The 72,089-nt window shown below is 42.6% G+C and overlaps 1 protein-coding gene across 2 annotated transcripts; it reads right to left on the reverse strand.

Moving 5' to 3' along the window:
- Window positions 1-10,914: 10,914 nt before the first annotated feature.
- On the reverse strand, window positions 10,915-45,487 carry LOC147357039 (uncharacterized). Of its 2 annotated transcripts, XM_086345570.1 has the most exons (26): window positions 43,238-45,487; window positions 42,760-42,784; window positions 40,804-40,874; window positions 40,353-40,377; window positions 38,627-38,697; window positions 38,149-38,173; window positions 36,213-36,283; window positions 35,762-35,786; window positions 34,036-34,106; window positions 33,558-33,582; window positions 31,622-31,692; window positions 31,171-31,195; window positions 29,445-29,515; window positions 28,967-28,991; window positions 27,011-27,081; window positions 26,560-26,584; window positions 24,834-24,904; window positions 24,356-24,380; window positions 22,400-22,470; window positions 21,946-21,970; window positions 19,478-19,545; window positions 18,979-19,003; window positions 17,644-17,700; window positions 13,331-13,413; window positions 12,801-12,911; window positions 10,915-11,196 (listed from the first exon to the last, which is right to left on the reverse strand). In XM_086345570.1, exons 1-25 carry the CDS (start codon window positions 43,292-43,294, stop codon window positions 12,822-12,824), a joined length of 1,269 nt encoding a protein of 422 aa, XP_086201696.1. In that variant the 5' UTR covers window positions 43,295-45,487; the 3' UTR covers window positions 10,915-11,196; window positions 12,801-12,821. The 2 variants fall into 2 exon arrangements, with proteins under 2 accessions (XP_086201696.1, XP_086201697.1); XM_086345571.1 differs by lacking the exon at window positions 17,644-17,700.
- Window positions 45,488-72,089: the final 26,602 nt, after the last annotated feature.

Genomic DNA, 72,089 nt, shown 5'->3' on the forward strand with positions numbered 1-72,089 from the left:
TTTTACTCTGCTAGGCAGAACTACATGCATGAACATCAGGAAGAAGTTACAGAAGAAAGATACCTCTGTCCCAGTTCCCAAGAAGTCTCTCAGGGACAGTTGTTTGGGGAAGCTCACTGACTGAAATGACCTACCCTTCCCAGATACCACAGTAACCATTTGCATGAATTGTTTTATGACAGGAGGTCCTGGTAAGGAACATGAAACTAATAAATGACCACCAACTGGAAGAGTCGGGGAAGGTCAAAAGGAGACACCACATGTCTGACGACCTCCCTGAATCCTTCTCACTGGCAGCCATCTTGGCTGAGCAATGCATGCACAACAAGGAAGGACTCTGAGTCAGAATGATTGGTCAGTGACAACCCCGAAATTAATCCCATCACTGTAAATCTCAAGACTGGGAGCCACGTGGCAGAGCAGTTCTCCTGGGTTCCCTTACCCTACCTCTCTCCACCTGGGCACCCCTTCCCAATAAAATCTCTTGCTTTGTCAACACATGTATCTCCTCAGCCAGTTCATTTCTGAGTGTTAGCCAAGAGCCCCATTTGGGCCCTGGAAACAGAAGTCCTTCCTGCAACAGAAGGACTGATGCTGAAGCTGAAGCTCAATACTTTGGCCACCTGATGGAAAGAGCTGACTCATTAAAAATGACCCTTATGACGGGAAAGATTGAAGGCAGGAGAAGAGTACGACAAAGGACAAGATGGTTGGATAGAATCACTAACTCAATGGACATGAGCTTGAGCAAGCTCCAGGAGATGGTGAAGGACAGGAAAGACTGGCGTGCTGCAGTCTGCAGTCCATGGGGTTCCACAGAGTTAGACACAGCTGAGTGACTGTACAAAAACAACAAAACACACATAAGCAGAAACACACACACACACCTCTCATAAATATTACCAAATTTATTAGTTTCATTCTATTAGATATATTTTTACTGCAAAATGTATCTAAATGGCTTGTGTCATTGAATACGGTGTCATCGAATACAGTGTAGTGGTAGTTCCAAGAGGTTGTCCTTATACAAATGCAGTAAAAGTGAATGAAAGTGTCAAATTTAGTGTGTGTGTATTTAACTCTTAATTTAAAAAAAAAAGTCAAATGCTTAGTTTTGATGTTTAGTCATTAAGTCGTGTCTGACCCTTTTGCAGCCTCATGGACCATAGCCCACCAGGCTTCTCTGTCCATGGGATTTCCTGGGCAAGAATATGAAGTGGGTTGTCATTTCCTTCACCGAGGGATCTTCCCAACCCAGGGAGTCAAACCTGCCTCTCCTGTAATTGTAGGCAAATTCATTACCACTGAGCCACTAAAGGCTTATAGCAACCAAGTAAAAGCCTAATCAAGAAGGCAACTTAAAAATAGTTGAGGAGCTTTGAAGTGTTTTTACTTGCCTTTGTCCTACCTCTCTCCTGGCTCCAACATGGTCTTGAAATGACAACCAGTATTCCAATATGTCATTCTGGTCCCTGGCTCCAGAGGAAGCAAAGTCGAACTTATTCTCAAATAGGTATTTGTATTTGTTTTAGTCTAATGCCTACCTATAGGACTGACAAAAGCACTCGCCTCTGCTTCACCTGATCCAGAACTTCCTCAGGGCAGAAAAGTGGCTACACAGAGGGCATTTCTCAGAAAATGTGGAAGGCAAATGAAGAACCCACTGCTGCATAGAGCAAATGATTACAACTTGAGGAACAATAACAAACTGCTAGAAGCCTGAGAGGAAAATTTGTGAAGAAAGTGTCTTTGAAGAATTATGGCATTGAAAATCTCACATGAGTATTAGGGAATATAGAAATTTATGTGCATGCCCAGAGAAAAATTTTTGTTAAAAACAAACAAACCAAAGAACCTGAGACGACTCTAAACTGTTACCTCAGACTGATCTTTAGGCTCTGCACAAAGAGGAAGTAAAGACTGAGCAAGGTCGGTAACTGGCCAGCTAAGGATAAAGGAGTGTTGCAACAAAGAGCTGGTGTGCAAAGACTAAGAGAATTTTGGGTTCTGTTTTCATTGATAAGCATCCAAAGACATCATGCAACATCACCTAACCAAAAGAAGAAAGACTGCAGACCACACATATCAATGAATACATTCTTTACAAACATAGATTAGAAAACTCATTAAAAAACCAACCAAATAAAAGCAGAGAAAGCAACAACAAAAAATTTCAAGGTGGCAGAGGAATCTAATTTCCAGAATTAACAAGTCTAAAATTTTAAATGTTCAGGTTTCAACAAAAAATAATGAAACATGTAAAAAAAAAAAATGTATGCTCCACTCATAAGAAAATTAACCAAAATTGTCTCTGTGGAAGTATAGACATTGGACTTACTAGAAAAAGACTCTACTGTCTTATAGTCAAAGAGGTAAAGGAACTATGGACAAAACTAAAGGACATTATGCAAATAATGCCTCAGGAATGATAGATATCAATAAAGAGAAAAACTATAAAAAAGGAACCAAACAAGAATTCTGGAGTTGAAAAGTATAAAAGGTACAAAATGATTGTATCTCTCTCTCTACAAACACAGTAAAAGTAAACAAAAAAAAATCTGAATTGATTTTGCTTAACTCTTGAAAAAAGTCAAAGCTTATAGCAATCAATAAATAATAAATCAAGAAGGCAAGTTAAAAATAGTTGGAGAGCTTTGAACTACTTTTTATATTAAAAAAATCACTAGAGAATTTCAACAAGAGATTTAGGGAAAGCAAAAGTGTATATATATAAGAGAGATCAATTGCAGATATCCAGTCAGAGGAGCAGAAAGAAAAACTAATGGAGACAAAAAAAAAAAAAAAAAAACAGCATAAAAGGCTTGTAAGACATCATCAAACTTACTGATAATGCAGACTAGGAGTCCCAGTGGGAGAGGAACAAGTGACACAGTATGTGATGATACAATGGCTGAAAGCTTCCTAATTTGACGGAAGATACGATTTTACACAAATAGGATATTTAATGAACTCCAAGAAGAATGAATACAACAGTATCCACATTGAGACACATTATAATCAAACTGTCAAAAGACAAAGAGAGCACCCTGAAATCAAAAGGAGAGAGGGTACTTACCACAAACAAGTGGTTGACAACATTAAGTGTCAATTTCTTAGCAAAAATGATGGAGGCCAGAAAGTTGTGGGGTGGCATTCCTAAACTGCTAGATAATAGCAACAAAATAATCCACTGAATCCCATATCTGATTAGCAAAATTTCAAACTCAATAAGAAATTTAAGCAGTTTATAGCATATGGAACTATATTCAATATTTTCCAATAACCCACAATGAAAAACAATCTGAAAAAGAATATACATATATATAGACACATATATGTAAACACACAACTGAAGCACTTTGCTGTAAACCTGTTTCTAACACAGAACTGTAAGTCAACTAAACTTCAATTTAAAAAAAAATCAAGGTAAACAAAAGTTCAAGGAATTTGTTGTTTGTAGACCTGCCCTGCTGCTGCTGCTGCTGCTAAGTCGCTTCAGTCGTGTCTGACTCTGTGCGACCCCATGGACTGCGGCCTACCAGGCTTCTCCGTCCCTGGGATTCTCCAGGCAAGAACACTGGAGTGGGTTGCCATTTCCTTCTCCAAGACCTGCCCTAGAAGAATGCAAAAAAAGGAGTCTTCCTGATGTAAACACAAGGACACCAGACAGCAACTTGAAGCCATACATCAAAATAAAGAAGACTGGTGGAGATAACTACATAACCAAATGCAAACTCAATTATTATAACATTTCTTGTCTAAAATCTCTCTCCTTGTCCCTGTATGATTTAAAGGACCAAGGCATAACATAGATATAAATTTATGTTAATGCATATATAATATATAAATATGTAATTTATGATGACAACAAAACATCAAGCCCTGTCTCCCATCATGATTGTGTTTGGATATAAGGGCTTTGAAGAGAGTAATTAAAAGTGAAATGAGGTCAAAAGTGGGGCCCTAATCTAACAACATTGATGTCCTTGTAAGAAGCAGAATGGACACCAGGAGCACACACAGAGAAAAGGCCATGTGCCAATACAGTAAAAAGGGTCTGCAAGCCAAGGAGAGAGGTCATACCAGAAATCAACTTTGCCAGCACCTTGATCTTGGATTTCCAGCCCCCAGAATTATGAGAAAATACAGCTGTCTTGTGGCTCAGCTGGTAAAGAATCCGCCTGCAGTGTGTGAGACCTGGGTTGGAACTCTGGGTTGGGAAGATCCCCTGGAGAAGGGAAAGGCTACCCATTCCAGTATTCTGGCCTGAAGAATTCCATGGACTTATGTCTATGGGGTCACAAAGAGTCAGACACGACTGAGCAACTTTTAATTTCACTTTTCACAATTCTCTTGTGTCAGTCAGTCTGTGGTATTTGTTATAGAAGCCTTAGCAGATAAGCACATGCATTCTGTCCTTAGTCCTAGTACGGGTAATATGTTCTTTTCTTTTTTTTTTTTTTTTTTCATTTTTATTATTTTTTTTTGCCTTTTTTTATTAATATTTTTATTTTTAAACTTTACATAATTGTATTAGTTTTGCCAAATATCAAAATGAATCCACCACAGGTATGCATGTGTTCCCCACCCTGAACCCTCCTCCCTCCTCCCTCCCCATACCATCCCTCTGGGTCATCCCAGTGCACTAGCCCCAAGCATCCAGTATCGTGCATCGAACCTGGACTGGCATCTCGTTTCATACATGATATATTACATGTTTCAATGCCATTCTCCCAAATCTTCCCACCCTCTCCCTCTCCCATAGAGTCCATAAGACTGTTCTATACATCAGTGTCTCTTTTGCTGTCTCGAACACAGGGTTATTGTTACCATCTTTCTAAATTCCATATATATGCGTTAGTATACTGTATTGGTGTTTTTCCTTCTGGCTTACTTCACTCTGTATAATAGGCTCCAGTTTCATCCACCTCATTAGAACTGATTCAAATGTTTTCTTTTTACTGGCTGAGTAATACTCCATTGTGTATATGTACCATTGCTTTCTTATCCATTCATCTGCTGATGGACATCTAGGTTGCTTCCATGTCCTGGCTATTATAATCTCATATATAACTTCTTTATTAATATAATTAAGAATTATTAAGAGGTTGATTGCCTTATTTAATTAAATGAAATTTTGTATAAAATCTTTTTCATGAAATTTTCAATCTGAATATACAGCTTTAACTTACTGGAATCACATACAGTATTAAGATAAAATTTATTCCTTTCTAAAGAAACCATCAATGTAGATCATAATTCTCTTATGGCCATCTGAAACATGCTTACTAATATTTTGTAAGACAATATATATATATTCATTCATAAATACCACTTTAGTGCTCAGTCGCTTCAGTCATGTCTGACTCTTTGCGACCCTATAGGCTGTAGCCTGCAAGGCTCTTCTGTCCATGGGATTCTCCAGGCAAGAATGCTGGAGTGGATTGCCGTGCTGACTTCCAGCAGCTCTTCTGGACACAGGGATCAAACCTGTATCTCCAGCAATTATTTTGAAGTGATCCAGCTTAGAATCAAGATTGCTTAAACTTAGTGAAGACTGTATTTTTCCATGCTCAGTAGCTGTTTTATAAAATGAGAATTGTTATTTGTCATAGAAATAGGATATGCCTTACAAAATTAATTTGAACTTGACTAACTTTTAGAAGCCATTATTTGTTTTTTTTTAAATTTTTGATTTGATGACTATTTACTCTGAATACTGATTCATTAAGTTATTTGTGCTTCATTGGATTAATTTTATGAAATTCTGGCTCTGCTTGAGTATAATTTGTTTCAAGATTTTCAAATTCATTGAATTGCCACCACAATCTAGTCGTATATACACAAACGCATGCACACACACATGCACACATACATTTTAGCTATTCCATTTTAGTTACTATTTTTTTTTTACTCTTTTCATCTTTATTTAGATTTATCAGAAACCATTTCATCTTTTTTTAAAGCCATCAGTTCCTGAACTGTTTAATACATTTTACGGATTCAATTTGCTTTGTTTTTGGTGTATTAATTTCCATCTATAAATCAACTACATTTATTTTAATCATTTGAAGTAAATCATTAGTTAAATTTAAAAAATTATTCTGTTTAATGTTTAACAAACTTGGTCTCTTCATCTCTGAGCATAGTTTTAGGTTTCAATTTTGATTTATTATTCATTCTATATAGTATTATCTAGGTTTTTTTATTACCTTATTATTGTGGCTTATTTTTATACTTTTGTTATTAAATTGTTAGATTTTTAGTTATGTGCACATGTTTGTATATTTGATATGTATTAATGTAACTGAAAAATAATATTAATTGAACAATGTATTTTATCTATCTACTCGCTCAGTCATGTCTGACTCTTTGCGACCCCATGGCCTATACCCTACCAGGTTCCTCCATCCATGGGATTCTCCAGGCAAGAATACTGGAGTGGGTTGCCATTTGCTTCTCCAGGGGATCTTCCCGACCCAGGGATCAAACCCGGATCTCCCGCACTGCAGGCAGACACTTTACCCTCTGAGCCACCAGGGAAGCCCATGTATTTTATAGGAGCATTCAAGTTTTTTCACTAACCTAAAATATAAAATTACACAAACATATTCATAGATACTGACAACACCCACACATATTTTGTCTCTAATATTATTTGCTATTTTGGTAGCTAAATATTGCAAACAGTTGCCAGGGATCCATTTCTTTTCTGGAGACCATGTTTCAAGACATCACAGTAACAGAGGCTGAAGCAGTCTTAGGGTGGTTAGGGTATCTGGTAGCTAGAATTCTCAGCTTGTAGGCATTATTTCATGAAGTTAATGTGAGTTAAAGGAAAGACTCTTTTTCTACATTATTGCTATGTCTCTTGGCACCAACTATAGGCAAAAAATGTTAGATAGAATGCCTGTATTTTCTATATCCTGGATTTCTTTAAGTACATTTACACTTTCAAAAACTTCTAGAATACAATAAATATCAATGAAATATAACAAAATGTTTTTAAATGTGCCTTTAGACACAACCTAGTACACAAACAGGTATTCCTACCTTAATAGTCAACTCACCCCCAAATCAGCTCATAATTACATATGACAAGTTGCAAGAACTTAGTCTTTAGCAGCTAGTCACCAGTGAAGATCAAGAATACTGGAGTGGGTAGTTTCCCTTGTGGCTCAGATGGTAAAGATTCCACCAGCAATGCGGGAGACCTGGGTTTGATCCCTGGGTTGGGAAGATTCCCTGGACAAGGGAACAGCTACCCACTCCAGTATTCTGGCCTGGAGAATTCCATGGACAGAGGAGCCTGGCAGACTACAGTCCACGGGGCTGCTAAGAGTCAGACACAACTGAACAACTTTCCCATCACGTTGAGTCTAATATTCATTGATCAATCTGAACTATGCAAAATGAGTCATCTTGTCAAATCAGAAGAGTCCAGACTTGCAAGCTCAGTTTTGCATACAAGTGACCAAAGGAGAGACCATATAGTAACTCAGTACCATTTAAGATATTTACTACTGTGCCAAAGTTACATATTTTCATGTTATTTGAGATATTTATTACCATATCACAGTTATGTATTTTCATGTTAAAGAATGATAAGGGTCAAAGAAGTCCTAGGAATGCTCTATGCTGGGCGAAAGTGAAAGTGAAGTCGCTCAGTCATGTCTGACTCTTTGCGACCCCATGGACTGTAGCCTACCAGGCTCCTCAGTCCATGGGATTTTCCAGGCCAGAATGGGCCTGGAAAGTGGGTTGCCACTTCTATGCTGGGTAGTAAACTAAAATTAAGACCAACTTGGAAGGAGCCGAAGTCTTTAAACCACCACGTTTTTAAGGCTTATCAACACCAAGGGAAAGACCGGAGTGTGCCAATTTTATGCTCCACAAGTAGAAGACATTCCAATATGTCTCACAGCAAATTTTGAGAAGAGTTGCACAGAGCTCAAGTTGTAAAACAAAATCTGTCATTAGTGTCATTTAATAATCATGGATTTACTGCAATGAGGAATGATTGCCTATTTAAGCTGCTAGATAGGTTTTCTTACTCTTTGAATATTAATCAGAAAATTTCAACCTTTGCCCTTTCTATTACCTAAGCTACATCCAAGATAACATTAGCTAGTTTTTCTTTACTATGAGAGAGCATGTTATAATAAGTAATCAAGGAAAGCTTAAATGAATACTTGAAATTAGCATCATGCGTTAGAGAGGGGATAAGAATTCTTCCACAGTCTACCATGTATCATCTTACACAGTATCGATTGGTGAGGAAAATACATAAAAGCAAGATTTTCAATAGCGTTAATATAGAAAAGGGCTTCCCTTGTGGCTCAGCTGGTAAAGAATCTGCCTGTAAGGCGGGAGACCTGGGTTCCATTCCTGGGTTGGGACGATCTCTTGGAGAAGGGAAAGGTTACTTCCTCCAGTATTCTGGCCTGAAGAATTCCATGGAGTGCATAGTCCATGGGGATGCAAAGAGTTGGACACAACGGAGCAGCTTTCATTTCAAGGTTAAAGTGCTACACTCAATATGCCAAACAAATTTGGAAAATTCAGCTGTGGACACAGGACTGGAAAAGGTCAATTTTCATTCCAATCCCAAAGAAAGGAAATGCCAAAGAATGCTCAGACTACCACAAAATTGCACTCAGCTCACACACTAGTAAAGTAATGCTCAAAATTCTCCTAGCCAGGCTTCAACAGTACGTGAACTGTGAACTTCCAGATGTTCCAAGTGATTTAGAAAAGGCAGAGGAATCAGAGATCAAATTGCCAAAATCCGTTTAATCATTTAAAAACTAAGAGAGTTCCAGAAAAATATCTACTTCTGTTTTATTGACTATGTCAAAGCCTTTGATTCTGGTGGACCATAGCAAAGTCTGCAGAATTCTTAAGGAGATGGGAATACAACAACACCAGAACTGCCTCTTGAGAAATCTGTATGCAGGTCAGGAAGCAACAGTTAGAACTGGACAAGGAACAACAGACTGGTTCCAAATCAGGAAACGAGTACGTCAAAAGCTATATATTGTCACCCTGCTTATTTAACTTATATGCAAAGTACATTATGAGAAGCACTGGGCTGGCTGAAGCACAAGCTAGAATCAAGATTGCTGGGAGAAATATCAATAACCTCAGATATGCAGATGACACCACCCTTATGGCAGAAAGCAAAGAATAACTAAAGAGCCCCTTGATGAAAGTGAAAGAGGAGAGTGAAAAAAACGGTTTAAAGCTCAACATTCAGAAAACAAAGATCATGGCATCTGGTCCAATCACTTCATGCCAAACAGATGGGAAAACAATGGAAAGAGTGGCAGATTTTATTTTTGGGGGAGGCTCCAAAATCACCACAGATGGTGACTGTAGCCATGAATTTAAGACACTTACTCCTTGGAAGAAAAGTTATGACCAAACTAGACAGCATATTAAAAAGCAGAGACATGTCAAAGCTATGCTTTTTCCAGTAGTTATGAATGGATGCGAGATTTGGACCATAAAGAATGTTGAGCACCGAGGAGTGATGCTTTTGAACTGTGGTGTTGGAGAGGACTCTTGAGGGTCTCTTGGACTGAATGGAGATCGAACCAGTCCATCCTAAAGGAAATCAGCCCTGAATATTCATTGGAAGGACTGATGCTGAAGCTGAATCTCCAATACTTTGGCCACCTGATGGGAAGAACTGACTCACTGAAAAGACCCTGATGCTGGGCAAGACTGCAGGCAGGAGGACAAGGGGATGACAGAGAATGAGTTGGTTGGACGGCATCACCCACTCAATGGACATGAGTTTGAGTAAACTCCGGGAGTGGTGATGGACAGGGAGGCCTGGTGTGCTGCAGTCCATGGGGTCCCAAAGAACTGGACACGACTGAGTGACTGAACTGAAGTGAACTGAACTGAATTGTCAGTCTAAATAATTCAGTTATTTAGAAAATACCCACTTTAGACATTAGGGTGAATTGTTGGGTAATATCTTAGTTTATATCCTCTAAGTATGGAGTTTTCCCAAAAATTAAAAACAGAAATACCATATGATTGAGCAATTCCATTTATGGGTATTTTTTCAAAGTGTGTATCAAGAGATGAATGAATAAGCTGTGGTATGCATGGATTATTACTCAGCCAAAAAGAAGAATAAAATCTTGTCATTTGTGAGAACATGGATGGACCTAGAGGGTTTTATGCTAAGGAAAATAAGTCAGACAGAGTGACAAATACAGTATGATGTCACTTGAATGTGGAAACTGAAAATCAAAACCAGTGAACCAAAATAACTGAACAGTAATGTAGTCATTGAAACAGAGAACAAAGAAGTGATTTACAGGGAGGAGAGGGATGTGGTGATGAGAGAGCTGGGTGAGAGAGATTAAGACTTACAAACTTACCTTATAAAATAAATGAGTTTGGGAGACAAATGTACACCATGAGAATACAGTCAATGAGAATAGTCCTTTGGGCAGCTGGAATAAAAGAGCAGGAGAAATATAAGGGAATGACAACTAAAATTTAAAGAGCCTTTTTGGAGAGAAATCCTCTGTGTCAGAAGAAAAGAGAGAAACACGCTTAAGCTACAAATGGAGATCAATGATGGATCATGAACTTTTTACCCTGAAAGCAGACTGAGTTCTGAAAAATCCTGACATGCAAGTCTTGAAAGGGTAATATTGACCTCCTATGACTACTGGAATGAGCAGATATGAGAAAACAGAATTCTTAAAGACAATGACAGAAGGATAGATGTTAGAAATAAATTTGCAGTTTCTTAAACAACAAAGACTGAGTTGTGTGAAGGGGGAAATGATCCCAGTGGTAGACACTAAGGTGACTGGCTTAAGACAATTTCTTAAGTTCTACCTCTGTTGAGGGGGTTACTTTATACATATTTGTTTTTACAAAAAGTTATTTTGAAAGTAAATAGATAAAAACATTTAATGAAAAAACTTACTTATAAATATGGAACATATAGATATATACAGAACAAAAAGATAAAACTGTAGATAAAACTAATACTAAATCGACAGAGCAAAACAAATGAAGCTGTACTAAATGAGGACTCTCAGTAGAGAGGCAGTGAGGCCTCCCCTGATCTGGTCCAGATGAGGCTCCTGGTGCTGTGGGGGCTCCATCCCCTTTGGGGTCCAGGATGATGTCCAGGTCCAGGTCTTCAGGGATTCAGAGCAGAGCCTGCAACACCAACACAGGTGATGGAGTCCCTGGAAGATGCAGAGTCAGACAGAGGAGGGCTCCCTGGGGAGGGTGTGCAGGACCCAGAAGACTTCCCAGCATCTAGACTTGGCTTTGGAGCTCAGATCTGCAAGGCACTGGGTCTGTTTGCTGCTCTTTGCTGAGGGTGTTGTCTGTTAGTAAGGAGTGTCTAGAAATGTCCCCCAGGAGCAAGTACACCTGGGCATCTGGCTGGCAAACCTCAACTGATGGGTCCCCTGGATAGTGAGACTCAGGCAAAGGAACAGGGGACTTGGGATTCAGGATTGAAAGTTTGGGTCCCCCCTTCCCTCTAGGCCCTGGGAGGAGCAGGAGGTCAGATGACACAGAGGGTAGGAGAACCTGCCCACCCATCCTACACAGTACAACTGCTCCTGAGACCTGAGCATTGGAAATGGACAATCACCTGGAATCTCTGTTTTCCTGAATAATTATTTCTAAGCCCCAACCAAACTCTCCTGAGGTTTCTGCCTTTAAACTGTTTTTATATTATAAAAAGTACATTTTAACTGTTTAGCATATAGCAACATTGAAATTTGAGAGAAAACATTTCTTTTCAAACTATAATAAAACAAGATATGTTATTAATGACAGACTTGGGAACAAAATAAAAGGAACACGAGTAACTTGAATCCTGCCACTCATCCCAAGTGTGCGGCTCAGTCGCCTGAGTCATGTCTGAGTCTGCACAACCCTATGGATGATAGCTCACCAGGTTCCTCAGTCACTGGGATTCTTCACACAAGAACACTGGAGTGGGTTGCCATCTACTTCTCCAGTGGATCTTCCATACCCAGGGATCAAACCCTTTTCTTGTGTCTCCTGCATTGGCAGGAGGGTTCTTTACCACTAGCACCACCATCCCAAGTGCACAAAGGACTACATTGCTTTCTGATGTGTCTTCAGTTGGACACATACACAGAAAAATCTACAGAACCTCCAAATTCAGGTTGAGAGATGCTGCCCTGAGGTGACCTAGGACCCCAGGGTTCCAGATCCTGAGAAACCCCAGACTTGGGCACCCCCAGGCTGGCTGGGACCATCAGGACCAGGGAGCACCCACAGGGATGCAGAGCTGCCAGGTGATGCCCTGCCTGCATGACCTCTGGGCACCTGTGTCTCCTTCACTCTGTTCCCAGAGCCCAGGACTGGGGAGGGCAGGGCCGCCCCAACCTCTCTCTGCAGCTGGTAATGGACTAGGGATTCCCCCTGCTGCCTTTAGCAGGGTTGGGAGGGCAGAGCTGGATCCTGCAGAGGGAGATGAGGAAACCCCCACGGGGAGATCTTTAAAGAGAGCTCTCACAGTGCCCCCCAGCCTCCCTGCAAATGTAAGAGCTGCCAGAGAAGCCAGTCCTGCAACCTCGGGGGCATCTCTGGATGGGACCTGTGCCCTGGGGAGACATGCTCAGGGCATCCTCCACTCGTCTGCACAGAGTGTTACCACCCTCTTGTCTCTACGTTTGTGGTAACCCTCAGAAGCAGACCCCATGGTTTCTGCTGGTGATTCTGAAGCACCAACAAGCGAATGGGGTCATGACAGAGACACAGGCCCTCATCTGCCTCACCTTTCACCCCAGGTCCCACGTTCACTCTTGCTCTTCCAGGTCTTCCTCATCATCGCTGCTGACTTCTTCTGAAGCAGTCTTCAAAAAGATGACCAGAGATCTTTTTGGTATCTGGAAGGAAGAGATCAGTCAAGCAGGTCCAATCCCTCCCAGGGTAGGAAAGAAACCATATGGGGTAGCTCAGGGCAGTGCAGACTTCATGGGGGCCCTTCAGCTGTGTGGGTCCAGACCTGCTGACTCCACCCTCAACTCCTGCTCAGGCCACTCATGGTGACAAAGCCAGGTTCAAGGGTGCAGACATGAGGACAGGAGTAGGGAAATGCTCAGAAAATGGGGGAATAGGGCTTAAGTTAGATTCATAGATTTTATATAAGCTCCTAGGTCCCCAAGTGCCTATAAGACACCAGGTCCTGCAGAAGGCTAATCAGAAAAAGAGGGAAAGAGGAGAAAGGGAAGGGCTGCAAAGAAGAGTCTATTGATCAGGATAAGAGAGAACATTTTTAAAAGATACGAAAGAAGAAATAAATGACCTCTATAGTCTTGCTCTCCTCCAAATCCTCAATATGCACCATGCAGTTTCTTGGTGTCTGAGGGCAGCACTCATCTGGAGTGGCTGTGGGAAAGCAAAGGGGAGATTTAGAGTCAGGATGTGACCAGGGGACCCTGTGCTCCTCACAACCAGGCCTTGGGACCCCTGGTGCCCTTGTCTCCAGGGACCTCCCAGGGCCTCAGTGTTTCACTTCTGCAATGAAAAAGCGGGTCTTTGACATCCAACATCCTGTTGCCACCCTCAGCTTGTCTACGAGTGACGAGGAATGATGCCATTTCCACGTGTTCCTCCTCCAGGTGGTCACTGTCTCCATGCATCTCTGCCCATGACCTTGCTTGCCTCCTTCTCCCGCTGTTTCCCCTCTACTTCCTTCATCATTTCTCTCCTCTAGTCACTGTTCTTTTCCTTCCTCCTTGAGTCTCCACCAACCCTAGAGTTCTCCAACATGGAAACATTAGAAGAACGACCATGTGTGTATGGCCACAGTCTCTAATGAGTCCATTATTTAATTAAACAATCCATCACTCTCAGGAAGGGCCTGACATGGACATGAGAATCTTCTGAGTCCTAGGGCAGGGAAGGACAAAAAGTTCACATAACAGAGACTATCCTGTTGCCTGACGTGACCTCAGTGGCCTGGGAGATACTTAATGCTCTCAGCAACACCTTACGTTTCCCAGACCCTAAGAGAGGATAGAGGCAAACACTTTCAATTTCATTTAGCCAGAAATGGAAAAAAGAAATCCAAAAATATATATGGAACCCCTAAGGACTCCAAACAGACACAATAATCTGGAGAACTAATTTCAAATTTTCTCACCTCCTGATTTCAAAATACAGTACAAAGATATAGGGATCAAAGCTGTATGATAGTGACATAGGAACACATACATAGCCCTAAAGACCAGAACAAAGAGCCCCAAGTAAACTCATGGTTATAGGGTCAAATGAAATTCACCAAGTTTCTAAGACAAGAAAAGAGTGAAAGCATAGTCTCTTCAACAGTCAGTAGGATGAAAAGATAACCTACAGAAAAATTACAAACAATATATCAGAAAGGGAGATCATACTCAAAGTATATAAGAAAATACCACAACTCAAATGTAAAACAAGTAAAAAAATGAAAGGTAAATAAACGAGTTGAGGAGTGTGCAAAGATTGTGATCAAAACCACCGAGAGCTTCTCTCTGGAGGGAGTATTGGGTTCTAAGATGAGCAGTCACCCCGAGTCCTGCTGCTCTGAGTCTCTGACCTAGGTTTGGTCAGTCCCAGAAGACCAGGTCAGTAGGGCTCCTAGAACATGTGTAAAGAAAGCCAGCAGCCCCTTCACAGTCTCTAGAATCTGCAGCCATGCTGGTCTCTAGGAACACATGGGCTGCTCTCACGTGGAAGCACCTTCAGCACAGCATCCTTGGGGAGGTGTGGTTCTGAGAGGAACTCCAGCAGACTCAGCCCAGGCAGGGACTCAGTAGCACGTGTGTTCTGACTCATTCAACCCTGAGAGCACCCTTTACATGAGGAATAAACAATGAGGACAAACATAAGGGCAGGCCACACGTCCTGAAAATGCACAGGGAGAGAGTTCATGTCTCACCCACAACCTGACACTCACTGCCAGAACTTGGTCTCCAGTGTCAAGTGACTATGAGACTTTTGTGCCACTAGGATATGGCCATCATAGGAGAATTTAAACATGAAGCCAAAGTCCTTCGTGTATACTACAATGCAGGTAATAACCAGAAGCCAAGCTTTCATATTTGGCAGGTGAAAGGGCAAGGAACAAGGAGTCTTGTGAGAAAGGATATTTCTAAATGGAAAAGCAAGAAGAAATGACTATAAGCACAACAGAATAAACTACATGGACACATAGCTCTATTATATTGTTAAAATACGAAAAGAACAAACTACAACTCTAGACATATTTCCTTCTTCTTCCTCAGTTTATATTCATCTCTGAAGAAGCAGGTGTAACTCAAATGGTCCAGGAACCCTCTCCCTCTAAATCCCACCTGAGAGTTGTTCCCTACCTGCATTCTCTTCCACATCATTGCTGCTAACGTTTTCCACAAAACAGTCTATAGAAAGATAACCATGAGCAATAATACAGTTATTACACAAGTTGAGCTACCCATTTCTCCTCCTCCACTTGGCTCACACAGCATCTCCCTGGTCTTCCTTCCAGGCTTAGACCTTCCCTGTGCTTTGTGGAGTCAGAGCCCTTCAACAAGACGGTGATCACATTTGAACATATTCACATGAGAAAGAGGCTGAGAAAATTACCTTTTAACCTTCTACTTCTACAGGCCCAATAGAGCTCTTATATTGAAGCTTACGAAGCTGAAATGCCAATGCTTATGGACACTTTTGAAATATGGCTAGTGTGACCAAGCTATGTGTGCTTTCTGTGATTGTTTCAATATAATAAGTTAAGTATTGTTGAAATATGTTAATTATAGATAGGCAGCTCTAGCTAATGGCTACTACACTGGAAAGTTCAGCTCTAAGGGCTCCACAGACAAGGAAAAGGCAACTAATTGCCTGTTCTGTTTTTCATTTATTCCAGATGATATGATGGCCTGATAAGATCATTCATATGCAGGTAAATCTGGGGCTCTTGAACCCAGTCCAGGCACTGGGAGAGTGCTTGTGAACATCCCAATAGTGCTGGAGTGGGTAGCTGTTCCCATTTCCAGGGCATCTTCCCAGCGCAGGAATTGAACTTGGGTCTCCTACATTTCAGGCGGATTCTTTACCAGCTGAGCCACAAGTGAAGCTCGAGAATACTGGAGTGGGTAGACTATCCCTTCTCTAGCAGATAGCCCTGACTCAGGAATCGAAACAGGATCTCCTGCAGGCAGATTCTTCAACAACTGAGCTACCAGTGAAGCCCTAGTAAGGTGAACACTCAGATTCAAAGAAAATTCTCAGGAGGGAGCTCATTTGTGGGTAGAGGTAAAGGGCATGGCCCAGCATTCATGTACTACAAGTAACCAGAAAGTAGGTATGGAGGGAAGGGAGGAATATTCACTCTCTTCATGAGCCCATCTTTCCCATCCCTGATTCTAGAGGACCCAAGGAAGGCAGTGAAAAGGGTTTATTAGGACGTGAAAGTTTTGTGCACTGGAAACCATAGAACACTGTTAAAAGAAGAAGAGACAAGAAATCAGAATACCGTACCATATTCATAGACTGGAATATTTAGTGTTGTTGACCTTCCTATACTCCTAAAAGTGATTTACATATATATTGAAACCACTTACAAAATCCCATGTCATTTTAATAAAATGGAAAAAAAAAAAAATCTCCCAAACTACTGAACCCAGAAGAAACCCAAAGAACAAAAGCAGTCTTGAGAGCAAAGAACAACAATGGGGCCTTCAGGCTTCCTGAATTTAGAACAGGCAAGAATGCCACAGCAGTCAAAACTGTGTTCTACCTGCAGCTAAATAGGCAGAGAGACCAATGAATCGTAAGGAGGGAATCTTGAATATACTGACCCCTGTGGCCAAATGATATTTGCAAAGGTTCTAAAATTATCAAGTGAAGAAAGGATCGTCTCCTCAAAAATCAATAGACAGGCAACCTATAGAATCAAAGAAGTATCTGCAAACTTTGTATCTGAATAAAGGGCCAATATCCAGAATATAAAAGCAACTGCTAAAACACAACTTCACAATAATATCAGGCAAATAACTGACTTTAAAACATGTTCAAAAGCTTCCATAGACATTTCTTCATAGAAGACATAGAAATGACCAATATACATAGGAAATATGCTTAGCATCACTAAGTAGCAAGTGGGGTACTTAGTGGAAATGGAAACCAAGTCAAAAGGAGATATCACCTTTCAGGAGGTGTATTATATGAAGAAAATAATAGATGTTGGCAAATATGTAGAGAAGTGGAACTTCCATGCCTGTTGGTAGGAATGATAAATGGCATAGCCATTATAGAACAGTTTGGAAGTCCCTCAAAAAATTATTAAGATTATCATAAGATCCAGCAATCATTTATTTGAGTTTATATCCAAAGGAGATAAAACTAGAATGTTCCAGGAGATACCTATAATCTCATACCCATTGTTGCATCGTACACAACAATCAAGATAGAAAAACTGCTCAGTGTCCAAGGGCAGATAAATCAAGAAAGAAAATGTGGTGCATACATACACTGGAATGTGATTGAGTCTTTAAAAATGAAGGCAATCCTGTCATTTGAAGCAAAGTGGGAAGCTATTGGTAAGGGCGAAATAAGCTAGTCGCAGGAGGACAAATACTGAACAATTCCACTTACCTGCCATATCGAAAGGAAAGTTCAGGGAAGCAGCGAATAAAAGGGTGGATCCAAGACCTGGGAAGAGGTTGACACAGGGAGTGTCTATCAATGGTTACAGGATTTTAGTGGCAGGATGGAAAAGTTCTAGAGATGTGCTAACCAACATGGTTCATTGAGTTAACAGGACAGATTGGACACTTCAAAGGGTAAGAGGCAAAGCTGGAATGAACTTCCTCCATTTGTGCCTGGAGCCTCCTCCTTTCTCAGATTCCTCTGAAACTAGGTGTTGCTCTTGGGTACCAGGGGCTCCCTGCAGAAGGAAGGAGCCTCCCCATTACTTGGGGCCTTGGATGAAGTGGGTGATTCATTCTGAGGCTCCAACAGAAAGAGTTTGAATGAGGGAAGTGGCAGAGTGGTGAATCATGAACAATCAAAATCCTACAAGACCTACTAAGTGATGAGATTTACTATTAAATGAAGGTGTGGTTGACCCAGTAAAGGGGATTCTGAAACACAGTTTTGCTCATTAAGAATCTTATAGGACTTCTATGGTGGCTCAGTGGTTAAGAATCTACCTGACAATGCAGGAGACAGGAGTTCAACCCCTGGTCTGGAAAGATTCCACATGCTGTGGAGCAACTAAACCATGTACCACAACTACTGAGCCCACGTGCCAAACTATGGAAGCCCAAGAGCCCTGGAAGCCATGCTCTGCAACAAAGAAGCCACTAAAGTGAGAGGCCTACACACCACAACTAGAGAGTTGCCTTTGCTCTCCATAAGTAGAAAGAAGCCTGGGCAGCAAGGAAGGCCAAGAACAGCCAATAAAAATTTTAATAAAAATTAAAAAGTATCCTGTAAACATCTTCCTCGGCAGTGATGGGATTTGTCTTCCTGGGAAAAGGATGTTCACTTGGTATAAAATCAATGGATACAGTGAATGTATATACTTTGTTTTCTTTTTATACACATAAACATTCATGGTACATTGTGATGGAAAATATTTTGGGGCTGACACCACTAACAGTGACGTTTAGGGTGACAGATATTTTGGAAAACACAACCCAAAAATTCAAACACACAAAGAATCACACTATTCATTATACATAAAAACACACCCAGTCCCATGGACACAAACCTACACTATTAACCATAATACAGCTTCTTCCGGGAACTACAGTAATCATCCACATTGATCTCTTGTAAATTACTTTCTATCACCAGGGCCCCTATACTCATTCCCAGCAGGAATTTGCAATCAGTTTGGCCTCTACACTAAAACCAGCGAGAAAGCCCCAACTTTCTCATCTACAAAGTTTTTTCTCCCAAAGGGAATGATTCTAGAATACATACCACTTTCACATCCTGAAAGGGCCACCTGCAAGTACAGAAGAGAAGATGCTATGAGGGTAAGATCACATAGATGCACAGTCTTTGGTTCATTGGGTGACAGTAGAAAACCTGATGAGGAGCAGTGTGGAGTCCAGGGAACCCAGCAAGATCAGCACACACATACTCAGGATGAAAGGCACGACCTGTGCCTGGAGGATGGAACTCCAAGTCCATTTAGGCTGGAAATTGCACAATTCTTTTCCTAGAAGAAATGTTGCTGCAGGAGAGAGAAATCTGTACTCTACAGAGTGTAATGGATGCTAAAAATTTTAGTATCTTGTGGACTGAGGAATCATGAGTTGGTAATAAGACTCTCGTCTACATTATTCCAACAAAGGGAACTGTCTCTAAATGAAACAAAAACCATCAGAGTCACAACTTAATTCTACTGAAAGAGAAATGAAACAATATTTCTATCTCATACAAAAACAAACAAACAAACAAAAAAAAAACAGCTTGCCTTGGAGAAACACTGAGTCTCTTCTGTGTTGTCACATGGTAGGTTGACTGGCAGGTCCTCAGTGAAGTCTAGAGGGACACAGAGTAGCTGTTAGAACACTGGTGAAGCTGTTCAGGAATCATGCAGGGGGTTTTCTCTTTGTGTGGACACGGGGTGGTGTGTCCAGATGTGGGAGGTTATTAAGCATGAGGTGAACTTGTGTTCATCCATCCTCTTTGGAGGAGGAAGGAAAGTAAAGGAGAGGAAGAAGGAAATGAAAATAGTACTTTGGCTTTCTAACTAGAGGAACCTAATCAACATGAAATATTCAATCTAAAAAAAGGAAAGCTCTAAAATGTGTGTATTGTTCAATGAAAGAGACCCATGACTCCTCCTGCTTAATGTGAGGTCCTGCTAAATTACCACCGTCCCTTGATTTTTCCCAGATCACTCTTCTCCAGGATCTACAATTGCCGATATTCTAATCATCATGTTTTGTATGAGACTTTGTACTTGATTAAAAGTGATCTCTGTTAGGGAACTGAATTCAATATTGGGCAAAGTATGCTATTCTCTTAATTCACTAACCAATTTTCTTAAATGAAATCAAATATGCAGTATTTGGCAATACTGAGTTCCTACCATTTAATAAGAGCCACTATGAATGATATCATATTTTTCTATCAATATTTGTTTTCTATAGTGTGCATGTCCACTGAGTCAGTTCCTGTCCACATTCACAAGGGCAATATGTATAGTGGGAAAGTTGATTATAGAAAGCACAGTTTCTCCACCAGGTCTTCCTGGGGAGCTAGAGGGACACAGAGTTGCAGTCAGGACATGGGTGAGGATGCTTATCAATCTCTCAGTGTTTCTTTCTTCTTTTTTTTTTTTTTTCCTTTTATTTGAAGGGGACATAGGGTCGAGTGTATGCATGAGGGAGGATAGTAGCTATGGACCGAGCTGCTGTTGAATCATCCTTTTTGCTGGATGAAGGAGAGCAAAGGAGAGGAGAAGGAAAGAAATGAAACACAGTTTCTGCGTTTTGACTAGGGATAACCTGAATGATCGGGAAAAAAGTAACACTAAAATGCATGCCAGCTTTCAATGACAGAGACCCATGAACCTCCTGCTTATTTAGAGCATCTGTTAAATGGTCCCTGTCTTCTGGATTTTTTCTCAGGTCATCGCCTCCCCAGGATCCACATTTGTAGCTACTGAATTTAGAATGTTTTCTCTCAGATTTTGTTCTTGATTAAAAGCAAACTCTGTTAGAGGACTGAATTCAATCCTACCTTTCCAAATAGCTACTATTAACCATGTGATATTCTTTCCCAGTCTTCATTTTCCAAACAATGTTTGCATGTCCACTGAGTCAGTGGCTGTTCACTCACAGAAGTCATACATTTAGTGGGACAGTTCATTGTAGAGAGGAAACATAGGCTGAACGCTGACTTTGTCTAACCCAGGATTACAACAATGTTCAGGAGATTACAACAAAAGTAATGGTCATTAGACTAACTACCAAGTTCCACTGTGAGATCTATTTGACACCTTCCATTGACTGTGTGATACAGGGTCTAATCAATGTAAGGTTTATGGTTATGTCACCCAGTACAATGAAATGTTTCCCTGATAGGATCTGCTCTTGTTCTTGTTTAAGCAATCACACTAGCATCAACACATATGACCAACATTGTCTACACAGCCACACAACTCTCAAGATCTGAGAGCTGACCAGGAAGATGCGACCACATGGTGCCTTTTACCCTGATGACTGTGCCAAAGTTGGCTGTTAATCCACCTTTGGTTGCCCTGGGTTTCATGACAACTGAGCCCACCTTAAAATGAGTCTGGAACTCTGGAGCTGCTAGTACCTCCAAGCATGGACGTAGATTCAGGGACCCCTTTCTCCATGACTGAGGACCATGACTGAGCAATAAGTGCAGGTCAGGGGTCCAGAGCAGACACTGGGACCACCCATAGGTTCCCAGTTTGGCTTGTCCACTTAGGAGGTCAAGAGCTTGGGCTGTTTTTCTCAGCACCATCTCCATTTGAGGACAATGAATATTAACCAAACTTGAGGAATGGCTGAGTTGAGGGAAGAGTCAGATAATATATAGACAATGTCCAGTGGGGATGAGAAGTGTTGAGACAATTCACAGTTGACTTGTGTTGTGTAAGAGGGAAACATCGCCTGAGGAAACACACACACATAGAGCTTCAGAATGACAACATATGGGCCCACACATGGGCCCCAAATCTGATTCACAGAAACCCACAGTATCTAAATGATGTATCTGTTTCCAAGTACCATAGAACACAGACATCGTTCTTTTCTGGGAGATCAGTCTCTTCTCTGGACCCCCAGTCCTCACCCCCCATAGGAATCCAGCATCAGGGTGACTCTGCAAAGCTAGCTGGAAAGAGAGCCCCAAAATCATCAGCTAAATTGTTCCTCAGAAGAGGGACGGTCGCTCAGTATTTACCATGTTCATTGGCTGCTCCGGCTGCCTGTGATTAGAGAGAAGAGAACAGTGTGAGGGTTGCCAGCACCGTGTGTTCTCTGCAGTAATTTTTATGGTATCTGAGTTTTTGTTTTCCTCAGGTAACTAAACTCTTAAAAAAATCAATCGTTCCAAAAGAAAACAGAGAGGACCCTTGTTGAAAAGGCTGGGCTCTTTCACTTAAGATCTTTCAGTTTCCAGGAGGAAAAAATTCTACTGAGGAAAGTACCTACAGTAGTAATTGACGGTATTTTTTAGTGTCCTTTTGAATCAGGTCTCTGTTGGTAAGAGAATTAACGTCAATATTTCACCAGCAAGGAACTGCATACAGAAGTGCTAATAATATACATTGTCAGATTACTATAACTGTATTTCACTGAATGAAACATAAAGGAGTGAAGCAGCATCTATGTGAGACACAGAGAGTTGAGCTTACCTCCAGAGGTGGGAGAGCCGATTCCTCAGCCCCGGCCTGGGGCAGTTCCACCACGAGGTCCTCTTTGGGAACTAGAGGGAAACATATAGCCATCAGGACAGAGGAGAGGCTGCTTCCAAAGATCTCAGGTTTCTTGTTTGTTTGTTTGATGGGACATGGGGTGGAATGTGTACATGAGAGAGGTTAGTAACTGGGGACTGAGCTGCTCTTGAACCCTCCTCTTTGCTGGATGAAGTACAACAAAGGAGACAAGCAGGAAGGCAATGAAAGAGAGTGCCTGCACTTAACTGGTGATAACCAAAGTAATGGGAAAAGCAAAACATTACAATGCATGCCAGCTTTCAATGACAGAGACACATGGCCCTCCTGGCTGTTAGAGCTTCTGGGAAATCACACCTATCTTCTGGATTACTTCCTAGATCACTGCATCCTCAGAATCCACTGTTTCAGCTATTGTACTTACCAAGTCTGTGAGACTTTATTCTCGATTAAAAGTAAACTCTTGTTAGAGGACTAAAGTCAATACTACCTTTCCAAATAGCTTTTATTAATCATGCGATGTTATTTTCCAGGCTTGATTTTTCCAAACAATGTTTGCAAGTCCACTGAGTCAGTGGCGGTTCACACTCACAGAAGTCACACTTTTAGTGGGACAGTTCATTATGGAGAGGAAGCATGGGGTGAACCTGACTGTCTCTGACCCAGCTGTGTATGAGATTTACGACAAGAGTCATGGTCACTAGACTATCATCATGGTCACTAGACTATCATGTTCCACTGTGAGCTTTATTTGACAATTTGCCTTGAGTGTGTACTACAGGGTTTAATCAATGTGAGGTTATGCTAATTACCCGGTACAATGAAATACACCTCTGATGATAATATGCTTTTGTCCTTGTGTATACAAAGATAGGAACACCAACACATAGGACTTACACTCTACAAAAGGCCACCCAACGCTCAGAATCTGTGACTTTACCAAGAGGATGTGAGTCCCGAGATTCTTTTCCCAATAATGACTGTGCCAAAATTGGCGTTAATCCACCTATGTTTACCCTGGGTTCTTTGACCACTGTGCCCACCTTATAATTATAATGACGGGCAGGATCTGGACCCCTGGGCCTGCTAGTACCTCCAAGGATGGATATAGATGCCAGGACCCCCTTTCCACATGACTGAGGATCACGTGGCTGACTGGTAGGAGCAGCTTACTCATTCAGAAGAGCCAAATTTGGATCAACCCTAGGTACTCAGTTTGGCTTTTCCAATAGGAGGTTAAGACTTTGGGCCATTTGTCCAATTGCCATCTTCACCTGAGGAAAATTAATATTAAGCTATGTTGGGGAATGGATTCCCTGATAGCTCAGTTGTTAAAGAATCCGGCTGCAATGCTGGAGACCTGTGTTTGATCCCTCGGTTTGGAAGATTCCCTGGAGAAGGGAAAGACTACCCACTCCAGGATTCTGGCCTGGAGAATTCCATGGACACTAGTGCATGGGGATGCAAAGACTGGAATACACACTGAATGACTTTCACTTTCGCTTCTGAGGAAAGACTGAGTTGAGGAAAGAATCAGGTAATGTATGGCCAGTGTGCAGTGGTAGTGAGAAGTGTTTAGAAAGTTCACAGTTGACTAGTGCTGTGTAACAGGGATGCATCTCCAGAGGCAACGCACACAGACACAGAACTTCAGAATCACACCACTTGGGCTCACACATGGACCCCCAACCCTGATTCACCCAAACCCACAACATCTAAATGATGTAGTTGCTTCCAGGTACCCTAGAACAAAGGCATCGTTCTTTCCTGGGAGATCAGTCTCTTCTCTGCACCCACAGCCCACACCCTAAATAGGAATCTAGCATCAGGGCCACTCTCCAACCAGAGCCAGTCAGAGAACCCCACCTTTATCAGTTGGATTGTCCCTCAGCAGAATGATGATCCCTGAATATTTACCGTGTTCACAGGCGTCCCCGGATTCCTGTGATTGCAGAGAAGAAAACAGAGTGAGTGTCTCAGCTTCTTGAGTTTTCTGCACTAAGTCTTCTGTTACCTGTTTTTTTGTCCTCAGGTAACTAGCACTCTTCATTTCAGTGGCTCCAAAATAAAACAGACAATCTTCTGTTGGGAAGACTGGTCTGTTTCACATAAGATCTCTCAGTTTTAATTTGACCAACGTTTACAAATTTTTTTCAAGAAAGAACACTTTCTGTTGAGCAAAGTACCTACAGTAATAAATGATGCTGTCTTATTGAAATGTCCTTTTGAATCTGGACTGTGTTAATAATAGATTTATCCTCTCTACTTTCCCAGCCAAGTATTTGCATGCCTCAGTGGTAACGTAAATTGTCAGATTACTATACCTGTATTCAACTAAAAGGAAAATAAAGCAGTGAAGCCGCAGCCTTGCCCCGGTTAAGAAAGGTGCACTTACGTCCACAGTCTTCAGAGCCTTGTCTTCAGCCCAGTCCCGGGGCAGCTCCACCACCATGTCCTCTTGAGGAACTGGAGGGACACAGAACAGCACAGGGACACAGGTAAGGTGCTCACTAACCTCTCAGGAGCCTTGTTCATTGGAGGGGCATGGGGTGGAGTGTGTGCATAAGGCATTAGTAACTATGCACTGAGTTGCTGTTGAGTCCTCCTCTTTGTTGTATAAATAAGAGCAAATCAGAGGAGCTGGAAATAACGAAACAAAACTTCTGTATTTTAACTAGTGATAACCTAACAGTTCGGGAAAAAAGAACCACTGAAATGCATGCCACCTTTCACTGACAGAGACTCATGAAACTCCTGCCTGTTTATATCTTCTGCAAAACCACCCCTATCCAGAAGGATTTCTTCCTAGATCACTGCCTCCCCAGGATTCAGTTTCAGCTGATGCACTTATTAAGTTTTCTGTGAGATTTTGTTCTTGATTAAAAGCAATCTCTGTTAGAGGACTGAATTCAACCCTACCTTGCCAAATAGCTATAATCTATCATGTGATGTTTCTTCCTAGTCTTCACTGTCCAAACAATATTTGCACGTCCACTGAGTCAGTGTTTGTTCACACTCATTGAAGTCATACATTTAGTGGGACAGTTCATCATGGAGAGAAAGCATGGGGTAAACGTTGACCTTCTTGGACCCTGGTGTGCAGGAGGTTCACAACAAGAGTCAAGGTCACCAAGCAGAGTGTCAAGTTCCACTGTGAGATCTATATGACACCTTCCCTTGAAAGTGTGCTCCAGGGTTTAACCAATGTAAGGCTTATGGAAATGTCACCCAGTACAAAGAAATATCTCCCTGATGACAATCTTCTTTTGTTCTTGGTTAAGCAGTGACACTAGCACCAACAGATATGGCCTGGACTGTCAAAACAAGGGAACACAACTTTCAGATCTTTGAATTGACCAGGAGGACAGGAATCCCAAGGTGTCTTTCACAATAATGACTGTGCCAATGTTGGCGATAATCCCCCTACGTTTGCCCTGTGTCCCATGACCACTGAGCCCATTTTACGATGATGGGCACAATCTGAACCTCTGGAGCTCTAGTACCTCCAAGCATAAACGGAGATGCAGGGACCCCCTTGCTCCATGACTGAGGATCCCATGGTTGAGTGATAAGTGCAGGTCAGGGGTCCAGAGCAGACACACTGGGACCACCCACAGGTTCCCAGTTTGGCTTGTCCACTTAGGAGGTCAAGAGCTTGGGCTGTTTTTCTCAGCACCATCTCCATTTGAGGACAATGAATATTAACCAAACTTGAGGAATGGCTGAGTTGAGGGAAGAGTCAGGTAATATATAGACAATGTCCAGTGGGGATGAGAAGTGTTGTGACAGTACACAGTTGACTTGTGCTGTGTAAGAGGGCAACATCACCTGAGGAAACACATACACATAGAGCTTCAGAATCACAACACATGGGCCTACACATGGGCCCCCAAACCTGATTCACACAAACCCACAGTATCTAAATGATGTAGCTGTTTCCATGTACCATAGAACATAGACATTGTTCTTTTCTGGGAGATCAGTCTCTTCTCTGGACCCCCAGTCTTTACCCCCCATAGGAATCCAGCATCAGGGTGACTCTGAAAAGCTAGGTGGCAAAGGAGCCCCACAGTCATCAGCTAAATTGTTGCTCAGCAGAGGGACGGTCGCTCAATATTTACCATGTTCGTTGGCTGCTCCAGCTGCCTGTGGTTAGAGAGAAGAGAACAGTGTGAGGGAGGCCAGCACCGTGTGTTCTCTGCAGTAAGTTTTATGTTATCTGAGTTTTTGTTTTCCTCAGGTAACTAAACTCTTAAAAAAATCAATCGTTCCAAAAGAAAACAGAGAGGACCCTTGTTGAAAAGGCTGGGCTCTTTCACTTAAGATCTTTCAGTTTCCAGGAGAAAAAATTTCTACTGAGGAAAGTACCTACAGTAGTAATTGACGGTATTTTTTAGTGTCCTTTTGAATCAGGTCTCTGTTGATAACAAAATTATGGTCAATATTTCACCAGCAAGGAATTGCATACATAAGTGCTAATATACATTGTCAGATTACTATAACTGTATTTCACTGAATGAAACATAAAGGAGTGAAGCAGCATCTATGTGAGACACAGAGAGTTGAGCTTACCTCCAGAGGTGGGAGAGCCGATTCCTCAGCCCCGGCCTGGGGCAGTTCCACCACGAGGTCCTCTTTGGGAACTAGAGGGAAACATATAGCCATCAGGACAGAGGAGAGGCTGCTTCCAAAGATCTCAGGTTTCTTGTTTGTTTGTTTGATGGGACATGGGGTGGAATGTGTACATGAGAGAGGTTAGTAACTGGGGACTGAGCTGCTCTTGAACCCTCCTCTTTGCTGGATGAAGTACAACAAAGGAGACAAGCAGGAAGGCAATGAAAGAGAGTGCCTGCACTTAACTGGTGATAACCAAAGTAATGGGAAAAGCAAAACATTACAATGCATGCCAGCTTTCAATGACAGAGACACATGGCCCTCCTGGCTGTTAGAGCTTCTGGGAAATCACACCTATCTTCTGGATTACTTCCTAGATCACTGCATCCTCAGAATCCACTGTTTCAGCTATTGTACTTACCAAGTCTGTGAGACTTTATTCTCGATTAAAAGTAAACTCTTGTTAGAGGACTAAAGTCAATACTACCTTTCCAAATAGCTTTTATTAATCATGCGATGTTATTTTCCAGGCTTGATTTTTCCAAACAATGTTTGCAAGTCCACTGAGTCAGTGGCGGTTCACACTCACAGAAGTCACACTTTTAGTGGGACAGTTCATTATGGAGAGGAAGCATGGGGTGAACCTGACTGTCTCTGACCCAGCTGTGTATGAGATTTACGACAAGAGTCATGGTCACTAGACTATCATCATGGTCACTAGACTATCATGTTCCACTGTGAGCTTTATTTGACAATTTGCCTTGAGTGTGTACTACAGGGTTTAATCAATGTGAGGTTATGCTAATTACCCGGTACAATGAAATACACCTCTGATGATAATATGCTTTTGTCCTTGTGTATACAAAGATAGGAACACCAACACATAGGACTTACACTCTACAAAAGGCCACCCAACGCTCAGAATCTGTGACTTTACCAAGAGGATGTGAGTCCCGAGATTCTTTTCCCAATAATGACTGTGCCAAAATTGGCGTTAATCCACCTATGTTTACCCTGGGTTCTTTGACCACTGTGCCCACCTTATAATTATAATGACGGGCAGGATCTGGACCCCTGGGCCTGCTAGTACCTCCAAGGATGGATATAGATGCCAGGACCCCCTTTCCACATGACTGAGGATCACGTGGCTGACTGGTAGGAGCAGCTTACTCATTCAGAAGAGCCAAATTTGGATCAACCCTAGGTACTCAGTTTGGCTTTTCCAATAGGAGGTTAAGACTTTGGGCCATTTGTCCAATTGCCATCTTCACCTGAGGAAAATTAATATTAAGCTATGTTGGGGAATGGATTCCCTGATAGCTCAGTTGTTAAAGAATCCGGCTGCAATGCTGGAGACCTGTGTTTGATCCCTCGGTTTGGAAGATTCCCTGGAGAAGGGAAAGACTACCCACTCCAGGATTCTGGCCTGGAGAATTCCATGGACACTAGTGCATGGGGATGCAAAGACTGGAATACACACTGAATGACTTTCACTTTCGCTTCTGAGGAAAGACTGAGTTGAGGAAAGAATCAGGTAATGTATGGCCAGTGTGCAGTGGTAGTGAGAAGTGTTTAGAAAGTTCACAGTTGACTAGTGCTGTGTAACAGGGATGCATCTCCAGAGGCAACGCACACAGACACAGAACTTCAGAATCACACCACTTGGGCTCACACATGGACCCCCAACCCTGATTCACCCAAACCCACAACATCTAAATGATGTAGTTGCTTCCAGGTACCCTAGAACAAAGGCATCGTTCTTTCCTGGGAGATCAGTCTCTTCTCTGCACCCACAGCCCACACCCTAAATAGGAATCTAGCATCAGGGCCACTCTCCAACCAGAGCCAGTCAGAGAACCCCACCTTTATCAGTTGGATTGTCCCTCAGCAGAATGATGATCCCTGAATATTTACCGTGTTCACAGGCGTCCCCGGATTCCTGTGATTGCAGAGAAGAAAACAGAGTGAGTGTCTCAGCTTCTTGAGTTTTCTGCACTAAGTCTTCTGTTACCTGTTTTTTTGTCCTCAGGTAACTAGCACTCTTCATTTCAGTGGCTCCAAAATAAAACAGACAATCTTCTGTTGGGAAGACTGGTCTGTTTCACATAAGATCTCTCAGTTTTAATTTGACCAACGTTTACAAATTTTTTTCAAGAAAGAACACTTTCTGTTGAGCAAAGTACCTACAGTAATAAATGATGCTGTCTTATTGAAATGTCCTTTTGAATCTGGACTGTGTTAATAATAGATTTATCCTCTCTACTTTCCCAGCCAAGTATTTGCATGCCTCAGTGGTAACGTAAATTGTCAGATTACTATACCTGTATTCAACTAAAAGGAAAATAAAGCAGTGAAGCCGCAGCCTTGCCCCGGTTAAGAAAGGTGCACTTACGTCCACAGTCTTCAGAGCCTTGTCTTCAGCCCAGTCCCGGGGCAGCTCCACCACCATGTCCTCTTGAGGAACTGGAGGGACACAGAACAGCACAGGGACACAGGTAAGGTGCTCACTAACCTCTCAGGAGCCTTGTTCATTGGAGGGGCATGGGGTGGAGTGTGTGCATAAGGCATTAGTAACTATGCACTGAGTTGCTGTTGAGTCCTCCTCTTTGTTGTATAAATAAGAGCAAATCAGAGGAGCTGGAAATAACGAAACAAAACTTCTGTATTTTAACTAGTGATAACCTAACAGTTCGGGAAAAAAGAACCACTGAAATGCATGCCACCTTTCACTGACAGAGACTCATGAAACTCCTGCCTGTTTATATCTTCTGCAAAACCACCCCTATCCAGAAGGATTTCTTCCTAGATCACTGCCTCCCCAGGATTCAGTTTCAGCTGATGCACTTATTAAGTTTTCTGTGAGATTTTGTTCTTGATTAAAAGCAATCTCTGTTAGAGGACTGAATTCAACCCTACCTTGCCAAATAGCTATAATCTATCATGTGATGTTTCTTCCTAGTCTTCACTGTCCAAACAATATTTGCACGTCCACTGAGTCAGTGTTTGTTCACACTCATTGAAGTCATACATTTAGTGGGACAGTTCATCATGGAGAGAAAGCATGGGGTAAACGTTGACCTTCTTGGACCCTGGTGTGCAGGAGGTTCACAACAAGAGTCAAGGTCACCAAGCAGAGTGTCAAGTTCCACTGTGAGATCTATTTGACACCTTCCCTTGAAAGTGTGCTCCAGGGTTTAACCAATGTAAGGCTTATGGAAATGTCACCCAGTACAAAGAAATATCTCCCTGATGACAATCTTCTTTTGTTCTTGGTTAAGCAGTGACACTAGCACCAACAGATATGGCCTGGACTGTCAAAACAAGGGAACACAACTTTCAGATCTTTGAATTGACCAGGAGGACAGGAATCCCAAGGTGTCTTTCACAATAATGACTGTGCCAATGTTGGCGATAATCCCCCTACGTTTGCCCTGTGTCCCATGACCACTGAGCCCATTTTACGATGATGGGCACAATCTGAACCTCTGGAGCTCTAGTACCTCCAAGCATAAACGGAGATGCAGGGACCCCCTTGCTCCATGACTGAGGATCCCATGGTTGAGTGATAAGTGCAGGTCAGGGGTCCAGAGCAGACACACTGGGACCACCCACAGGTTCCCAGTTTGGCTTGTCCACTTAGGAGGTCAAGAGCTTGGGCTGTTTTTCTCAGCACCATCTCCATTTGAGGACAATGAATATTAACCAAACTTGAGGAATGGCTGAGTTGAGGGAAGAGTCAGGTAATATATAGACAATGTCCAGTGGGGATGAGAAGTGTTGTGACAGTACACAGTTGACTTGTGCTGTGTAAGAGGGCAACATCACCTGAGGAAACACATACACATAGAGCTTCAGAATCACAACACATGGGCCTACACATGGGCCCCCAAACCTGATTCACACAAACCCACAGTATCTAAATGATGTAGCTGTTTCCATGTACCATAGAACATAGACATTGTTCTTTTCTGGGAGATCAGTCTCTTCTCTGGACCCCCAGTCTTTACCCCCCATAGGAATCCAGCATCAGGGTGACTCTGAAAAGCTAGGTGGCAAAGGAGCCCCACAGTCATCAGCTAAATTGTTGCTCAGCAGAGGGACGGTCGCTCAATATTTACCATGTTCGTTGGCTGCTCCAGCTGCCTGTGGTTAGAGAGAAGAGAACAGTGTGAGGGAGGCCAGCACCGTGTGTTCTCTGCAGTAAGTTTTATGTTATCTGAGTTTTTGTTTTCCTCAGGTAACTAAACTCTTAAAAAAATCAATCGTTCCAAAAGAAAACAGAGAGGACCCTTGTTGAAAAGGCTGGGCTCTTTCACTTAAGATCTTTCAGTTTCCAGGAGAAAAAATTTCTACTGAGGAAAGTACCTACAGTAGTAATTGACGGTATTTTTTAGTGTCCTTTTGAATCAGGTCTCTGTTGATAACAAAATTATGGTCAATATTTCACCAGCAAGGAATTGCATACATAAGTGCTAATATACATTGTCAGATTACTATAACTGTATTTCACTGAATGAAACATAAAGGAGTGAAGCAGCATCTATGTGAGACACAGAGAGTTGAGCTTACCTCCAGAGGTGGGAGAGCCGATTCCTCAGCCCCGGCCTGGGGCAGTTCCACCACGAGGTCCTCTTTGGGAACTAGAGGGAAACATATAGCCATCAGGACAGAGGAGAGGCTGCTTCCAAAGATCTCAGGTTTCTTGTTTGTTTGTTTGATGGGACATGGGGTGGAATGTGTACATGAGAGAGGTTAGTAACTGGGGACTGAGCTGCTCTTGAACCCTCCTCTTTGCTGGATGAAGTACAACAAAGGAGACAAGCAGGAAGGCAATGAAAGAGAGTGCCTGCACTTAACTGGTGATAACCAAAGTAATGGGAAAAGCAAAACATTACAATGCATGCCAGCTTTCAATGACAGAGACACATGGCCCTCCTGGCTGTTAGAGCTTCTGGGAAATCACACCTATCTTCTGGATTACTTCCTAGATCACTGCATCCTCAGAATCCACTGTTTCAGCTATTGTACTTACCAAGTCTGTGAGACTTTATTCTCGATTAAAAGTAAACTCTTGTTAGAGGACTAAAGTCAATACTACCTTTCCAAATAGCTTTTATTAATCATGCGATGTTATTTTCCAGGCTTGATTTTTCCAAACAATGTTTGCAAGTCCACTGAGTCAGTGGCGGTTCACACTCACAGAAGTCACACTTTTAGTGGGACAGTTCATTATGGAGAGGAAGCATGGGGTGAACCTGACTGTCTCTGACCCAGCTGTGTATGAGATTTACGACAAGAGTCATGGTCACTAGACTATCATGTTCCACTGTGAGCTTTATTTGACAATTTGCCTTGAGTGTGTACTACAGGGTTTAATCAATGTGAGGTTATGCTAATTACCCGGTACAATGAAATACACCTCTGATGATAATATGCTTTTGTCCTTGTGTATACAAAGATAGGAACACCAACACATAGGACTTACACTCTACAAAAGGCCACCCAACGCTCAGAATCTGTGACTTTACCAAGAGGATGTGAGTCCCGAGATTCTTTTCCCAATAATGACTGTGCCAAAATTGGCGTTAATCCACCTATGTTTACCCTGGGTTCTTTGACCACTGTGCCCACCTTATAATTATAATGACGGGCAGGATCTGGACCCCTGGGCCTGCTAGTACCTCCAAGGATGGATATAGATGCCAGGACCCCCTTTCCACATGACTGAGGATCACGTGGCTGACTGGTAGGAGCAGCTTACTCATTCAGAAGAGCCAAATTTGGATCAACCCTAGGTACTCAGTTTGGCTTTTCCAATAGGAGGTTAAGACTTTGGGCCATTTGTCCAATTGCCATCTTCACCTGAGGAAAATTAATATTAAGCTATGTTGGGGAATGGATTCCCTGATAGCTCAGTTGTTAAAGAATCCGGCTGCAATGCTGGAGACCTGTGTTTGATCCCTCGGTTTGGAAGATTCCCTGGAGAAGGGAAAGACTACCCACTCCAGGATTCTGGCCTGGAGAATTCCATGGACACTAGTGCATGGGGATGCAAAGACTGGAATACACACTGAATGACTTTCACTTTCGCTTCTGAGGAAAGACTGAGTTGAGGAAAGAATCAGGTAATGTATGGCCAGTGTGCAGTGGTAGTGAGAAGTGTTTAGAAAGTTCACAGTTGACTAGTGCTGTGTAACAGGGATGCATCTCCAGAGGCAACGCACACAGACACAGAACTTCAGAATCACACCACTTGGGCTCACACATGGACCCCCAACCCTGATTCACCCAAACCCACAACATCTAAATGATGTAGTTGCTTCCAGGTACCCTAGAACAAAGGCATCGTTCTTTCCTGGGAGATCAGTCTCTTCTCTGCACCCACAGCCCACACCCTAAATAGGAATCTAGCATCAGGGCCACTCTCCAACCAGAGCCAGTCAGAGAACCCCACCTTTATCAGTTGGATTGTCCCTCAGCAGAATGATGATCCCTGAATATTTACCGTGTTCACAGGCGTCCCCGGATTCCTGTGATTGCAGAGAAGAAAACAGAGTGAGTGTCTCAGCTTCTTGAGTTTTCTGCACTAAGTCTTCTGTTACCTGTTTTTTTGTCCTCAGGTAACTAGCACTCTTCATTTCAGTGGCTCCAAAATAAAACAGACAATCTTCTGTTGGGAAGACTGGTCTGTTTCACATAAGATCTCTCAGTTTTAATTTGACCAACGTTTACAAATTTTTTTCAAGAAAGAACACTTTCTGTTGAGCAAAGTACCTACAGTAATAAATGATGCTGTCTTATTGAAATGTCCTTTTGAATCTGGACTGTGTTAATAATAGATTTATCCTCTCTACTTTCCCAGCCAAGTATTTGCATGCCTCAGTGGTAACGTAAATTGTCAGATTACTATACCTGTATTCAACTAAAAGGAAAATAAAGCAGTGAAGCCGCAGCCTTGCCCCGGTTAAGAAAGGTGCACTTACGTCCACAGTCTTCAGAGCCTTGTCTTCAGCCCAGTCCCGGGGCAGCTCCACCACCATGTCCTCTTGAGGAACTGGAGGGACACAGAACAGCACAGGGACACAGGTAAGGTGCTCACTAACCTCTCAGGAGCCTTGTTCATTGGAGGGGCATGGGGTGGAGTGTGTGCATAAGGCATTAGTAACTATGCACTGAGTTGCTGTTGAGTCCTCCTCTTTGTTGTATAAATAAGAGCAAATCAGAGGAGCTGGAAATAACGAAACAAAACTTCTGTATTTTAACTAGTGATAACCTAACAGTTCGGGAAAAAAGAACCACTGAAATGCATGCCACCTTTCACTGACAGAGACTCATGAAACTCCTGCCTGTTTATATCTTCTGCAAAACCACCCCTATCCAGAAGGATTTCTTCCTAGATCACTGCCTCCCCAGGATTCAGTTTCAGCTGATGCACTTATTAAGTTTTCTGTGAGATTTTGTTCTTGATTAAAAGCAATCTCTGTTAGAGGACTGAATTCAACCCTACCTTGCCAAATAGCTATAATCTATCATGTGATGTTTCTTCCTAGTCTTCACTGTCCAAACAATATTTGCACGTCCACTGAGTCAGTGTTTGTTCACACTCATTGAAGTCATACATTTAGTGGGACAGTTCATCATGGAGAGAAAGCATGGGGTAAACGTTGACCTTCTTGGACCCTGGTGTGCAGGAGGTTCACAACAAGAGTCAAGGTCACCAAGCAGAGTGTCAAGTTCCACTGTGAGATCTATTTGACACCTTCCCTTGAAAGTGTGCTCCAGGGTTTAACCAATGTAAGGCTTATGGAAATGTCACCCAGTACAAAGAAATATCTCCCTGATGACAATCTTCTTTTGTTCTTGGTTAAGCAGTGACACTAGCACCAACAGATATGGCCTGGACTGTCAAAACAAGGGAACACAACTTTCAGATCTTTGAATTGACCAGGAGGACAGGAATCCCAAGGTGTCTTTCACAATAATGACTGTGCCAATGTTGGCGATAATCCCCCTACGTTTGCCCTGTGTCCCATGACCACTGAGCCCATTTTACGATGATGGGCACAATCTGAACCTCTGGAGCTCTAGTACCTCCAAGCATAAACGGAGATGCAGGGACCCCCTTGCTCCATGACTGAGGATCCCATGGTTGAGTGATAAGTGCAGGTCAGGGGTCCAGAGCAGACACACTGGGACCACCCACAGGTTCCCAGTTTGGCTTGTCCACTTAGGAGGTCAAGAGCTTGGGCTGTTTTTCTCAGCACCATCTCCATTTGAGGACAATGAATATTAACCAAACTTGAGGAATGGCTGAGTTGAGGGAAGAGTCAGGTAATATATAGACAATGTCCAGTGGGGATGAGAAGTGTTGTGACAGTACACAGTTGACTTGTGCTGTGTAAGAGGGCAACATCACCTGAGGAAACACATACACATAGAGCTTCAGAATCACAACACATGGGCCTACACATGGGCCCCCAAACCTGATTCACACAAACCCACAGTATCTAAATGATGTAGCTGTTTCCATGTACCATAGAACATAGACATTGTTCTTTTCTGGGAGATCAGTCTCTTCTCTGGACCCCCAGTCTTTACCCCCCATAGGAATCCAGCATCAGGGTGACTCTGAAAAGCTAGGTGGCAAAGGAGCCCCACAGTCATCAGCTAAATTGTTGCTCAGCAGAGGGACGGTCGCTCAATATTTACCATGTTCGTTGGCTGCTCCAGCTGCCTGTGGTTAGAGAGAAGAGAACAGTGTGAGGGAGGCCAGCACCGTGTGTTCTCTGCAGTAAGTTTTATGTTATCTGAGTTTTTGTTTTCCTCAGGTAACTAAACTCTTAAAAAAATCAATCGTTCCAAAAGAAAACAGAGAGGACCCTTGTTGAAAAGGCTGGGCTCTTTCACTTAAGATCTTTCAGTTTCCAGGAGAAAAAATTTCTACTGAGGAAAGTACCTACAGTAGTAATTGACGGTATTTTTTAGTGTCCTTTTGAATCAGGTCTCTGTTGATAACAAAATTATGGTCAATATTTCACCAGCAAGGAATTGCATACATAAGTGCTAATATACATTGTCAGATTACTATAACTGTATTTCACTGAATGAAACATAAAGGAGTGAAGCAGCATCTATGTGAGACACAGAGAGTTGAGCTTACCTCCAGAGGTGGGAGAGCCGATTCCTCAGCCCCGGCCTGGGGCAGTTCCACCACGAGGTCCTCTTTGGGAACTAGAGGGAAACATATAGCCATCAGGACAGAGGAGAGGCTGCTTCCAAAGATCTCAGGTTTCTTGTTTGTTTGTTTGATGGGACATGGGGTGGAATGTGTACATGAGAGAGGTTAGTAACTGGGGACTGAGCTGCTCTTGAACCCTCCTCTTTGCTGGATGAAGTACAACAAAGGAGACAAGCAGGAAGGCAATGAAAGAGAGTGCCTGCACTTAACTGGTGATAACCAAAGTAATGGGAAAAGCAAAACATTACAATGCATGCCAGCTTTCAATGACAGAGACACATGGCCCTCCTGGCTGTTAGAGCTTCTGGGAAATCACACCTATCTTCTGGATTACTTCCTAGATCACTGCATCCTCAGAATCCACTGTTTCAGCTATTGTACTTACCAAGTCTGTGAGACTTTATTCTCGATTAAAAGTAAACTCTTGTTAGAGGACTAAAGTCAATACTACCTTTCCAAATAGCTTTTATTAATCATGCGATGTTATTTTCCAGGCTTGATTTTTCCAAACAATGTTTGCAAGTCCACTGAGTCAGTGGCGGTTCACACTCACAGAAGTCACACTTTTAGTGGGACAGTTCATTATGGAGAGGAAGCATGGGGTGAACCTGACTGTCTCTGACCCAGCTGTGTATGAGATTTACGACAAGAGTCATGGTCACTAGACTATCATGTTCCACTGTGAGCTTTATTTGACAATTTGCCTTGAGTGTGTACTACAGGGTTTAATCAATGTGAGGTTATGCTAATTACCCGGTACAATGAAATACACCTCTGATGATAATATGCTTTTGTCCTTGTGTATACAAAGATAGGAACACCAACACATAGGACTTACACTCTACAAAAGGCCACCCAACGCTCAGAATCTGTGACTTTACCAAGAGGATGTGAGTCCCGAGATTCTTTTCCCAATAATGACTGTGCCAAAATTGGCGTTAATCCACCTATGTTTACCCTGGGTTCTTTGACCACTGTGCCCACCTTATAATTATAATGACGGGCAGGATCTGGACCCCTGGGCCTGCTAGTACCTCCAAGGATGGATATAGATGCCAGGACCCCCTTTCCACATGACTGAGGATCACGTGGCTGACTGGTAGGAGCAGCTTACTCATTCAGAAGAGCCAAATTTGGATCAACCCTAGGTACTCAGTTTGGCTTTTCCAATAGGAGGTTAAGACTTTGGGCCATTTGTCCAATTGCCATCTTCACCTGAGGAAAATTAATATTAAGCTATGTTGGGGAATGGATTCCCTGATAGCTCAGTTGTTAAAGAATCCGGCTGCAATGCTGGAGACCTGTGTTTGATCCCTCGGTTTGGAAGATTCCCTGGAGAAGGGAAAGACTACCCACTCCAGGATTCTGGCCTGGAGAATTCCATGGACACTAGTGCATGGGGATGCAAAGACTGGAATACACACTGAATGACTTTCACTTTCGCTTCTGAGGAAAGACTGAGTTGAGGAAAGAATCAGGTAATGTATGGCCAGTGTGCAGTGGTAGTGAGAAGTGTTTAGAAAGTTCACAGTTGACTAGTGCTGTGTAACAGGGATGCATCTCCAGAGGCAACGCACACAGACACAGAACTTCAGAATCACACCACTTGGGCTCACACATGGACCCCCAACCCTGATTCACCCAAACCCACAACATCTAAATGATGTAGTTGCTTCCAGGTACCCTAGAACAAAGGCATCGTTCTTTCCTGGGAGATCAGTCTCTTCTCTGCACCCACAGCCCACACCCTAAATAGGAATCTAGCATCAGGGCCACTCTCCAACCAGAGCCAGTCAGAGAACCCCACCTTTATCAGTTGGATTGTCCCTCAGCAGAATGATGATCCCTGAATATTTACCGTGTTCACAGGCGTCCCCGGATTCCTGTGATTGCAGAGAAGAAAACAGAGTGAGTGTCTCAGCTTCTTGAGTTTTCTGCACTAAGTCTTCTGTTACCTGTTTTTTTGTCCTCAGGTAACTAGCACTCTTCATTTCAGTGGCTCCAAAATAAAACAGACAATCTTCTGTTGGGAAGACTGGTCTGTTTCACATAAGATCTCTCAGTTTTAATTTGACCAACGTTTACAAATTTTTTTCAAGAAAGAACACTTTCTGTTGAGCAAAGTACCTACAGTAATAAATGATGCTGTCTTATTGAAATGTCCTTTTGAATCTGGACTGTGTTAATAATAGATTTATCCTCTCTACTTTCCCAGCCAAGTATTTGCATGCCTCAGTGGTAACGTAAATTGTCAGATTACTATACCTGTATTCAACTAAAAGGAAAATAAAGCAGTGAAGCCGCAGCCTTGCCCCGGTTAAGAAAGGTGCACTTACGTCCACAGTCTTCAGAGCCTTGTCTTCAGCCCAGTCCCGGGGCAGCTCCACCACCATGTCCTCTTGAGGAACTGGAGGGACACAGAACAGCACAGGGACACAGGTAAGGTGCTCACTAACCTCTCAGGAGCCTTGTTCATTGGAGGGGCATGGGGTGGAGTGTGTGCATAAGGCATTAGTAACTATGCACTGAGTTGCTGTTGAGTCCTCCTCTTTGTTGTATAAATAAGAGCAAATCAGAGGAGCTGGAAATAACGAAACAAAACTTCTGTATTTTAACTAGTGATAACCTAACAGTTCGGGAAAAAAGAACCACTGAAATGCATGCCACCTTTCACTGACAGAGACTCATGAAACTCCTGCCTGTTTATATCTTCTGCAAAACCACCCCTATCCAGAAGGATTTCTTCCTAGATCACTGCCTCCCCAGGATTCAGTTTCAGCTGATGCACTTATTAAGTTTTCTGTGAGATTTTGTTCTTGATTAAAAGCAATCTCTGTTAGAGGACTGAATTCAACCCTACCTTGCCAAATAGCTATAATCTATCATGTGATGTTTCTTCCTAGTCTTCACTGTCCAAACAATATTTGCACGTCCACTGAGTCAGTGTTTGTTCACACTCATTGAAGTCATACATTTAGTGGGACAGTTCATCATGGAGAGAAAGCATGGGGTAAACGTTGACCTTCTTGGACCCTGGTGTGCAGGAGGTTCACAACAAGAGTCAAGGTCACCAAGCAGAGTGTCAAGTTCCACTGTGAGATCTATATGACACCTTCCCTTGAAAGTGTGCTCCAGGGTTTAACCAATGTAAGGCTTATGGAAATGTCACCCAGTACAAAGAAATATCTCCCTGATGACAATCTTCTTTTGTTCTTGGTTAAGCAGTGACACTAGCACCAACAGATATGGCCTGGACTGTCAAAACAAGGGAACACAACTTTCAGATCTTTGAATTGACCAGGAGGACAGGAATCCCAAGGTGTCTTTCACAATAATGACTGTGCCAATGTTGGCGATAATCCCCCTACGTTTGCCCTGTGTCCCATGACCACTGAGCCCATTTTACGATGATGGGCACAATCTGAACCTCTGGAGCTCTAGTACCTCCAAGCATAAACGGAGATGCAGGGACCCCCTTGCTCCATGACTGAGGATCCCATGGTTGAGTGATAAGTGCAGGTCAGGGGTCCAGAGCAGACACACTGGGACCACCCACAGGTTCCCAGTTTGGCTTGTCCACTTAGGAGGTCAAGAGCTTGGGCTGTTTTTCTCAGCACCATCTCCATTTGAGGACAATGAATATTAACCAAACTTGAGGAATGGCTGAGTTGAGGGAAGAGTCAGGTAATATATAGACAATGTCCAGTGGGGATGAGAAGTGTTGTGACAGTACACAGTTGACTTGTGCTGTGTAAGAGGGCAACATCGCCTGAGGAAACACATACACATAGAGCTTCAGAATCACAACACATGGGCCTACACATGGGCCCCCAAACCTGATTCACACAAACCCACAGTATCTAAATGATGTAGCTGTTTCCATGTACCATAGAACATAGACATTGTTCTTTTCTGGGAGATCAGTCTCTTCTCTGGACCCCCAGTCTTTACCCCCCATAGGAATCCAGCATCAGGGTGACTCTGAAAAGCTAGGTGGCAAAGGAGCCCCACAGTCATCAGCTAAATTGTTGCTCAGCAGAGGGACGGTCGCTCAATATTTACCATGTTCGTTGGCTGCTCCAGCTGCCTGTGATTAGAGAGAAGAGAACAGTGTGAGGGAGGCCAGCACCGTGTGTTCTCTGCAGTAAGTTTTATGTTATCTGAGTTTTTGTTTTCCTCAGGTAACTAAACTCTTAAAAAAATCAATCGTTCCAAAAGAAAACAGAGAGGACCCTTGTTGAAAAGGCTGGGCTCTTTCACTTAAGATCTTTCAGTTTCCAGGAGAAAAAATTTCTACTGAGGAAAGTACCTACAGTAGTAATTGACGGTATTTTTTAGTGTCCTTTTGAATCAGGTCTCTGTTGATAACAAAATTATGGTCAATATTTCACCAGCAAGGAATTGCATACATAAGTGCTAATATACATTGTCAGATTACTATAACTGTATTTCACTGAATGAAACATAAAGGAGTGAAGCAGCATCTATGTGAGACACAGAGAGTTGAGCTTACCTCCAGAGGTGGGAGAGCCGATTCCTCAGCCCCGGCCTGGGGCAGTTCCACCACGAGGTCCTCTTTGGGAACTAGAGGGAAACATATAGCCATCAGGACAGAGGAGAGGCTGCTTCCAAAGATCTCAGGTTTCTTGTTTGTTTGTTTGATGGGACATGGGGTGGAATGTGTACATGAGAGAGGTTAGTAACTGGGGACTGAGCTGCTCTTGAACCCTCCTCTTTACTGGATGAAGTACAACAAAGGAGACAAGCAGGAAGGCAATGAAAGAGAGTGCCTGCACTTAACTGGTGATAACCAAAGTAATGGGAAAAGCGAAACATTACAATGCTTGCCAGCTTTCAATGACAGAGACACATGGCCCTCCTGGCTGTTAGAGCTTCTGGGAAATCACACCTATCTTCTGGATTACTTCCTAGATCACTGCATCCTCAGAATCCACTGTTTCAGCTATTGTACTTACCAAGTCTGTGAGACTTTATTCTCGATTAAAAGTAAACTCTTGTTAGAGGACTAAAGTCAATACTACCTTTCCAAATAGCTTTTATTAATCATGCGATGTTATTTTCCAGGCTTGATTTTTCCAAACAATGTTTGCAAGTCCACTGAGTCAGTGGCGGTTCACACTCACAGAAGTCACACTTTTAGTGGGACAGTTCATTATGGAGAGGAAGCATGGGGTGAACCTGACTGTCTCTGACCCAGCTGTGTATGAGATTTACGACAAGAGTCATGGTCACTAGACTATCATCATGGTCACTAGACTATCATGTTCCACTGTGAGCTTTATTTGACAATTTGCCTTGAGTGTGTACTACAGGGTTTAATCAATGTGAGGTTATGCTAATTACCCGGTACAATGAAATACACCTCTGATGATAATATGCTTTTGTCCTTGTGTATACAAAGATAGGAACACCAACACATAGGACTTACACTCTACAAAAGGCCACCCAACGCTCAGAATCTGTGACTTTACCAAGAGGATGTGAGTCCCGAGATTCTTTTCCCAATAATGACTGTGCCAAAATTGGCGTTAATCCACCTATGTTTACCCTGGGTTCTTTGACCACTGTGCCCACCTTATAATTATAATGACGGGCAGGATCTGGACCCCTGGGCCTGCTAGTACCTCCAAGGATGGATATAGATGCCAGGACCCCCTTTCCACATGACTGAGGATCACGTGGCTGACTGGTAGGAGCAGCTTACTCATTCAGAAGAGCCAAATTTGGATCAACCCTAGGTACTCAGTTTGGCTTTTCCAATAGGAGGTTAAGACTTTGGGCCATTTGTCCAATTGCCATCTTCACCTGAGGAAAATTAATATTAAGCTATGTTGGGGAATGGATTCCCTGATAGCTCAGTTGTTAAAGAATCCGGCTGCAATGCTGGAGACCTGTGTTTGATCCCTCGGTTTGGAAGATTCCCTGGAGAAGGGAAAGACTACCCACTCCAGGATTCTGGCCTGGAGAATTCCATGGACACTAGTGCATGGGGATGCAAAGACTGGAATACACACTGAATGACTTTCACTTTCGCTTCTGAGGAAAGACTGAGTTGAGGAAAGAATCAGGTAATGTATGGCCAGTGTGCAGTGGTAGTGAGAAGTGTTTAGAAAGTTCACAGTTGACTAGTGCTGTGTAACAGGGATGCATCTCCAGAGGCAACGCACACAGACACAGAACTTCAGAATCACACCACTTGGGCTCACACATGGACCCCCAACCCTGATCCACCCAAACCCACAACATCTAAATGATGTAGTTGCTTCCAGGTACCCTAGAACAAAGGCATCGTTCTTTCCTGGGAGATCAGTCTCTTCTCTGCACCCACAGCCCACACCCTAAATAGGAATCTAGCATCAGGGCCACTCTCCAACCAGAGCCAGTCAGAGAACCCCACCTTTATCAGTTGGATTGTCCCTCAGCAGAATGATGATCCCTGAATATTTACCGTGTTCACAGGCGTCCCCGGATTCCTGTGATTGCAGAGAAGAAAACAGAGTGAGTGTCTCAGCTTCTTGAGTTTTCTGCACTAAGTCTTCTGTTACCTGTTTTTTTGTCCTCAGGTAACTAGCACTCTTCATTTCAGTGGCTCCAAAATAAAACAGACAATCTTCTGTTGGGAAGACTGGTCTGTTTCACATAAGATCTCTCAGTTTTAATTTGACCAACGTTTACAAATTTTTTTCAAGAAAGAACACTTTCTGTTGAGCAAAGTACCTACAGTAATAAATGATGCTGTCTTATTGAAATGTCCTTTTGAATCTGGACTGTGTTAATAATAGATTTATCCTCTCTACTTTCCCAGCCAAGTATTTGCATGCCTCAGTGGTAACGTAAATTGTCAGATTACTATACCTGTATTCAACTAAAAGGAAAATAAAGCAGTGAAGCCGCAGCCTTGCCCCGGTTAAGAAAGGTGCACTTACGTCCACAGTCTTCAGAGCCTTGTCTTCAGCCCAGTCCCGGGGCAGCTCCACCACCATGTCCTCTTGAGGAACTGGAGGGACACAGAACAGCACAGGGACACAGGTAAGGTGCTCACTAACCTCTCAGGAGCCTTGTTCATTGGAGGGGCATGGGGTGGAGTGTGTGCATAAGGCATTAGTAACTATGCACTGAGTTGCTGTTGAGTCCTCCTCTTTGTTGTATAAATAAGAGCAAATCAGAGGAGCTGGAAATAACGAAACAAAACTTCTGTATTTTAACTAGTGATAACCTAACAGTTCGGGAAAAAAGAACCACTGAAATGCATGCCACCTTTCACTGACAGAGACTCATGAAACTCCTGCCTGTTTATATCTTCTGCAAAACCACCCCTATCCAGAAGGATTTCTTCCTAGATCACTGCCTCCCCAGGATTCAGTTTCAGCTGATGCACTTATTAAGTTTTCTGTGAGATTTTGTTCTTGATTAAAAGCAATCTCTGTTAGAGGACTGAATTCAACCCTACCTTGCCAAATAGCTATAATCTATCATGTGATGTTTCTTCCTAGTCTTCACTGTCCAAACATATTTGCACGTCCACTGAGTCAGTGTTTGTTCACACTCATTGAAGTCATACATTTAGTGGGACAGTTCATCATGGAGAGAAAGCATGGGGTAAACGTTGACCTTCTTGGACCCTGGTGTGCAGGAGGTTCACAACAAGAGTCAAGGTCACCAAGCAGAGTGTCAAGTTCCACTGTGAGATCTATATAACACCTTCCCATGAAAGTGTGCTCCAGGGTTTAACCAATGTAAGGCTTATGGAAATGTCACCCAGTATAAAGAAATATCTCCCTGATGACAATCTTCTTTTGTTCTTGGTTAAGCAGTGACACTAGCACCAACAGATATGGCCTGGACTGTCAAAACAAGGGAACACAACTTTCAGATCTTTGAATTGACCAGGAGGATAGGAATCCCAAGGTGTGTTTCACAATAATGAGTGTGCCAATGTTGGCGATAATCCACCTACGTTTGCCCTGTGTCCCATGACCACTGAGCCCATTTTACAATGATGGGCACAATCTGAACCTCTGGAGCTCTAGTACCTCCAAGCATAAACAGAGATGCAGGGACCCCTTGCTCCATGACTGAGGATCCCATGGTTGAGTGATAAGTACAGGTCAGGGGTCCAGATCAGACACACTGGGACCACCCCGAGGTTTTCAGTTTATCCTTTTCCACTTAGGAAGTCAGTAGCTTGGTCCATTTTTTCTCAGCACCATCTCCATTCCAGCAAAATGAATATTAACCAAACTTGAGTAATAATTGAGTTGAGGAAAGAATTAAGTAATCTATAGCCAGTGCACAGTGTGATCAGAAGTGTTTAGAAAGTTCACAGTTGACTTATGCTCTATAAGAGGGAGACAGCTCCTGAAGAAACACACACAGACAGCTTGAGAATCACACTGCATGGGCTCACACATGGGACCCAAACACACGCATCTAAATGATGTAGTTGTTTCCACCTACCATAGACCACAGACATTTTCTTTCTGGGAAATCAGTCTCTTATCTGTACCCCCTCCCTTCACCCCCTTTAGGAATTCAGCATCAGGGCAACTCTCCAAACAGAGCTGGCAAGAGATTGCCACCTTCATCAACTAGATTATTTTCATCAGAGGGATGATCCCTGAATAATTACCATGTTCACTGGCTTGCTCACGTGCCTGCAATTAGAAAGAAGAAAACGGTGTGAGTGTGTCAGTGTCTTGAGTACTGTGCATTCAGGTCTTTTGTTCTCTTTTTCTTGTCAGAAAACCGAATGGGAATGTGCTGTTCAGTCCGTAGCCCCAAAAGAACAATAGAGGACACCTGTGGGAAAGGCTGGCGCTCCTCCTGGAAGAGCACTCCAGCTCATTTTCAGCAGTAATTAAAACTTTCATTTCAGGAAGGAACAGTTTCTGCTGAGGAAACTGCTCCCGATTCCAGTTTTTAATTTATGTTGTCATTTTTGAAAAACATCCTTTTGAATAAGTTATCTGCTGGGAGAAATTCATCCATCAAATTAAAAACTGTTTCTATGAACTGTCTGGAATAATTTGAACCTTTATCTGAATTCAGCTAGAAAATAAAGTTATGAAGCAACACTTTTATCTCAGATGAATAGGAGGCACTTACTATGGAGTTGGGCAGAGCCTCTCCCTCCAACGGTGAAATGGATAGCCCCTCAAGATGGTTCTCAGGGAGCTCTAGGAAGACATAGAGGAATTGTCAGGACATCTCTGATGCTGATCGGGAAGACCTTGTTAATGTGGACACATCGGGGGAGTGTGTGGATGTGGGTGGTTAATAAGTGTTGGCTGAAATCTGCTGGACAACCTTTCTCATGGGTGGAGGAAGGCAAAGGAGATGAATGTTTCAGAAATGAGTCAGAGAGCCTTAAGCTTTCTGGCTAAGGGGAACCTGATCGCCCTGAAACTCGGTCTGAGAGAGGGAAGCACTAAAAATCACACTAGGCTTCAATAGTCATGTACAGTTGTGAGACTTGGACCATTAAGAAGGCTGAGTGCCAAAGAATTAATGCTAATTAATGCTTTAGAATAGTGGTGCTGAAGAGACTCTTGTGAGTTCCTCGGACAGCAAGGAGATCAAACCAGTTAATCATAATCAATCATGAATATTCATTGGAAGGACTGATGCTGAAACTTCAATACTTTGGCCGCCTGATGTAAAGAACAGGCTCACTCAAAAAGCCCCTGATGCTGGGAAAGACTGAGGGCAGGAGGAAAAGAAGGGGCCACAGAGGATGAGATGTCTGGATAGCATTTTTGACTCAATGGACATGAATTTGAGCAAACTCAGGAAGATAGTGAAAGACAGGGAAGCCTGGTGTGCTTCTGTCCATGGGCTCACAGACATAACTTAGCGACTGAGCATTGTCATAAAAAATACATTGTATTTATTCTTTTCATAATTTTTAAGAATTAAAAAGTTCCATCAGTTCAGTTCAGTTGCTCAGTCGCGTCCGACTATTTGTGACCCCATGAATCACAGCACACCAGGCCTCCCTGTCCATCACCAAATCCCAGAGTCCACCCAAGCCCATGTTCATTGAGTCGGTGATGCCATCCAACCGTCTCATCTTCTGTCATCCACATCTCCTCCTGCCCTCAATCTTTCCCAGCATCAGGGTCTTTTCAAATGACTCAGCTCTTCACATCAGGTGGCCAAAGTATTGGAGTTTCTGCTTCAACATCAGTACTTTCAATGAACATTGAGGACTGATCTCTTTTAGATTGGAATGGTTGGATCTCCTTGCAGTTCAAGGGACTCTCAAGAGTCTTCTCCAACAGTGCAGTTCAAAAACATCAATTCTTTGGTGCTCAGCTTTCTTTATAGTTCAACTATCATATCCATACATTACTACTGGAAAAACCATATCCTTGACTAGATGGACCTTTGTTGACAAAGTAATGTCTCTGCTTTTTAATATGCTGTCTAGGTTGGTCATAACTTTCATTCCAAGGAGTAAGTGTCTTTTAATTTCATGGCTGCAATCACCATCTGCAGTGATTATGAAGCCCAGAAAAATAAAGTTAGCCACTGTTTCCCCATCTATTTGCCATGAAGTGCTGGGACCAGATGCCATGATCTTAGCTTTCTGAATGTTGAGCCTTAAGCCAACTTCTTCACTCTCCTCTTTCACTTTCCTCAAGAGGCTCTTTAGTTCTTCTTCAGTTTCTGCCATAAGGGTGGTCTCATCTGCATATCTGAGGTTATTGATATTTCTCCTGGCAATTTGATTTTTCTGTATTCACAGTTTAGTGTACCTATCAACATCATCTACATCTTTTTCATCAGATCCAATAGAACCTCTGTACCCATTAAGTCATAATCCACCTTCTCCATTGCCTCCTCGCTTTGGTAACTTCTATTTCCAACTTCCATGAGTTAGCCTATTCTGTGTACCTTAAACCAGTGGAATCATACAATATTTGTCTTTCTGTGCCTGCCTTATTTCACTAACTATAATAAATGTTTGTGTTAATCATCCATCCATTTTATAGCATATTTCAATCCTTAATTCATTTTTATGGCGGGATAGTATTCCATTCTGAGTACATACCACATTTCATTTATCCATTGATCACATGATGGTCTTTGGGTTGTTTCTAGTATTTAAGTACTAATAATACACTGTGAACATTTAGTGTGTAGATTTCTGTATGGTGCTATAATTTAAATGTGCATATTTAAAATATCACTGAATATAACAATACAAAGTGTGAATGTTAGGTGAACTAACAATGTTAGACTTTGAATTACTAAAAATATATTTTCTCACTAATTGTAAAAAATGTAGCACACATATGTTATTTGTGAGTAGAATTTGATAGCTGAAACTGAAGTGATATGATATTGGAATTTTCTGTATAATCCATACAATTTTTATGTCAATGTAATCCTGCTTTATATAAAGTCTAATGATTTAAAGAAATCTTGAAACATGACTTCAGGGGGGAACACATCACAGCTAGTGTTAAAAAATTAGCTAATGTCCAAACCGTAGCTAGAGACCATCGTCATTTTTAAGCATGAACCAAATGTTGAATTTAGAATGCATCTTTCCTTTCATAGTTAAAGCAGTACCAACTGATATAGTTTCAATTTGAACACATGAAATAAAAGAACATTGCTTAATATTTCTGGTTTTTTTTTTCTTAAATATGAGGCCCTGAACATACTACAATAATCATTCTTGAATGAACTTAATGAGAAAATTTCCACAGTACCTTCAGTCGAGTCACTTATAGGGTGCACCCTATTATGTGGCCAACAACAAACTCTCTTCATCCAGCTGGTTCTTGATGTTCTTGACACTTGAGGGGTGTCGCTTCTCGCCTTCTGACTGAGACATCCTGTGAAATGCATTATAATGGTGAGAGCTGTTGACATGTTGCCGGCAGAGGACCACCCAGGAACTAATAATAATTGATCCATAATTCAATCCTCTGGTCCCCTTCCTCACCAGATGCCTAGCAAGGCCTCCTGAATCCAAGGTGGACTTAGGAAGATCTGCAGTTTGAGGTGCACTGGAAACATCCAACAGACTGGCTGTGTGTGCAAATATCTGTATTTAACTGAGACCTAGAAGCTCAGCAAAACATGGTGACCATGGCTGATGGACTGGATTCAAATCACATTTAGGAGAAGCAGGTACTTGGGAAAGACATATGGATCCCTCTTTGCCTCAGTTCCCTGTCCTGAGTTGGAGAAAGGTTAACATGGCCTATTTTTAGTATTATGAGGCCAAGAATGATTAAGTACAGGTAAAATATTAGAAAAATAAAGGAGGGACTTCCTGGGCAGTCCAGTGGGTAAGAATCTGCCTCTCAACGCAAGGGACAGGGTTTGATTTCTGACCAGCAAACTCCGGTCCCACATGCCTCTGAACAGTTAAGCCTACATGTTGCAACTACCGAGGTCAAGCACCACAAGCAGAGAGTCAGTGCCCTGCAACGAAAGAGCTGCACAATGTGATGAAGATTCCACGTGCCACAAATAAGACCTGATGCAGCCAAATAAATAAATGCTAGACAGACAAATAAATAAATAAATATAAAAGTAAAGGACTGGTGCTTCATAATTTCTCTGTAAGTGTTCAACCTTGAATGATGGCAAGAATAAGATGGACCTTCAGTAGTGGTTGAAAGCAGAGAGGGCATTTTGATGGCTCCAATAAGTGCGGATGGAAGCTTATTCTTCAGCTTTTTCACCAAAACAAGTTTTTAGAGTGCATGGAGAGTATCTATTATCACCTCTTCGGACACCCAGCCCTGTACAAGAGGAAGGGTGGACAAAGTGTGGGCTGTAATCCATATGTTACATTAGATGGTGTTGAAATTTAGAGAGATGAAGTGATTTTCCAAGGGTCACACAATAATAAATAGTGGATCTGGGACAGGATTGTACATGGTTCCCTGAGGACACAGATGCCTGCACCCCTGAGACCTGTGCTAAAACCCCTTAACCAGGACCTCAACCCTACCTCCATTTCAAATTATTCTGTCCCTAGTTTTCTGGGGATGAGAGCAGATGCCCTGAAGAAGATGCCTCAGCCTTAAAAAGAGCTCAAATCCTCCTTCTACCACTCGTCTCTATATCTCAGTTCCTGATCCCAAATACAAGTTTCTTCTGAGCAAAGCACCTCAGAAAGACCACAAGATTCCAAGTCTGTCCATCCTCCAAAGCTTCTTCACACACTCAACCATCTCACAAGCAGCCTTCCCAAAGCCCAGTTCACCTTGCTAAGTGACCAGTGGTCTGTTTGGCCAACAAGTTGGCTCAGAGCTCAGAACCTTCTAAACCAAAGGCCACACGATGGCTCTACCAAGAATTAGCTTCCCTTTAACTTGACCAAGTCTGGATGAGCAGGTAATGTGAGTTAACTGGGGAGGTGGCCATCTGTGCTGGCCTTTGGTATCTTAATTAAGTCTGAGATGCTCAGTCTCACAGCTGATCTGAACTCTTATTTGAGCAGCCTGGACCAAGTGCTAGTTAAGAATGGGCAGGAATTCAACCTTTCCCCACTAAAATTCTGACTCTATCAACTTCTCATCATGCTCTAGACCCTGGAGTGGAAGACAACAGAGCCCCATATTCTTTTTGAAAATCATCTCCATCCTCACAGCCTGGAGACTCTAACCCTAGATACTCCTTGAGGATCAACAGACAGGCTCTCCTTCCCTTAGTGACCAAATGTTCATCCTACCAACCCAACAGCACTATGCCATCTCACTAAACTCCTTGGCAACAGCCAAACAATGATCCAGCCCACATCCACCCATGGGAATCCCACCAGTAAATCCCAGTTTCTTTCCTTTTTAAGTCTCACGATTTACACTGCTAGTGTTTGTAGATTTGGGCAGCAGCATTTGAGAACAGTTCAGATGTAATTCCCTTTACTATAATGTCAGATGTTGGGGAGACATCATGGTTCTCCTCTGTTAGTTCTTTCCATCTGTTCTCTGGTAAGAGTGTGTACAAAACTGGCATTGGGAAATTGGAAATTTAGGAAGATATTTAAGGCAGCCAGCTGACAGCAGAATCAAAACATAATTTAAGGAATAATACAAAACTATAAGATACAGTTATAACTCTGTAGATAAATTAGAGTGATGGAAAAGAAAAATAATAAGATGAGGAAAATTCATCAGTAAAGGTTAACCAGCCCATTTGAAGGAACAGTGTTCATATGATCAGTGGGAACCTACCTCCCAAACAGTTCAGGTTACCCATTTCTCTTTGCCACCATACATGAAGCTCTCAGCTCGCAAACACACTGAATGCGGAATGTGTATCACCACATTACCATGGCGACCACACATCACAGAACCTTCAGAATTAACTGAACTCTGCACAGGATGAGTCCAACTGCCTCTGTCCAACTGCTACTGTCATTCTATGGACAAGTTTGGCTTTTCAGAGTAAACATTTTATTTCAAAAATTGAATCTCAGGCTCACACATTCCTCTCTGATTATGAAAATAATTTATATGAATGAAAATGTTCTGTCCCCAAGTATAGCTGATAGTGAACATTTCGGGATGAGGAGGGACAAATCTAACACATTGAGAATAAAAACAGATTCTATTATTGATTAGAATATCATCTTGGTACTGATCACAAGTTTGTGCTCCTAACACACAGTGAGGAGAGAAAGCCTTCCTGCAGGGCCACACAAGGAGAAAAGACAAAAAAAGCTGAGCACCCAGAAAACTTTTAGCAAAGTGCTTTTCTAGGAAAGCTGAGGGAGTGGCCTGGTTACTTCTGGGGTCAGAATCTTTGTTCTTGATGTCAGGGCATGGTCAGGTCACCATGTTCTTGTGGTGGTGGTGGTGGTTTAGTCACCGAGTCAAGTCCGACTCTTGCGGCCCCATGGACTGTAGCCTGCCGGGCTCCTCCATGGGATTCTCTAGGCCAGAATACTGGAGTGGGTTGCCATTTCCTTCTCCAGGGGACCTTCCCAACCCATGAATCAAACCCTGGTCCCCTGCACTGCAGACAGGTTCTTTACCGATGGAGCTAAGAGGGAAGCCCTAATGTTGCTGTAAACCTCCCCACAAAACAAACGCTACTCTCAGTTCTGACAAGAAAGCATCAGGTCTCAGGCACCACCCTCTACCTCTGGGGTTCAGGCCCAGGCCAGGAGGAGGGGTCCTGGGCATGCAGGGTATCCGGCACCCAGCCGGGGTCCTATGTCCAATGCTCGGCCCTAGATGAGGGGGCGGGTCTCAGTGGGCAGCACCTCAGAGCCAAGTCCCAGACCCCATCCAACTTCCATCTCTCTCGGTGCCTGGCGCCCAGGACCCATCCGGGCCTCAGGCTGTTTATATAAGCTGCAGAGACACACTTGTAGCAATTTCCAACTGGGTTAATCTTTAGTTCACAACAATTACTCTCTTTGAGAGAGGTCCCAACTACAGAGGCGAGCCTGAAATGATGTGTAAGATCCTTGCACACCAACCTAACCTCCTGCCACCTCCTGGGGGTGGACAACTGATCAGTGCTGGACCAAGTGTGAAACGTGAATGGAGAACAGGAGCTGGGAAACTCTTCCCGTAGTAGCCAGGGTCATATCCTCCAGCTGCCCAGGGCTCTGGGGACCATGCCCAGATCGTCCTCTGCAGCTTATAGGTCATGGAGGCAGGGACTGGGGAGAGGTTCACTGCTTTGTGTTGGGAAGAACCCCTGGAGAAGGGAAAGGCTACCCAATCCAGCATTCTGGCCTGGAGAATGCCATGGACTGTATAGTCCATGGGGTAGCAAAGAGTTAGACATGACTGAGTGACTTTCACTTTCACTTCAGCAGCTTTGTGGCCTGGATCTGGCCTGTGGGCACCCATGGCAAGGGCTCTGGGACTCTGTGGGACACAGTCTCCAAACTGTCCTGGGCCCCTATCTCACCCGCCTGCCCTGAGGCCTGAGGGCCTGGATAGCGCATGGAGAAGGCCTCTGTCCCGGACTCATCAAACTCTGGCGAGGACTGCTGACAGGTATCCTGTTGGTGGAGCATGACCTCTAACCCTAGTCTAAGGGTCCCACTGAAGGTCTTACAATATTGACTGTGTGCCCACCCCACCCCTAGTACAGTCTCCTCCACCCATTTCTACTCTTTCCCAGTCCCCAGACTTCCCTAGAAGAAACAAAGCCTAAGATTTAATCTTATAAACAAAATTAAGTTTCATACCTAATGTATCTACTTGTACTCTTTATTTGGACCCCAGTAAATTCTTCTCACAAAAATGAACGTTTTTGTCGTGTGTTGCAAGCATGTTTTCAGTTTATCACTATCTTTAATTTTTATTTGTTTTTGTCTGTGCTAGGTCTTCCTTGTCATGCTTGGCTTCTCTCTAGCTGTCCTGAGTAGGGACTTCTCTCTTGTTGTGGAGCACAGGCTCTAGGTGCACAGGCTTCAGAAGCTGTAATTCATAGGCTCTAGAGCCCTGGGTCAGTAGCTGTGGTGCACAGGCTAGTTGCTCAGCGGCATGTGGGATCTTCCCAGACCAGGGACCAGATCCATGTTCCCTGCACTGGCAGGCAGATTCTGAACCCCTGGGCCACAAAGGAAGTCCCATCACTGTCTTTTTATTATGGTTACTTTTACTTATATCATGAAGACATTTATTTTCAAAAACATCAGTAATTTAAATATTTTTGTTATTTTGGTTGTGAGAAGGTAAAGGGGAATGATGTTATAACTAATATTTTTATTAAGGGCCAAGTACTCCTTTAAAAATATTTTAATAAATAGGAAAATAACAGCAGGTGTTTAAAGACAACTTTTTTATTAAACAATTCTAAATATTTCTAAAGATGTTTGTCAAAATGGACTAATTAATTTTTTAGGGTAATGATAGAAAATTTCCCCCAGAAATGATATAGAGTAGAAATATCCTGATATAGTCATAAATGGAACTGAGTGTTTTGTAAAGCACATGTGATAATTTATGTCTCAAAAACCTTAAAACATTTTGGAAGTGATAATGATGGTATATCAATGATTCAGTCATTTTAATAAATTTCATTTACAATGTGTCTATTCATCAGATAATGAACTTGCAGTTGTTTTCTGAGAAAAGAGGGGCGTGTTCAATTAATGTTAGTTAAAGAACTTTAAAAGAATTTGTGATTACATTTGTTATGTCCTATTAATGATTTCAATGGTGGAGAATTCACTGAGTTTTAATACAGCTCCAATTTGCCAAGTATATTTGTATTTCTTTGACCAAGCAACATATTGGACTTTTTGAAAGTTTTCCTATAGCTGATTCAAGAACTATTTATAAAAGTTGGTGAATATTTATAATAATTAAACAGGATAAATTATCTAAAACAAGGAAATGGGACCAACTTAGAGAATATCACTCTGTTAAGTGCATAGTGCCTCGAACATCCTAACTAAATTCTGCTGACTCTAAGTAGTGTGAGCTATTCTTGTTATGGACTAAACCCCTGTGTCCCCACATAAATTTATATATTGAAACCCTAACCTCCAGTGAGATGGTCCCAGGAGGTGGAGCCTTTGGGAGCTAATAACATCATGAGGGTGGAGTCCCCATGATATTACCATCTTTCTAAAAAGAGAAATAGAGCTCATCCTTTCTCTCTTTCTGCCACATGAAGATAAATGAGAAGGTGGCAAAATCTAAGGAAGACACATTCACCAGAACCTGACCTTGCTGAATCCTGACCTCGACTCTCAACCTTTAGACTATGAGAAACAAATAATTATTGTATAAGCACCCTCATCCAAGGTATTCTGTTACTGCACCCCTAACTGACTGAAGCACATATCATTATGGATTTTGAGAGTAAGATTTTTCTTTAGCTATTTAGTTAATAGACAGGAGCCACAGATCCTCCCAAATACACTGCACTGGAAAGAGTTAAATAGGCAAGGAAAACTTTATTCAAGACATTGTGATAAAGGTCAAGACTATTGCAAGGAGAAAGACTGAACTCAACTCCCCTGAAACAAGTGACTGGGGATAGGGGGATTTGTAAACACTGAGTGAGCTAATGAGAACATAACACAGGCCCTCAGCCTCAAGCTTCCCATATGTGCTTAGTCATTGGCACTTGTGGAAATGAAGCTTCCACGTTTCCACACAGACTGGGACAAAGGGACCCATTTTTCAGATGATCACTTTTGGGAAGGCGGGCTCACAGTTTCTCGAGAAAGACATTCCTGGGTTGTAAAATGTTCACAGATCATCATGGTAGAGAAGGAACTCACACACCTTCTAAAGTAGATGGTCAAAGAATAAGGAGATCAAGAAAAAGTGTCTGGAATAAATTGGGAGATTGGGATTTATATTTACACACTGTTACATACAAAGTAGACAACTAATAAGGCTCTACTCTATAACACAGGGGACTCTCTTCAATACTCTATGTGCTGTGCTTAGTCAATCAGTCGTGCCCAAATCTTTGTGACCCCATTGACTGTAATCCATCAGGTTCCTCTGTCAATACTCTATAATTGATATATATATATGTATAAAGAATCGAAAATGAGTGTATATATGTAACTGATTCACTGTGGTGTGCAGCAGAAACTAACACAACATTGTAAAGCAACTGTACTCCAAGACAAATTAGTTTTTAAAAATGTCTGAAGTTTATACAAACTGTGGGGACTGTTAAAGCCCTTTTCGTAAAGCCCTAGTTCTTGCTTTTTTACTCTTGATAGAAAGGGAAAAATAAACAAAAGAAAATCTGTTGATCTGGTAGACATGCACTGCTAATCATTTTACATTGTGGTTTATTCATGAAGAACCTCTGAATAAACAAAACAGTAAAAATAATCCCTCAGCATTCTTGATAATACCTTTTTATTAATACATACTTTACAATTGTACATTTTAATGAAGGACAAATATGATAATTACAACAAATCAAATCTTTTGGATGTTTTGCTCAATGATATTAGAGAATATATTATAATGACTAATCTTGTAATGGTAACAGTGTGAGGGGCTAGAAGTCATCCCAGACTGCTATCAGTTTGGGATCCCCCTGAGACACCCAGACCCCTGAACACATACAGACATGTGCTTATTCCTATTTGCAAGTGTATTAGCCAGGGTAAAATTGATGAGAACTTATTAAAATACAGTTTCTTCTTGTTGTTCAGTCACTAAGTCACGTTGGACTCTTTGTGACTCCATGGACTGCAGCATGCGAGGTTTCCTAGTCCTTCACTGATTATTGTATTTGTATCATAATTAAATCCATTAATGAGCACCTGGCATCACTTATTTCTCATTGAAAATATTTCCTGTATAATACAGTCTGCTGGATATGAGTGTAATTAAATAAGTCTTGATCTTACTTTTAAATCTAAAACCATCACTGTGTGACACTGCTGTTGTTGTTCAGTCAGTAAATCATGTCCAGTTCTTCACAACCCCATGGACTGCAGTATGCCCGACTTCCCTGTCCTTCACTATTTCCTGGACTTTGCTCAAATTCATGTCCATTGAGTCAGTGATGCTAACTAACTACCTCTAACTACCTCATCCTTTGCTGCCCTCTTCTCCTTTTGTCTTCAATCTTTACCAGCATCAGGGACTTTTCCAATGAGTCTGATCTTCAAAACAGGTGGATAAAATATTGGCACTTCAACTTCAGTCATTCCAATGGGTATTTGACGTTGATTTCCTTTAAGAGTGACTGGCTTGATCCCCTTGCAGTCAAACGGACTCTCAAGTGTCTATTCCAACACCACGGCTCAAAAGCATCAGTTCTTTGGCACTCAGCCTTCTTTACAGTCCAACTCCTCCATTTGTACAACTACTGGCACAACCATGTGACCTAGGACCTTTGTCAGCAAGGTGATGTCTCTGCTTTTTAATATGCTGTCTAGGTTGGTCATAACTTTCCTTCCATGGAGTAAGTGTCTTTTAATTTCATGGCTGCAATCACCATCTGCAGTGATTTTGGAGCCCCCAAAATAAAGTCAGCCACTGCTTCCACTGTTTCCCCATCTACTTGCCATGAAGTTGAAAGGCTGTTGCTGAACGATGCAAAGACCTCTGGATTCTTGGTCTCCGGAGGAGAAGAATTCAATCCGGGGCCAGAGACGAGGCTTGACTGCTCAGAGCTTTTGTGGAATAAAGTTTTATTAAAGTATATAGGAGATAGAGAAAGCTTCTGACATAGGCATCAGAAGGGGGCAGAAAGAGTACCCCCTTGCTAGTGTTAGCCATGGAGTTATATACTCTCTAATTAGTTACTACAGTGAATCAAAAGAATGTCTGGAGGTTGTAAAGACCTCACTAGACCTACTCCCATAATTTACACCTTAAGATAAGAGGATTAGCCAGAAGCTTTTTTTCCAGAGACTGTCCTCAAGCAAGATACATTATTGTTATATAATCCTAAGGAATGTAGAAGGACACAAAAGTTTGTCCTTTTTTCCTCATTAAGAATTCCAGACCCCTCTCTCCTTGGGGACATCTGGACTTCTTATCAACCTGCCTAGGAAATGACTCTCTCAAAATGATGGGACCGGATGCCATGATCTTCATTTTCTGAATGTTGAGATTTAAGCCAAATTTTTCACTCTCCTCTTTCACTTTCATCAAGAGGCTCTTTAGTTCTTCACTTTCTGACGTAAGGGTGGTGTCACCTGCATATCTGAGGTTACTCTTATTTCTCCCGGCAATCTTGATTCTAGCTTGTGCTTCCTCCAGCCCAGCATTTCTCATGATGTGCTTTGCATATAAGTTAAATAACCAGGGTGACAATATACAAACCTCGACGTACTCTTTTTCCCATTTGGAACCAGCCTGTTGTTCCATGTCCAGTTCTCACTGTTGCTTCCTGACATGCATACAGGTTTCTCAAGAGGCAGATCAGGTGGTCTGGCATTCCCATCTCTTTCAGAATTTCCCAGTTTATTGTGATCCACACATTCAAAGGCTTTGGCATAGTCAATAAAGCAGACATAGATTTTTTTTTTTTTAACTCTCTTGCTTTTTGGATGATCAGCAGAGGTTGGCAGTTTGATCTCTGATTCCTCTGCCTTTTCTAAAAGCAGGTTGAACATCTGGAAGTTCACAGTTCATGTAATGCTAAAGGCTCACTTGGAGAATTTTGAGCATTACAGAGTGAAGTAAGTCAGCAAGAGAAAAAACAAGTGTTGCATATATAAGGGATATAGAAAATGGTCCTAATGTATGTCTTTGCAAGGCAGGAATAGAGATTCAGGCATAGAGAAGAGACTTCTGGACACAGCGGGTGCAGGAGAAGATAGTATGAACTGAGAGAATAGCATTGAAATATATTCATTACCATATGTAAAATAGATAGCTAATGTTAACTTTATGTATAACACTGCTGCTGCTGCTAAGTCGCCTCAGTCGTGTCCGACTCTGTGCGACCCCATAGACGGCAGCCCACCAGGCTCCCCTGTCCCTGGGATTCTCCAGGCAAGAAGACTGGAGTGGGTTGCCATTTCCTTCTCCAATGCATGAAAGTGAAAAGCGAAAGTGAAGTCGCTCAGTCGTGTCCTACTCTAGTGACCCCATGGACTGCAGCCCTTTAAGCTCCTCCGTCCATGGGATTTTCCAGGCAAGCGTACTGGAGTGGGGTGCCATTGCCTTCTCCATGTATAACACAAGGAGCACAAACTGGTGCTCTTTGACAACCTGGATGGGTGGCATTGGATGGGAGGTGGGAGGAGGATTTAGGAAGGAGGGGACATATGTATACTTATGGCTGATTTATGTTGATGTATGGCAGAAACCAACACAACACTGTAACACAATTATCCTCCAAATAAAAAAGAATAATTTTTTTTTAAGTCCCTTTTAAAATTGACTGAAGTCAGGAATAAACCTGACTACGGAGGCAAAAGAACTATATGCTGACAAATATTAAACATGGATAAAGGAAATTGAAGATGATTCAAAGAAATGGAAAGATACCCATGATATTTGATTGGAAGAATTAATATTGTTATAATGCCCACACTACAGAAGGCAATCCACAGGTTTAATGCAATCTCTGTCAAGGCAACTATGACATTTTTCACAGAACTGAAACAAATATCCCAAAATTTATTTGGAAACATACAAATAAACAAAAACAACTGCAAAAGCAATCCTAGGGTAAATGATCAAAGCAGGAGCCATAACCTTCACAGACTTCAGACAATGCTACAAAACTATGGTAATCAGAACAGAATGGTATTGGCACAAAAACAGACATGTGGATCAATGGAATAGAAATAACCCACATATCTATGGTCTATTAATCTTCAACAAATGAGGCAAGAATACACAATGGAGAAAAGATAGTCTCATCCACAAATGGTGTTGGGAAAGCTGGAAAGTCACATGTAAATTGATGAAGTTAGTGTACACCCTCACACCATACACAAAAGTAAACTAAAAATGGCTTAAAGTTTTAAATATAAGACATGACATGATAGAACTAGAAGAGAATATAGCAAAACATTCTCTGACATAAATCACAGCAATATTTTCATAGATCAGTCTCCCAAGGCAATAGATACAAAAGCAAAAAAAGAAAAGGAACATAATCAAACTCATAAGCTTTTCCACAGCAAGGGAAATCAGAAACAAAATGAAAAACAATCTATGGAATTGGAGGAAACATTTGCAAATGGTGTGAATAACAAAGGATTAATCTCCAAAATATACAAACAGCTCATACCACTCAATAACAAAAAAATACAAAGAATGCAATAAAAAACTGAGCAGAAGACCTAAATAAACATATTTCCAAAGAAAACATAGAGATGGCTCATAAGCATATAAAATGATGTTCAACATCACTAATAATGAGAAATTCAAGTCAAAACTACAACGATGTACCACCTCACAATAGTCAGAATGGTTATCATTAAAATGTCAATAACAAATGCGAGAGAGGGCATGAAAAAAATGGAACACCCCCCACCTCATACTGTTAATGGGACTATAAATTTGTGAAGCCATTATGGAATAGAGTAGTTACATTAAAAACTGAAAATAGAACTATTATGTTGCTATTGTTCATTTACTTAGTCATGTCCAACTCTTTGCCACCGCTTGGACTATAGCACTCCAGAGTTCCTTGTTCTTCACTATCTCCCAGAGTTTGCTCAAACTCATGTTCATTGAGTCAATGATGCCATCAAACCATCTCATCCTCTGTTATCCCCTTCTCCTCCTGCCTTCAATCTTTGCCAGCATCAAGGTCTTTCCAAATCAGTCAGTTCTTCAAATCAGGTGGCCAAATTATTGAAGCTTCAGCATAAGTCCTTCCAATGAATATTCAGAGTTGATTGACTGGTTTGATCTCCAAACTGTTCAAGGGACTCTCAAGAGTCTTCTCCAACACCACAGTTCAAAAGCATCAACACTGTGGTGCTCAGCCTTCTTTACAGTAGAACTCTCACATCCACACATGAATACTGGAAAACCATAGCCTTCACTATTTGGAGGTTGGTTGGAAATGTGATGTCTCTGCTTTTCAATACACTGTCTAGGTTTGTTATAGCTTTTCTTTCAAGGAACAAGTGTCTTAATTTCATGGCTGAAGTCACTGTCTGCAGTCATTTTGGAGCCCTCCAAAAAGAAGAGACATTACTTTACCAACAAAGTTTTATCTAATCAAGACTATGGTTTTTCCAGTGGTCATGTATGGATGTGAGAGCTTCACTGTGAAGAAAGCTGAGTGCTGAATAATTGATGCTTTTGAACTGTGGTGTTGGAGAAGACTCTTGAGAGTCCCGTGGACTGCAAGGAGATCCAGCCAGTCCATTCTAAAGGAGATCAGCTCTGGGTGTTCTTTGGAAGGAATGATGCTAAAGCTGAAACTTCAGTACTTTGGCCACATCATGTGAAGGGTTAACTCATTGGAAAATACTCTGATGCTGGGAGGCACTGGGGGAAGGAGGAAAAGGGGACGACAGATGATGAGATGACTGGATGGCATCACTGACTCGATGGACATGAGTGTGAGTGAACTCCGGGGGTTGGTGATGCATAGGGAGGCCTGGTGTGCTGCGATTCATGGGGTTGCAAAAGGTCGGACATGAGTGAGTGACTGAACTGAACTGAAAATAAAGTCTCATTGCTTCCATTGTTTCCCCATCTATTTCTTATGGAGTGATGGGACCGGATGCCATTCAGTTCAGTTCAGTTTAGATTCTCAGTCGTGTCCAACTCTTTGCTACCCCATGGACTGCAGCACATCAGGCCTCCCTGTTCATCATCAACTCCCAGAGTTTACTCAAACTCATGCCCGTTGAGTCAGTGATGCCATCCAACCATCTCATCTTCAGTCGACCCCTTCTCCTCTTGCCCTCAGTCTTTCCCAGCATCAGGGTCTTTTCAAATGAGTCAGCTCTTCACATCAGGTGGCCAAAGTACTGGAGTTTCAGCTTCAACATCAGTCCTTCCAATGAATATTCAGGACTGATTTCTTTTAGGATGGACTGGTTGGATCTCCTTGAACTCCAAGGGACTCTCAAGAGTCTTCTCCAACACCACAGTTCAAAAGCATCAATTCTTCAGTGCTCAGCTTTCCTTAGAGTCAAACTCTCACATCCATACATGACTACTAGAAAAACCATAGCCTTGACTAGATGGACCTTTGTTGGCAAAGTATTATCTCTGCTTTTTAAAATGCTGTCTAGGTTGCTCATTATCTTAATGATATCAGATTCCATTATCTTAATTTCTTCAATGCTGAAGTTTAAGCTAGCATTTTTTTTTTTTACTCTCCTCTTTCACATGTAGTTCCTTTTTGCTTTCTGTCATGACATTGGTGTTGCAGTAGAAATTACTAGGCAGTCAGTGTAAAACTCTGAAACCTCAGGCTTGTTTTCAGTAAACATCCTGCTACACTGTCCTGGATTCCTGGAATGTGTCTTTAGTCTGATCAATTATCAGCACTCAGATCCAAAGAAGAGCAGCAATTAAATTCTGTTCCATATGCTTGAGGGAAAAACAATGGTGATCATTAATCTTAAGACCATACATTTGGCCCATGGTAAAATGGACAGAGGGCATGAAAAAGGGCAGTGACTTAATCCAAGGATCAAAAGAAGTCATAAAGATGATGTTAAGTATCTTGACCTTTAAAGTGAATGTTTAGAAATAATGTGATTTAAAGGGTATAAAAACCTCCTTGGGGTGATTCTTTACCCCCTCTCTATGCTGAGTGTCTATGCTGAGAGCTTTGCAATTTCCTCGTCTTTAATAAATCTTATTCAGTTACTACTATGTGCTTTTGCATGTTCATGAACTCCATTCTCTGGCTGCGTGGACAAGAACTCGGATTCCTGTCTCATCTTTTGGGGGCTCGTCTGGAAATCCTGAATGCCTACTCAAGGTAATCACAGACACTCACTCTCAAATCTGTCATTCACTTCTCATTACCTAATCTAGCTGCATGGTCTCGTGAGCCACTCTATTACACAACCCTACATGAGTTCCAAAGGCAGACAGCATTAGTAGACAGTGGCCTCGGGTCTCGGTATTAGCCAGCAGATTGACCTGGGGTGCTGAGCAAAATCTCTGCTAGGCTGCTGCCTCAGTGAGAACCACAGGACATGTACCATTTCTCTTTCCTAACATTTAGAGGTTTTGAGATTTTTCACTTAAGGTAGGATCATTTTGGAGTGTGTGTAAATACTAATAACCTTGTGTACTACATAGCTTGCTTTAGGGGAACTCCAGTTCAGGCACACCCAATGTTCAAGAGCACAGCAAGTCCACCAACTTAGGCTCTCACTCTATATCTGTCTCTAGGTGGAAAGGAAGATGGAGACAGGAAGAGGACAACAGTCTAGGGTAACCGGATAATGATGCTCCAGACCAGGAGCACTCCAGAGTTGAGGGAAGCATACTTTATTGGTGTTTCTTTGCTCCCACTGTGCAAGGTGGGGACACCCTCTATCAGAAGAATCAGAGAAAAGATGAAGAGCACTGGACGCTGGTCTTTTGTCTTTCAGATGGGAGCCACCTCTTCTTGCCTTACACCCAGCTCAAAGCAGATGCCTTTGGCAAGTATACTGAAGAACTAGAAGAAGTTTGACCCTTAGACCTTGTTAAAGAAGTGTATGATCTTTTTCTGCACCAAGGCATAGCCTCAATAGGATCTATCTGATGGTGAAAAATGACCCCCTGAGGGCTCATTTGATTATAATACCATCCTCCAACTAGACCTCTTTTGTAGACAAGAAGGAAAATGGTCACAAGTGCCATATATACAGATTTTGTCTAGAGAGAGACAACCCTCTTATCCAGGAGTTGTGGGCTTGCTACTTTGATGCTGCCTATAACTTCCTCCAAGTCCTCAGGTCCAAACTATCGCCCTTAACCAGAGCTGCCCAAACCTAGCCCGCAGGAGCCTCCACAATCTCTGGTAATGCCTTGGGCACCAGCAGCAGCTCCTACCCGAGTGGCTCCTAACCCAACACTGGTGATCTCTAGGCTATATCCTCCCCTCCTTCCATTACAAGAAGCTCCTAATGGGGACTTGGGAGCCACAGGAGTCCATGTTCCTTTCCCCCTTCGAGATTTAAGGCAAATTAAATTAGACCTAGGAAGCTTTACTGAAGATCCTGACAATTATATAAGTGTTTTCCAGGGTCTAAACCAGTCTTTGAAATGGCACGGAAAGATATTATGCTAATCCTGACTAGCGCCCTTACTGACAATGAAAGAAGTAGTAATTAAAAATGCCCAGGGATGGGGTGATGAATGGTAAGCTATTGGCACGCAGGGGAGATGTGACAGTGAATCAGCATGGTTACCTACCGGGCTCCAGGCAGTGCCCATAGCCGATCCTAACTGGGCACATGACAAAGACAGTGATGACTGGAAGAGAGTTCACTTTATCACTAGCATTAAGGAAGGCTTAAAAAAATCACGGGCTACTCCAAACTATCTGGAGTGATTCAGGAAAAGGAGGAAATTCACACAGCTTTTCTGGAAAGGCTCAGGGAGGCACTGAGAAAGCACACTAATTTGCATCCAGATGCCTCAAACTTATTCTTAAAGACAAATTTATTACTCAGTCTGTTCCAGATATTCAGAGGAAAGTCCAAAAACTGGCCTTTGGCCCCCATATAGATTTAGAGGGCCTCGTTTAAGGAAAGAAATATTGCTCAAAATAGTCTGAAGTCAAAACTCCCTCCCAGGTCCTCCTCACCATTCTATGCAAAACAAAGAACTCTGACCTGAAGAAAAAAGAATGGACAATAAGGTTGATCACACCCAGCTCCTAGCTGGTCCCAGCTGGTCTCCAGAATTCCTTGCCCCAGCCGTTTATGAAATAACTACTCCGAACACTTCCCTGGCTTCCCTGTGGCTCAGACAGTAAAGTGTCTGCCTACAATGCAGGAGACCTGGGTTCAATCCTTGGGTCGGGAAGATCTCCTGGAGAAGGAAATGGCAACCCACTCCAGTATTCTTGCCTTGAAAATCCCATGGACAGAGGAGCCTGGTAGGGCTACAGTCCGTGGGGTCACAAAGAGTTGGACACGACTGAGAGACTTCACTCACTCCAAACAACCTTGCAGAAGAACAGGCCCCCTTAACAGTAGATGTCCACATATATGCCTATATATACTTACTCTTTTCTTGGGTTAGTGCAGCAGCTCACTAATCTGATGCTGCCCCTTCTGGCCTCATTAAAGGTGAATCCGTTCCGGAAAGTGCCGGTCTCCTTCTTTTTCCGAACCTCGCCTCCTCTGACTCCCTTACCCTACACTGGTAAGAGCTGCCACATCAGTATTCTTAAACAGAAATCAGGAAGAACCTAAAGAAAAAGAGAATAGAGATAAGAGAAAGGCCGAAGCTCTCATTATGGCCCTACAGGGAGTTAACTTTAGGGCTACAAATGTGGGAGGACACAAGCAGAAACCTGGCATCTGTTTTTGTTGTGGCAAGGATGGACACTTTAAGGGACAATGCCCCCAAGGCAAGCAGAGGCCACCACCAAGGCCCTGCCCCACTTGCAAGGGAGATCACTGGGAGAGTAATATCCCCAGGGACGTAGGTTTCAGGGGTCAGAAACTCAGACACAAGATCAAGATTCACGGGGCCCAGGGCTTCCCACTTTGGCTTCTGTCCTCATTACCACACAGGAGCCTCAGGTGTCTCTAACTAGAGGAGGCCATCCTGTTAAATTCCTACTGGATACAGGAGCCACTTTCTCAACCCTCCTGTGTAATCTGGGTCCTCCTTCTACTAAGTCAGCTACTAAAGGTGGCATTTCTGGAAAGCCAATTACAAAATTCTTTACACAACAGTTGAGTTGTAACCGGGATTCTCTTCTTTTTTCTCATGTGTATATGTGCATGTGCTCAGTCGTGTCCACCTCTCCGACTCTACGACCCCTTGGACTGCAGCCCACCAGACTCCTCTGTCCAAGGGATTTTCCAGGCAAGAATACAGGAGGGGGTTGCCATTTCCTTCTCCAGGGCATCTCCCCCACTCAGGGATCGAACTTGCATCTTTTGCAACTGCCTGCATTAGCAGGCTGATTCTTTCCTACTGCGCCACCTGGGTATCCCAAGTGAGCACACAGCGCCTGGCGTGCAGGCGTGGGGTGAAGGGCAGTGGCAGCAAAACTCCAGGAGGTGAAGAAGGGGGAGGGCGACCACCCGAGGCCAGGTGATCCGCTCCTCCCATGGGGAGGCCGAAGGATCCCCCACGCTCCATCCACGAGGGACGCAGCATCCTTCCCCAAAGTTCTGATGGGGAGACCCTCCTCGAGGGCCCGGTGGGCCGGAAGTGGGGCTACGGACACCAGCCGGGCACATCAGGGACAGCCGTGGCACCCTCACTTCCACACCCCCCCCCCCGCCCCCCCGCCCAGGGGTGGTGGTATAGGCATGGCACTCCACTCCAGTACTCTTGCCTGGAAAATCCCATGGACAGAGGAGCCTGGTAGGCTGCAGTCCATGGGGTCCCGAAGAGTTGGACACAACTGAGCAACTTCCCTTTCACTTTTCACTTTCATGCATTGGAGAAGGACATGGCAACCCACTCCAGTGTTCTTGCCTGGAGAATCCCAGGGACGGGGGAGCCTGGTGGGCTGCCGTCTATGGGGTCGCACAGAGTCAGACTCGACTGAAGTGACTTAGCAGCAGCAAGCCGGTGACCTGCGCACACTTGGAAGAGGGCACCGCAGGAGGCGTCGCGCCGGGGGCTCAGGCGCTCTTCCTGGTCCAGCACGCTACAACATCAGCGGACAGAAGGAGGCAAAGGGCAATGGAGACGGGGGAAGGCGGGCCAGGGAAGCGAGACGCACCAGGGCGCAGCCCCAGGGATCAGAGGACAGGACGGACGAGGCACCAATGAAGTGCTGCCACGTAGGCCCACGTGGCATAGACATGGCAGAGGCATAGAACCGACGGTTGAGGTGGGGTGGCTGCCAGCTACTGCGAGGGGCCCGGAAGTCATTCTGAATGACCCGGAAGCGAAGCTGCTTCTGCCTCAGGACACGGAATCTCACCGCAAGAAGCCTCCAGCGCAGGAGCGGTCCCCTGGCACCCAGGATGTCTACTGTCCTTCCTGGCCCCCATGGAGCCCCCGGATCGGGTCTTGCGCCCACCACCGGCAACACCCAGAGCCACAACTGGCCCGGGAGAGCACTTTCCCACCATGTACCGGTGCCTCCACGGCCCTCACATGCAACTTGCTGTGCCCAGCTTCCCTCCTCGGGGACCGAGGGCACTTCTGTGCCCGGATACACCACCAGCCATGAAGGCCAGGGAAGGACACCACATGAGGCAAGACCGGTTAGGTCCTAAACAGGGTAAGGGGGCACTGGGCGGTCACCTCTGTCAGGTGGGCCGGGAGCGGGGAAAAGCTGGAAGTGACGGGGAAGAGCAACAAACACGCACAGGGAGGGCCGGGGGACAGGGGCACGTGCGCTGTCTGGTGATCAGAAAGACTGAGTCACGGCCGGCCACCTAGTTTTCAAGTAGGAATATTGCTATTTTTAAACAAAAACACGTCCACACCTGTTAAAGGATTTTGAGAGGCAGGTTGGAACCGCTCACCCTTATATATACTATCAGCTGACTGAGTAGAATGATTTGAATTTGTTTCATGAATATAAAGATATTTTGCTGCTTTGTTTTCCTAACGTATACTACAGATTTACACTCCAAATAGTAACAGAGATGAATTTCAGGTGTTTAACACATTCATCACCTTTTGGTAATTTTTTTTCTTTTTTGTTTTATTCATCCTGTTGAGTATGTAATGGGTCCTAATTTTCTTGAATACATATTTTTCCTGATGACTAATGATATTATGCAAGTAAGCTTTTGGGTCATCACGTTCTTTTGCCAACTTTTGTTGGGTTATTTGCCTTATTAGTACATTAAACTTCTTTATAATTGGGACCATGAGTCTTTTCTAAGAATAATATATATTTCAAATAACTTTATTCATACTTTGTCCTGTGTATTTACTCAGAAAATGCATTTGGTAAGCAGAAGGTCTTAGTCATAATATATTTCAGTTCCTTATATTTTCCTGTGTAGTTATTACTTTTCAATCCTGGATAAGAAAAAATTCCTACTCCAAGATTTTGAAAATGTTTCCTTATGCTTTATCTTCTAAGAGACAATTCTATTTTTATTTGCACTTATATCTAAAATCTATCTAGAATATATTTATGTGTTTAGTGTGAGGTTGCTCTTGTTGTTTAGTCACTAAGTCCAGCTCTTTGTGACCCCACAGACTATAGCCCTCCAGCCTCCTCTGTCCATGTAATTTTCCAGGCAAGAATTCTGGAATGGGTTGCCATTTCCTCCTCCAAGGGATCTTCCCAACCCAGAAATAGAACCTGTGTCCCCTGTCTCCTGCTTGGCAGGTGGATCATTACCACTGAGCCACCTGGGAAGCCCTTAGTATGAGGTAGGTGGTTACATTATTATTATTTTTTCTGTGTACTTATTTAAACAAACTCATTCAATTTCTTAAAAATAGTACAATTTCCTCTCACTTCACTGCAGTGGAGCATTTCTTACACATAACATAACTTTGTGAAGTATTAATGTATGTTTGTCTGGCTTCTGTTTTACTGGCCATTTTTTTTCTTCCTATTTTTACACTAATGCTTCACAATCTTCTTTACCAATGGTTTATAAGAGCCTTGATATCTGGTGGTAAATGATGATGATACCAGCAATTGATGTACCGGGCTCCTCTGTCCCTGGGATTCTCCAGGCAAGAACACTGGAGTGGGTTGCCATTTCCTTCTCTAATGCATGAAAGTGAAAAGTAGTGTCTGACTCTTAGCCACCCCATGGACTGCAACCTACTAGGCTCCTCCGTCCATGGGATTTTCCAGGCAAGAGTCCTGGAGTGGGGTGCCATTGCCTTCTCCAAAAATTGTGTTTACTAATCTTTATAATAAAGAAACTACTTAATCAGATAGTGTATTGATGGCTATAATGATGTATGTTAATATTTTGAAAAATACAATATTCTCTGAAAATGTATGTATGTATATACACTCTTGAGAGTCCCTTGAACTCTCAAGATCTTGAGAGCTCAAGGAGATCCAACTAATCCATCCTAAAGGAAATCAGTCCTGAATATTCTTTGGAAGGACTGATGCTGAGGCTGAAGCTCTAATACTTTGGCCACCTGATGTGGAGCACCAACTAATTGGAAAAGGCCCTGATATTGGGAAAGATGGAAAGCAGGAGGAGAAGGGGACAAAAGAGGATGAGATGGTAGGATGGCATCACTGACTCAATGGACATGCGTTTGAGCAAGCTCCAGGAGTTGGTCATGGACAAGGAAACCTCATGTGCTGCACTCCATGGGATTACCAGGAGTTAGACATGACAGACGGAGAAGACAATGGCACCCCACTCCAGTACTCTTGGCTGGAAAATCCCATGGATGGAGGAGCCTGGTAGGCTGCAGTCCATGGGGTCGCTAAGAGTCTGACACAACTGAGCGACTTCACTTTCACTTTTCACTTTCATGCATTAGAGAAGGAAATGGCAACCCACTCCAGTGTTCTCACCTGGAGAATCCCAGGACCAGGAAGTCTGGTGGGCTGCCGTCTATGGGGTCGCACAGAGTCGGACACGACTGAAGCCACTAAGCAGCAGTACCAGCAAACAGGACAGAAAAACTGAACTGAACTGATATCAGTTCAGTCACTCGGTCGTGTCTGACTCTTTGCGACCCCATGAACTGCAGCACGCTAGGCCTCCCTGTCCATCATCAACTGCCGGAGTTTACCCAAACTCATGTCCATTATGCAGGCCTCTAGGGCTTCCCAGATGGTTCAATGGTAAAGAATCAGCTTGCCAAGCAGGCTGATCCGCTTCAGTCTGTGGATTGGGAAGATCCCTGGAGAAGAAAATGGTAACCCTCCTCAGTCTTCTTGCCTGGGAAATCTCATGGACATAGAAACCTAGGAGGCTATAGTCCATAGGATCACCAATGAGTTGGACATGACTTAATGACAAAACAAGGAACGGAAGGGTCCTCTAATCTCCCCAAAAGAGGGAGAAGGGGTGGAAGAGAGATGGGAGGTAAGCAGGTTGACAGGAGTCTATCAAAGTTACAACTCATTCTCAGGGCCTTCTTTCCCAATCCAAACTAGAAATTTCAAGTCAATGAACATTTGAAATTACATTATAATATTGCTATTCTCATGATTAAAATGGAGAACTTAAACTCAGATAGATGTGTTTTCTGCATTTCCAAGAAATTAGAGACTCTGAGCATGCCCACGGAAGATGTTCTTTGGCCCAAAACCTATAGCATGATTCCAGAAGAGTACAAGGGATAAGTTTTGTGGTTGCTGCTGTTGTTTGCCACTGAATTACATTGACTTCCACTCTCCCAGTTCTGTGCAAAATAAACCATTGCCATCCTCTAACCTAACCAAATTAGACAATGTATTCCCGATTCCAGCTTTAAGGGTCTCTTTCCTGGAATCACTTCTGTAGCATATGGTTTCTATTTTGTCTCTTTTTATCCTTAATTTTTCAAGAAAACAAATTATTATATATTTGGTCATATTAATTATCATATAACTTAACATCCATGTAGTTGTGTAATTTTTCTTCTCATTACTCCTTCAAATATAAATTTAAATGCAAATATTTATGGGGTAACTCTTCTGAAGAAGAATGTGTATGAGAAACATATATATATATATACACACACACACACACACACACGCACACACACGTATATATATACAGATGTGTAAAGTGAAAGAAAGAAAGTGAAGTCACTCAGTCGTGTCCAACTCTTTGCGACCATATAGACTGTAGCCTACCAGGTTTCACCGTCCATGGGATTTTCCAGGCAAGAATATAGGAGTGGGTTGCTATTTCCTTCTCCAGGAGATCTTCCCAACCGAGGCATTGAACCCAGGTCGCCCGCATTGCAGGCAGAAGCTTTATCGTCTGAGCCACCAGGGATAGACAGATGTGTATATATATGTGTATATTCACACACACAAATATATGAATTATCCCCTCATATTTGAAGGTGATCTAGTTGATAAAAATTTTGATCCTAGCATTCTTTTTTTGTGATTTTTTAAAAAGTTTCATTGGAATGTGGTTGCTTTTCAATGCTGTGTTAGTTTGTAATGTATAGCAATGTGAATCAGCATACTTATATATACATCCCCTCCCTTTTGTACTTCCTTGTTATTCAGCTCATCACAGAGCATTAAGTAGAGTTCCCTTTGCTGTAACATTCTCATTAGTGATGTTTTTAAAATACATAAAATATTGCATTATATAACTACTGAGCAGTCTGATGGCTAGCCCAATCCTTGTCAGAGTCTCAGATGCAGTCCTTGGGAATATCAGCCTGTTGTGTAAATTTGTGGGTGGGGAAATAGTTGCAGGCAAGACCCTAACTTGTACATATCTTTTCTAGTTTATGTACAAATGAGTGCCCAATTTAAAAGACAGCTACATGATGTCATGAAACTGATAAAGATCATTTTTAATTACTTCCATGTCCAGCTTCCCCAAAGGGCAATTCCATTGATGGGACTGGAGATATACTGAATTCATGGTGACTTAGAAGGAAAAGAAGAAGAAAGATGAATGTCCACAGATGTGTGGTTAGTTTAAACCAGTATTCATCTCTTCTGAGAATGACCTGTGAACACATAGGCTAGGTGTCAAATCTTGTGAAAGAAAAAGATCACAATTATCCTGGGGAACCAGAGAGAAATAAGAGGTCAATGGAAGCATTCCACACTATTCTATTTAATGCATATTCAGTATTCACTGCAACACTGATGCTAATTTTTCCAACCTAAGAGATTCCTTTGTGAACATTTTTGTACTTAAGTCTTTATATAAAAGCAATTCTAGGGTATATACCTGGAAGTGGAGTTTTGGGATCATGTACAAGGGCATCTTAAACTTTCTCAGATATTAGCCAAATGTAATCTAAAGTATCGTAAAATATTTCTGTTTATGTGCAAGCAGTGTGTTAGAGTTTCCTTTACATTTTTATAAAAGAATAAATTTTTAGACTATTTTAAATCAATATTAAGTAAGGGTATAGTAGTATCATTGTTTGGAGAAGGCAATGGCAACCCACTCCAGTAGTCTTGCCTGGAAAATCCCATGGATGGAAGAGCCTGGTGGGCTGCAGTCCATGGGGTCGAGACTGAGTGACTTCCTTTCACTTTTCACTTTCACACATTGGAGAAGGAAATGGCAACCCACTCCAGTGTTCTTGCCTGGAGAATCCCAGGGACGGTGGAGCCTGGTGGGCTGCCGTCTATGGGGTTGCACAGAGTCGGACACGACTGAAGTGACTTAGCAGCAGCAGCAGCAGTATCATTGTCCTTGTTGTTCAGTCGCTCAGTTGTGTCTGACTTTTTGCAACCCCATGGACTGCAGCACACCAGGCTTCCCTGTCCTTCACCATCTCCTGTAGCTTACTAAAACTCACGTCCATTGAGTTGATGATACCATCCAACCATCTCATCCTCTGTTGTCCCCTTCTATTCCTGCTTTCAAACTTTCCCAAGATCAGGGTCTTTTCTAAGGAGTCAGCTCTTCACATCATGTGGCCAAAGTATTGGAGCTTCAGCTTCAGCATCAGTCCTCCAATGAATATTCAGGACTGATTTCCTTTAGGATTGACTGACTTGATATTCTTGAAGTCTTCTCCAGTGCCACAGTTCAAAAACATCAATTCTTCAGCACTCAGCCTTAAAAATTAGTATTTTAGACTATTTTAAATCCATATTATAGGTGGACAAAGGTATCATATAATCTTTTAATTTGAATATTCCTGATCATCAATGCGATTGATTATTCTTTTATTTGTTTTCTGACTATTTTGATTATTCTTCTGCAGATTACCTGCCAATCCAAATTTTGCATCAGTTATGCTCTTGGTCTTTTCCCTTTTTGTGTGTGCACATTTAATGTATATCTTTGAGACTAACATTGGTGATTTAGTTACATTGCATATTTGTCATAGGATTTAAGGTCAGTTCTTTAAAAATAAATTCTTTTCTTCTGTGTGTGTGCTTAGTCACTCAGTGGAGTCTGACTCTTTGTGACCCCATGGACTGTAGCCTGCCGGGGTCCTCTGTCTATGGGGATTCTCCAAGCAAGAATACTGGAGTGGGTTGCCATGCCCTGCTCCAGGGGATCTTCCCAAACCAGGGATTAAACCCAGGTCTCCCACACTGCAGGCAGATTCTTTACCATCTGAGCCACCAGGGAAGCCAGTGTTATTTTATATTTTAAATGTATAGTAGATGGATTCCCCCTTTGTACTTCTC

The sequence above is a fragment of the Bos grunniens genome, chromosome 16 (genome assembly GCF_055505025.1).
Source record: "Bos grunniens cultivar Pamir isolate PY7600 chromosome 16, Bosgru_T2T1.0, whole genome shotgun sequence".
Classification (NCBI taxonomy): Eukaryota; Metazoa; Chordata; class Mammalia; order Artiodactyla; family Bovidae; genus Bos; species Bos grunniens.

Excerpts from the sequence above, each read along its gene's own strand:
- LOC147357039 (XM_086345570.1), bottom strand. The coding sequence starts at position 43,294 with ATGGTGGTGGAGCTGCCCCGGGACTGGGCTGAAGACAAGGCTCTGAAG. Across the intron at positions 40,875-42,759 it reads CGGGGACGCCTGTGAACACG|TTCCCAAAGAGGACCTCGTG; the intron begins GTAAATATTCAG and ends GTTTCCCTCTAG. Across the intron at positions 38,698-40,352 it reads TGGAGCAGCCAACGAACATG|TTCCTCAAGAGGACATGGTG; the intron begins GTAAATATTGAG and ends GTGTCCCTCCAG.